Below are 72089 nucleotides of genomic sequence, written 5' to 3'. Positions count from 1 at the left end.
AATACAAACTATAAAATATGATGGCAGTTGTGTGTGTAAGCTTTTTTTCAAAAAGAAACTTTCAAAAGCTTTTTCACTTAATAAATTTCTTTATAAACAAGTCTAGTTAATGGAAAAACTATTTTCACCCTTTTGTTTTTAATATATTTTTTGTCAACCCGTACCTAAGACAATGAGACCAGAGGGAAAATCAGGCAGAACATAGCAGAAAAATGCATTAAGATGGATTTCTAAAATTATCCATAAAAAAACAACAAATAAAAAACTATGAAATGCGCAATGAATGTGTTGTAATGTGTGTTGTGTTCATAAAATAAATGAATGAAAAACAAAAAATAATAATTTTTTTTGTTCGATTTGGCCAAAAACAATTACTTTTCGTATTTTCTTTTTTTTTGTATTATTATTTTGGGAACATTTTTTGAAAAGCATAAAATGTATGAAGCGAAAAATTCGAATGAACAGATAAACTTGAGCGGTTTAACTGAAAAGACCTTTTAAAAACATACTAGCGGGAATTAGCAAACTAGTCTATTAAAACATATCTACTAAATGTATTAGTACATTCTAACGGATCAGTGTTTTTCCTTTGCCTAGTTTGCGTTTTTATTTGCTTTATGGTTTTTTTTCTTCTTCTCAGGAAAATGGTGAAAAATGTGAAAAACAAATAAGAATAAAAAATAATCACTAAAATAATAAACAAACAAATAAATAAATAAAAGAAAACAAATAAAAAAACGTATAAAATTAAATGAAAATAAAGTGTATTATTTTTCCGCTAATTACATTTGAATTGAAAAACGTTTCAGAGTTATACATAAATTATTGAGATACAAAGGAAAATTAAAAAAAAACATAAAAAATAAATAAAATTTAAATACATGTTTATAGGCATTTTGAACTTGAGTTATAAATCTAATTGAATTATATTCATATGAGTATGTTGTATTTAAGTTATCTGTTTTTGTACCTACATATATATTACAGACATATTTACATATATAATAAGTAGTTTTACCTACTAGTATGCATACTACTAATTCATACTAAGGGGTTGGTGGCATTTTAAGAATTACAAATGATATTAAAGATCGTTTAAAATAACCCAGCAGATCGAAAAATAGCGCTTCTTCGACAATTGGTTTTGCGCACCGTAACAACTCATAGTTCAACGACCAAGGATTGTCAACTAAGACACAACGTCTTTGCACGTATTCCTGTTACAACAATAACAACAAAGAGCTAATACATCCTTAAAGAATAGACAATTTTAGACTTGCTTGCAACATGGTCGGTGCCACGTATGTATTTTTTGTAAACGAGAGAAAAGGCACAGTCCACAAATGATATAGAGAGCATACATTAGTATTGATTCTTCTGTACAAGCCTCGATAGTCTTATACTGATTTTACTTTAAATTATCGGTGATAACTTTTTAAAAAAGATCAGATGAATTGTGATCAAGAAAGATTTATAATCACAGAAAACTATAATGGGAGAGCATTAAGGGTTTGTGTTAAAAAAAAAAACACGAAAACGACTATTAAAGCTTAAAAAAATTGAGCGATAAATATTAGTTTTACAACTAGATATATATTTTGGTTATTGATCCCATCTTTCATATATCAGAATTTGAGATAATGGTAGAATAACAATAAAAAGTCCCACATGTATAAAAACCGATGTCAGTACCATATTAGACCCACTTCTGAAACCCTATTCAACTGGCATAAAATGATTATAAACGTCTCATAGTGGGGTATAAAAAAAATACTATGGAAATAAATCTGTGACTTGTTAATGGTTGGTCCGATTTAAATTTGGACCTCATAGGACCTCATTAACGTTGGTTTGCCCAGAGGTCCACAAAACGATTCGGTTTCTTTGTTTGTAATCCGATTTCGAATATAATTTGTATGTATGAAATCTACTTGTCCATTACTTTAAATGACCAGTCTATAAATTATATCTTATAGTATTCGAATTTAAATTTAAAACTTTTGTATTTTATTTACATTTGAGGTACCCTGCCCCCTATAGATAGTCTGCATTAGGGGTATGGAACTTCCCATGTTCACAGTAATAAATGTCAATATTCTTTGTATAAACTTTTAAGAATCTAGATCTAATAGTTTCCCAGATAAACGAATTTTAATATATAATTCATATGGAGGTTTCACGTCCTCTATTGCTATTCCGCCAATTAATTACCCAAATGTTCATATGGATGACGTTAACTGTTATAGTTTATTAAATATATTTTTATATTTAATTCATTTGAAAGGTTGGTTTGAAGATAAGTTGGGTTGAACTAGGTTGATAGGGGGACACTTAGGCCATTATCGCGCCCGTTGTGCGCTTTTTAATGAAGGAAAAATGTTTATTTGTAAAAAATTTTAAAAAACTGTGGTCGTGTGGAATGTTACATCCGGAATAATATCACTCCCAAGATACTTGCATCTAAATTTGAGGAATATTTGACAGTGGCAAAGAAAGTGCTCCAGAGTTTCACTATCACATTCCACATGCTCTATATTCGTTTGAATCCGCACATGCTATTTCTATAGCTGTGATAGTCGTAGTTAGGTAGATAGGTAGGTACCCTTATAATATAAAACTTACCTCTGGTAGTGAAACTTTTCTTTAAGCACAATATGGTCTTAGATTTAGCTTTATCACCTGCAAACCCGGGCGCCAATTTTTATGGAAATTATCACTTGAAAATTTCAGGAATATCGGTCTATAAAGTTCAAACAAACAAATACACATTAATGTTCGTATATATCTTATATTTGTCATTGTGTACTTTTAATATTGTTTCAAATCACAACATTTAGGAAAATCGGTAATAAGTATTGTGATTGTGTAAAAATATTCATAATGTAAAAATTTCATTCAGCCTTTTCAGAATTCTTAAAGATATTTAAGTTATCATGTAGAAATAGCCAGTGCCAACCCCTTAATAGTTTTGCGTGCATTAGGCAAGTTTAAACGATTAATTACAATTTAAACAAGCTTACAACAAGTGACCAAAACAAAATTCCATTGTTGCAGTATAGCTAGCCAGTGAATGGCCTACAGAAATATAGAGAATCTAAATCTTTAAAAAAACACAAAATATTAAAAATAACTGAAAAATTCTAGTGATAAAAAAATAAATAAACAAAAATAATAAATTAAAACCAAACAAAAATCATATCCCAACTAAAGAAAATAACCAAATGGAATGAAAATATTGTAAAAAAATTTAACCACATTAAGGCAAAAAAATTTAAATTATCAAAAATTTCCCACCAACAATAACAACACTACAATAATGACGAAAATAATTTACGATACAACAGCGGCAATGAATAACAGTGACTTTGTTAATTCAACGTACATGTTTGCTGAGGCTACGGATAAAACTATTTATGAAACTGGTTATGATTTTGAACAGTCCATCTTTGGACCCAAACGTGATTCATTGAAAATTGTCATACCGGTGACCGTTATTTATGTTTTAATCTTTATAACGGGCGTTATAGGCAATATCAGCACGTGTATAGTGATAAAAAAGAATCGTTCAATGCATACGGCCACAAATTATTATCTCTTTAGTTTGGCCATTTCCGATTTTATGCTACTGTTATCGGGTGTACCGCAAGAAGTCTATATGACTTGGTATAAATATCCTTACCCTTTTGGTGAATACTTTTGTGTGGGTCGTGGCATAGTGGCGGAAACTTCTGCTAATGCTACCGTCTTAACCATAACCGCTTTCACGGTAGAACGTTATGTGGCCATATGTCATCCGTTTTTTGGTCAGGCCATTTCGAAATTAAGTCGTGCCATTCGTATAATCATAATAATTTGGTTACTCTCCATACTTACGGCCATACCGCAAGCTCTACAATTTGGCATTGTTTCTATACAAGGTGTGGAAAATTGTGTACTGGCTAATGTTATAATTAAGCATTCATTTCAATTATCCACCTATATATTCTTCTTTGCACCCATGTCTATAATATTCGTTTTGTATCTTTTAATCGGTGTACGTTTGTATCGTTCAAATGTTATTGACGGCAGTAGCAGTGGCGGTGGTCATAATAATTCAAATTCCAAAGATTTGCATCGTTTTCGCAATGATTTGTCTATTGGTTTGAATAGTTCAAATTCTCATGTACGTCGTGGCCGCTTAGGTATGAAAAGTACACAAAGTGATACGATTTTATATCGTTATTCCGGGGGTACTCAAGTCAGTGCGGTGCGTGGACGCATTAATCAATTTGGCACGAAGCGAGTTTTGAAAATGCTGGGTAAGTATGGTGTTTAATTAAATTAATTGCATTTAATATAATTGTTGTTTTTATTGCAAATTTAAGTTAATATAAATCTATTAAAATTAATTGGCACACTGGTACTAAAGAATTTGTTAAATGATTTCTGGATTTCTGTCTGGATTTCTGCTTTTTGTTTACAATAATCTGTATACTTTATTAGAAAAATATTAAATGTAATTTCGGAATGTATGTATACATTAGTCCACTTCTAAATTCTTAGTTTTGTGGCATCCTCTGAAACCACTTTTTCAATAAAACTTTTTTCTAAATATTAGATTTTTAAATACCATCGTATTATGTCTATAATTCTCCCCGGAACATTTTATCATGATTTACTCTCCACTACTTTTAGGTGAGGTTTGGGTAAGAAGGGCATAATCGTAATCAATCATAAACTTACATGGATACACCTAGTTGAGGTCCCGTTGTGTTACCCTAGTGGTTGTGGTTTTAGTAGTCTATTTGATTATTACTCTCTACTTTCCGATTTAAACCAGCCGGTAGCTCATTGAGACAAGCTAGAGCAGCAAGATCGAATGATGGAGTGAGAAAGTGAGATATCTACTTCCTCATTATAATAACTCCTACTGTAGTCGTTATATTCGAGATTCATTCCCCTGGCGTGATTGCCAATAGTACAGTGTTCCGTTATGATTGATATCAGCAATCTAATCTGTTCCCTGCAAAAGTTTAAAACTAAGCTTAACCTGGGAGATTCGTATAGAAGCCAAATTGACCTCGAATTGAGGTAGATGGTTTCATTGACATATCTGATTTGAGCCATTTCGATTTCATCTTCTCCTCTCATCCCACCATTCTTAGCAAGTACTTCAGCTACTCAGTTTCCCTGACATTACTATGTCCAGGGATCCACGACATTGTTTGCGATATTGGCCAACAGTACTTTTAGTCTACTGGGACTATAAACTGGTGGAATGATTTTATCCAGGGCTAAACCTGTCTTTGGCATATTATGCTAAAGATTAGTAAGCTTGATTTATTTGTAGTTACAAATCTCATAAACTTCAACCGATTGCAGTTGAATCTCGACAAATGTTCTCTGAAGATGATCGCGGACCAAAAAATGTTTCTCTTTTAAAGAGTTTAAAGTCATTTAGAGGTTAACAACTTCTTCGATGTATATTTATGGAGTATATAATCCATTCAGGCAATCCTAAAACATGATCCACAATAACTTCACAATACGTGGTCCTTACCTAGTTAGATTTTTAATTTATTTGAATTAGTTTTGGATCAGTCGTAGTTGTTTACAGAGTACTCTCTACATATGAGCGTTTGAGGAGTTATTGTTGTAGCAGCGGCACTTGTAAAATCAGTGTAGCTTTGTTGACAATCCATGGTCGTTGTTCTTTGAACTCTGAGTTGTTCCGGTTCGTAGAACCGATTGGCGTCTTAGATTTCAGTTCGATTTCATTCAAAATCAAATCAAAATCGTCAAAGGTGATTATGACTATAATAACGACGAAGTAAAAAAGATCAGAGGCTCTGATATAAATCTATTTTACAACCAGTCTGATAGCAAGTATATTTTTTTGGAATCGTTAACTGTTTTCAAAAATATAAAATCAGTTCAACAATTCATTTTATTCTAATTTTAAGCGAATTGATCTAACTTTACTTAATAGACGCTTCATACAAATTAATGATTAAACCATATTTCGTAGAAGTAAAATTTATAAAATCTTAAATAAATTATCAATATTGTTTAGTATAGTGTTAAATGTTCCTGTACTATAAATCAATATTATGATCTTACTGAAACTGAAAATACGATTTAATAGATATAGAATATCAAAACAACAAAAAAAAAAACACGTGTTATCGTTTTATTTACTAAAGTTTTTCTATAAAAGGCTTATAAATAACAAAATATACAAAGTTTACTTTTATATCTATGTAAAACTAAATATGTATGTAATACATACAGTGTAATCGAGCTAAAACAAATTAATGTTTATTGTATTAAGTTTGACAAGTTCTATAATAATCGCTATATTAAACGAACTAGTCCTGTTTAGTAGAAAACAAAAAGATGTCATAAATAAAGGATTGTAAACAAGTTATACTACACAAAGTAATGTTGCTATAAGTCAATTGAAACAATCTAGGATATTTAATCTTAAAGGAGAGAACTAGGCATTGGGGATTATAGGTAATTAAGCCATGGTAATCGCCATAGAATGCCTTCGTTATCTTAGTTGCTAGTGTTGTTGTTTCTCAGTCTGGAGAAAAATGCTCAACAGGCTTATATCTTTGGATCTGATGTAGCATCCATGCTAGTTTCAAACTAACTACATCTATTCTGTCTTTATAATAGAATTTCTAAGCAAATTTGAAATAAATAGCCAGTAATCGGTACATCTTATTTTACTCGATTGATTGCTTAAGTCATGACAAATGCAATTATTTTGATCTCACTGTCAAAACAACTCCCTGAGAAATGCCACTGGGTCGGTCTATGGATTCGGTAACTCTAATATATAGGGTAGATAGGGTATCTTTCGCCATAGGGGAACATCTGCCAAATCCGAATAACTAGAAAACATTAACGAATTTTGTTTTCGTTTATCGTTTATCTATCATCCCTGAAAGTTGGAATGATTAATTTTACATATGATGGTAGACAGACGATATTAATTCTTTTTCAAAGGGCCATTACTGATGACAAATCTGACCCATTCCTACCCATGGGGCGATATCACCGTTTTTGGTCATTTCGGAAAAAAAGTATTTGATGAAACAAGGAATTTATGGAGTTTATCATAAATAATATCAAATTTTTGCACTACCGACAGCAAGAATAACATTTTTAGAAACTTACTTCAAAACTCCTGAGTCTTTATTAATCGTCACTGCTTATTTATGGGTCGAGTGCTTTAAGCTCTCTTACTGGTTTAAATCGTTTTTTATACTTGTATAAGCATACATGCATGTGGAGTTAAGAGTGTAAGAAAGCTCTAAACAGTGCTCTTTGCCAATCAGGGTTTTAAAGTAAATAAAGCATCATGCAAATTTGTGCAGTGACACTAGACTGACATCTGGCACTCCATTGTTTAGTTCAGAAGGGCATATTGGTTTTATACTGATTTTTGTAACGCACAAAAATATTGGTCCCATACCAGCCGCTGATCCAGCTCGAATGTTTGGAATAGAAACTTTTGTTTTCTTTACTTATTTCCTCTTTTCTTTTTCCTCATTTGTATATTTTGTATGAAAAACGTTGAAAAGGGGAAGTATAATTTCCCTTTCCCTCGTGGATCCGCGCCTGCATGCCAACCTGAAATTATACAAATCGGCTTAGAATCACCCAAAAAAACTTTCATTTAAGTCTTATGCGCAAAGCACAGGTTGCAATTTTAAATTTTCTATTGAATATAGTTGAAATCGCTCCATTATTTTAAAACTATCTACCGAAATTGGCAGAACTAAATCTTAAGTCTGTATAATTATTTTGTAATGATCAGGATTCATTTGACTCTAGCCCTATGTAAAGTCCCCTTATAAATGCTAATGTTTCGATGAAATTTGACATAACTTTATTTCATAGAAACACTAGCTATACCCAGTGTACTTTGCTACCTTAAAGCAATGTAAAACACTGTAAAATTTTTAAGATTTTAACTATAATAGTTTTCTAGTTAAAAATTTTTATAGATTTTGGGAATACCACTCAAATTATTGGAAATTCGCCAATTTTTCAAAACGTTAATTTAGATTTAAATTAACCTATGAAAAAATTTAAAAGTCTAATGGTTTCTTAGATATAAGAAATTTTTGATGAAATTTATATGGGAGATACCAAGGCCCAATTTAAAATCCGCCCATTTTGCTCTAAATGTTTAGATGAATGTTAAAGTTATTTATGTAACATGAGAAATTTCATAGCTCTAATAGTTTTCCAGATATACGATTTTTTGTATTTAATTGATATGAGAAGATTCAAGCTTCTCCCCATACTATAATGTTCTGATGAAATTGAAAGTTCGCCCTTTTTCCCAAAATATTCAGATGAATATTAAAGTTCTTCGTGCAAAATTTGAAAAAGCTAGATCTATTAGATTCTCCAATAAACGATTTTTTGTGTGTTTTATTAAAATGGAAGGTGCAACGTCCCCCATTGGTAGTCTGCCAATTTATTAGTCAAAGTGTTTACTTTTGAAGATTCTGAGATATGCTACATTTATCACTTATTTTGAAAGTGAGCGTGGCACGTCGGTCACTTGAAATTTTGAAGTAAAAAGTAACCTATAGTTCCTTCAAGACATACAGGAACACACTGTGAAAATTTCACAAAAATCGGCACATCCGTTTAGCTGTCTATAAAGTCCAAAACAAACAAACATACAAACACATTAATTTCTATATATATATAGATAAATGCTCCACCAAAATCTATTTGGAACGACCCATTTTTTTAACCTAGCCCCCAATTTAAAGCTTTTTTCACAAATTCTGTTTTTCGTCAATAAACATCGAACAACCTAAAATTAGTCTCGAAATAATACTAAATTTCAAGCGTCTAAAGATCTAAATTTCAATTTTACCGCCCTAACAGTTACTTTAACAATATAAGTAATCAAATAGTTTTATTAATCACATACTAAATAAATATCTACGACTTTAATCAGACACATTTCTTCCATTGAAATTTACACATGATTATTAAAACCAATTTCAAGGTTAACTAATATTAGAACGATTTCATTTTAATTAAATTCTACTGTAGTAATTTCCCAACAAATTCATATCATATTTAGTATTATATCCAAAATAAATGTTGTTATTTTTAGTGTAAAACATATGTAAATAGTGACTGTTAATAAATTCTTTTTTTTTTGTCTTAGTTTTTTTTTTGTTATTTTTCCGATTACGTAATAAATACTTAACATATGTCATTACAAGTCATACAAGTTTTATTAATATTATCACGCTTATCAATTCAGAATCCTTTTATTATCACATTCAACATCATTATCATTAACTGCAATATGCTCATCATTATTATTTTGACTACAATTATCATTAATATTTATTTTTATACATTGTATGTACAAGTACTATTTGGCTAAACAACTATTTTTATTTGTTTTTAATATCATGATAATACAAATTAAACCCTCTCGATTAATTATCAAAAGAAAAAAACAAACAGAAAAAATAGCAAAAATAATAAACAATAGAGGCATTAAATTAGTCTGAAACATACGCTAATTTTAATAAAATATCTTAAATACGAGTGTACAATTATTTACAAAATAAGTGCAATAAAATACATAAATATCGAATAGAATATTAGAAAAATAAATATTTCTTTTTGTTTTTGTTAACGTTCTCTTGTAAACGATTGCATGCTGTGCTTTACTGCCACACATTACTAAAATGTAATTAATTGTTTATTTGGACAAAGTTCTTAAAGCTCTGACATTTAACATCTCTAACAATAAATTGGCCAAATACATACATACATAGGTACACGATTTAATTAATAGTTTCGAAAGTTTTTCTTATTTCTTTATAAGCAATTATAAAATAAATTATTTGTACACAAAAAGCTTTATAAAGAATTTAAAGCGTTTTAAGGTATAGTTTCGTAATACAAGTGGGTTCTTTCAAAAGGTATGCATATACGCAAGGAAATCTAAGTCTAAGATCAGACACTTGCAAATAATCGAGCTATGTAGTAACAGCCTTTTTGGAAAATAAAATTTTCAAAAGAATCAAAGAATTCTATGACTTGTGAAAAAAGATCATGTCAATTTTTCGCTGATAATCTAAAAGAATAAAATATACCGAAATACGAATCCGTAAAATAAGTCATGAACATACCTGGATAAGAATGATAAATTCAATAGTTTCATTTAGTGTCTTCCTGTAAATCTGGAAGGAGCTATAGGCTACCTTTTATTTCAAAATGTAAAGTGGGCGAGGTGCCAAGATCAGTATTAAAATTCGCATATCTCAGAAATTGCAACAGCTACAGTCCTCAAATTTTGTATGAACAACTTTGACATCCATATGAACAGCCTAGCTACAGTGGGCGTGGCACCTCCCATGTAAACAAATCTTAAATTAGTATGTATATCTGTAAAACTATAACAGCTAAAATCCTCATTTTTTCGGAGCCACTTTAGTATTAACATTAATAATAAACAAAAAACTGGCGGACTATCAATAGGGGCGTGACACCTCCATAGGAATTACATACTAAAATGCATTTACCTGGAAAACTATTGTAGTTAAAATCTTAAAATTTTGTACTAATACCTGAGTCCATAAGAATAGTTGTTGAGAAAATGGGCGGAATGACTATAGTGGGCGTGGTACTCTCCCTAAGAATAAAATGTGATAGGGAAAAAATTATAAAATATTAAATTATAAATTATAAAAATATAAATTGAATACAAAAATTCGCCTATCTGGGATACTATTTGAGTTAGAAATTTAAGATTTAGCACGAAGAACTTTAATATCCATGTAAACATTTTAGGGTAACATATTGGCGGACTACCAATAGGGGCGTTGCAACTCCCATATGAATAAAACATACAAAAATTCGTTCATCTGGGAAACTAATAAAGCTAGCTTCATAAACTTGTATATCCATCTGAAAATTTTGGAGAAAAAAAGCGGAATCCTCAAATTTTTCACGAAAACTTTAAAATAAATATGAACATGTTTTTTTTTTTTTATTTTCCATTGCTTTTAGGTTTTCAAGCACACTGGATAAAGATAGTATAATATACCTTACTTCTTTTCATTTATCCGAAACAATCACTCTAGGCATACGGATGCGTAAGGTCTGCGTACCCCTACAACCATTACGTATCATATGCACTTGAGAAAGGACTTATTTCTAACGCTTATCCCCACATTCATTCCTCTGACTTGGAAACGGCACCGAACTTATCCAGAATTATAGACTTTAACGCGCATCAGTCTACCTACATTCTATTCCCGGGAATTTGGGTTTAATTCACAGCTACTACGTGTACCCAAAAATACTTCTTTAATAACCGGGGTAAGACAAAATTCGAAACTCTGACCAAGAAATACATTTAATATCACCAGTTTATAGTCCCGTCAGACTAGATATGTTGGTAGCACTTCTCATACACATCCTTTATTAAGATTAATCAATGCTCCTAAGACAAACATCTGTTAAAAAACTAGATGACTAGGAAAAACCCTAATTTGTAGATTAAATAGAAAATATATACCCGAACTTCTGGGTATATAATATACACAGGAATTGAGAGCTCTAACCCTGTCTTTGACATATTAAAAAAGTTAAGTTAAAAGTTAAGTTAAAAGTTAAGTTAAAAGTTAAGAAAAAGAGAAGAAGAATGATAGAAGCCAGCATCAAAAGCTAGAGTTTAACACGTTTTCCATCTTTCTGATAGAAAGACTAGGACTGCGTCAAGACAACTTCTAATTTTACACGGAATTGACTCTTCTTTTTCTTTACTTTTCGGTTGCAGAGAATAACCGCTTTATGCAAAAACGATTATAAAGTTAACAATGGTTGTTAAAACCTGTTTTTATATGGAAATTTTTTTTAGGAAACCATTGTTAATTTTAATAACCGTTTTTGCATAAGGCCCTAAATAAATGAATTTGAATTTTAAAGCTTTTGTACTATGTTTTGTTCTAATCTCCTTGAGGTTGTGAATGTCAAGCTAATTTATCCCTCTTTGCTTCGACCGGTTTCGTCAATTTGATTTCCCCACATTCCTTTACCATTATATCTTGTATATTCACTGTTTTATTGTTGATAATCCCCGAGTTTTCTGGTACCCATAAGATGTAAAGTTTTCGACTGGAAGAGTATTCAGTAAAGGCTTTTTTTACAGTCTAACTTTATAGATTATATTTAATCTCATCAGCCGATATCGCCCTAATTGCCTTGTAACTATAGAAAACTTTTTATACATTTTGATTAGGCTTTCGCCTGAAATTTTGTGTATTATTTGTATTCAGAGAACTGTAGTAGATACATTTTGACACACGGTTCTCCAAGAAAGTCAGCTTAATTTGCTGAAACGTAAATATTCCTAATGTACACACAGACTTACAAAAACACGGATTCTCTTATTGTCGGTTTTCTTCGATATACAAATAAAACAAGTAAGAAGTTATAGTCAGACGAGGCCGAACATATAATACCCTACACCTGTATACGAATAAAATGTAATTTAGTTTTCATAATAAAGCATTTAAGTTGAATTGTACCTTGCCTATATACTTAAGTCATTTATTGTTTAATAAACCTGTGGATATTTAAGTAAAATTTTGAAGGGGGATTTTTATAGGGGCTAGGGTCAAATGAGGCCCTATAATTATAAAGTTTATGAGGGTCCTCAAGGCTAGTATAGAACTTAGTTTTGAAGCTTTTTGTCGAGATATATATTGGACATAATTATGAACTTAAAAGCTCTATTTGTCAGGGTCAGTTGTATGGGCCCTAGGTGAAATAATGGTCCGATGTTAACCATTCTCAATAAGCTTCGTCTACTGTACCAAACTTCATTGATTTATCTCCAAAATTGCGACCTGTAGTTTGATTACAAGGTTTACAAGCTATTTGGGGGGATAGTTGTATGGGGCCAGGTGAAATAATCGACCGACCTTAACCATTTTCAATAGGCTTCGTCCCTTGGGCAATAGATTACATGGTTTAGATGGACGGATGTTTGTGCGTTACAAACATCAATACAAACCCAATATACCCTCCCCACTAAAGTGGTGTAGGATATAAATATCTTGCTCGCCATGTTATTTCAAATAATTCAATCAACCCTTTGTAACTAAGGCCAAAAAATTTCTTCTATAATCGCTACTTATAAAGTGTTCGTCAATATTTGTTATGAAAAGAGCGGCTTGAAAGTATTTCTTCTGATCTGAAATAATATAAGTATCAACTTAACCCAGTTGTAAGACATTAAGGGCGGGTTTATTATTACTCAGTTAAACTAGGCTTAACTTGCTGTTAGATTAAACTCAGAACAAATTTAGTCGGACTATAACCGATGATTGTGTTTTTCAGTTATGGAATTAAGTTCAGTTAATTTTGTTAGAATCGCCAACTTTTCACTCAAAAACATAAACAATAAACAGCTGTTTTTTGCAAATAAAACTTTTGTAAAATGAAAAATTTTAAATAAACCTTAAAACAATAAAAAATAAATCAAAACAAACCAATTTACTTAAAATATTGATTTTTTGTTCTTTCGAAATCATTGTTTTAATGTTTTTGTTAATTGTCTTTTCTCACTTATAACTTAAGTTTAATTGGATAATAACACTCAGTTAAACTAGGATAATAAGTAACGTTACTATTTACTGAAAAACACAATACATATATTAAACTAGGTTTAAACAAAGAGCGTAGATTATCTTTATCTGAAAAACCCGCCCTAAGGAACTTAAATTATCTAGAAAACATACATATATTTAGTGAAAAAATTATTAGACTAATTCTAAGTATTTTAAGTAAATAAATATATACATAATAATATACTGTATTACTGTAATGTATAATTTTATTTAACTTGTAAGAATTTCTTTAATTAATTATCTACGTTTTTTTTGTTTAACTAGTTGCCGTAGTCATCTGTTTCTTCTTGTGTTGGGCACCATTCCATGCACAGCGTCTTATAGCAGTCTATGGTAGCAGTGGATTAATTGCTGGTGGAGAGGAAAATACTGGCATGAGTGTGGGTGATGATAGTGACTCTGCAATTTTTAATCTTTCTCTGACGACTGAACAAATATTTGCAGCAACAGAAATTACAACTGAGGCAACTGCTTTAAATTATCTTAATTTTAATAGTTCCAATAATAATAAACAACGTGAACAGCATACAAAAGTCTATACAGTAATGACATACATATCAGGTGTTTTATATTATTTATCCACCTGTATTAATCCATTACTGTACAATCTAATGAGTAATAAATTTCGTCAAGCTTTTAAGGTGAGTTCTAATGTGAGAAGAAACTCACTGTAAATAGTATGTCTGTTTTATGCAATTTTAATTTAGCATTTAATATTGTGTCCTTCCAGTCCATACTCTTTGGTAAAAAATCCTCAAATGCACGCAGATCACAAAATTCCCAACGTAGCATGAGTCGTAAGGCCACCACGACTCATTCATCATCCATACATCGGGGTTCGAGTGAATCGGAAATGCAATCAAAAGTCTCATTGTTACAGGTATTTGCAAATATTTATAATATTTTCATTTTAAAATATTGATTTATATCTTTCTTTTACTTTCGTTACAGACTATTTCAAATGAAAGAAAATTTACTCCACAAATGATTCCATAATTTTTTATTTATTTATAAGATGATTTTTTTATATTTATTAAAAAAAAGAATATTTATTTATATGATCATGTAGTAGTTTTTAAATATTTAATTTAAGTTTATTAAGTCTAAGATATATGTATACTTATTTGATTTTGATATATTGAAAAATGTCACATACAATTTATTAACATAGAATATTATGGACTCTGCATTCGAATTTTACTAAAATTTAACAAGTTTCTTATAGCATATTAAATAGTTGATGATTATTAATGGCCTATTGAAGGCAAAGCCAACATTTTAGAAATTTTTAAGAAAATTGTTACTCGCTGTTCTGACTGATATAACATAATTTTGAAATAATTACCGTATTTCGGATGAAATTTTGATTATTTTTGAAACTAAGGCTTGATTAAGCTGTAAAGATGGCGAAAATTAGATTTATTCAATGTTTGCTACGTCTTAAATATTGTTACCAAAATATCATTATTGATTCATATTGTTAACGAGAAACAAATTTTACATTTATTTTCAAAATCTTTATTCTGTAATATTTTCTTAATAGTATTATATTTTATACTTTATGAAAAAGTTACAAACCTTGATTTGAATTTCACTGAAATCGTAAATACATATAGAGTATGTTATTACCTAAGAGCCTTCTTCAATACCATTTGAATTGAATCCATATCAACAAATCCTTTCAACAACATTCGCACCCAGCAAATAAATCTTCATAATTAAATTTCTGTTTAAGAAAATGTAATAGAAATGTTACCAAGTCCGTCCTTGTAAAAGTTGTAATCAAACTGCAGGACGCAATTCGACATACGTTTCTTTCGAAAGTATTAAAAACAAGTACAAAAGTATAATCGGGCATGGCCGACCATATAATACCCTAAACCATGAGTATATTTTTTTTTACCATAATTCCAAAATATATAAGCAACTTATTGATAAAAACAACTAAAATTTCTAAATGAGGCTTTCTATAGTTCAAATATGGGCCGATCCTAGGTAAATTTGGGAAAAGGATATATTTTTAAATAACAGTTAGTTTTGTTGAGTTTCATACAAATGGTTACAAGTCAATTTTAGACGTTTAAGACATTTTTTGAAGGGGGGTTTTTATGGGGGCTAGGGTCAAATAAGGGCCGATTCCTACGAAAATCTACAGAGTCATTTACACTTATATAAAACTTATTTGTGCCAATTTTTAGAGAGATAATAGAATATTTGACGTAATTATGGCATAAAAAGTTCAAATCGGGAGATACGGTTGTATGGGGGCTAGGTGAAATAATGGACCGATTTAAACCATTTTCAATAGGCTTCGTCCCTGTGCCAAAAAACATGCTTGGTCCAAATTTCATCAAATTATCATGAATATTGCGGCCTGTACCTTGCGCACAAGGTTTACATGTCTTAATCGACTCAAAAAATGATTCTGAATCGATCGGTATACTTTAGGTGGGCATTGGACCAATATTTTTTATGTTACAAACATCAGCACAAACGTATAATACCCTTCCCACTATAGTGGTGTTATACTTTCAATATTTGTAGTATTTCCCAGATGTTCAAGTGTTGATATTTTCGTTACATGAAAAGTTTTACATTTACATCCCACAGATCGGTCGGACAATGCTAAACTACCCATAGAATCTATTATTTAGGGTAACCCCTAGCCACCGACTGTCCATTTTGACATGTACTTGTCCTACAAAAAAGTCAATCGTCACCTCATAGAATACAAAGAGGAAAGTGAAGATTATCTTCACCCTTGTTTACAAAGAGTCCATTCGTGGCAAAAGACGAAATAGAGCCAACCAGGTGGTTAGACGTAAATAGAAATCACTGTTTTTTCGAATGCTTTTATAATGATCGGGGCTGATTTGACTTTTGCCCCCACAATGTCCGCCTCAGAGTTTGTTATGAAAATTAAATTTGTAAAAATAACATTAGACCGATCTTTTAAAATCAATATGAAAATGGCCTTATATACACAATATAATATTCGGGTCTACAGAAGAAATCGTGGAATAATATTGGCCATTTTTAATAACAAATAAAATGCATCAATGCGAAATATTTGGGGTAATTTTCAGCTCCCTAATACCTTAGGCAGATATCGCGTAGGATCAGTTTTTTTATGGTGAATGGTAGTTTCAGTTTTGTCCAAAAAATAACATAAATATTATTTTTTAAACTTCTTATGGACTTCCATAGAACTTCTTAGAACAAAAACTTAACTTTTTATTGTCCTGAAAAGTACAATGTGAGAAACTTAAACTGCAATATTATTCTAAATTGTATTAGTTCTGTAATTAAAGTTAGAACGTATTTTCGTTTTAGTTTGTTCAATTTTTGTCATCATTAGTATCGTAAAAAGTTTAAAAGAAGATCATAGCAGACCCCATACAAATCTCCTCCTGAAATTGCCCTTAAATGTTCCTAAATAAGTTAATAATGAAGAAATAGAATGATCGGTACATATTTCAGTCCTTTTTTATAACATCATTTTAAGTAGAATCTTTTAACCGATAAGGCCAAAAAGCACTATTCTTTTTCAGCAAAAAAGAACTGATGTTATACTTTACAGTCGACATTAGATGTATTTCAAATTTGTCAAAATTGAACAACATCCCTTCAATGACACGCTAATGTTAAATTCATTTGTTTTTCACCAAAATTGAAAGTACTTCAAATATGTTAATTGTGTTAAAAAAAATACTACATATTTTTCCTCAATTTTATTTTAATAACATTTAGGGCGGGTTTCTTACTACTCAGTTAAACTAGGCTTAACTAGCTGTTAGATTAAACTCGGAACAAATTTAGGCGGACTTTAACCGATGATTGTGTTTTTCAGTTTTGGATTTAAGTTCAATTAACTTTGCTAGTATTGCCCACTTTTCTATCAAAAACATAAACAATGAACAGCTGTTTTTTGTAAATAATACTTTTGTAAGATTAAAAAATTTGAAAAAATTTTAAATAAACATTTAAAACAACAATAAATAAAACAAAACAAATCAGAAAATTGCAATTTACGTAAAATATTAAGTTTTTGTTTTTCCGAAATCATTGTTTTTGTTAATTGTGTTTTCTCAGTTATAACTTAAGATTAATTTGCCAATAACACTCAGTTAAACTAAGATAATAAGTAACGTTACTGTTTACTGAAAAATACAAAACATATAAACAAAGGTGTTTAAACCTTATCATGTAGATTATCATTATCTGAAAAACCCGTCCTTAATCCCATTAACAAATTCTGTTAGGAGAAGAGTTTTATTGACACATATGTTTGGGCATGTATTTCTTTGGACTTGATTTTTTTTACTAATATAAATTTTGATATACTAATCAATGTTTAATACTAAAGAACTGGTTCCTTAAAACACTTTTGAAATACAAAAGTCTTACATATTTACAGAATCTGAAAAAGTCCTATGTATAACAAATTATCTATTTTGTAAGATGTTATTATTAAAAAAAATTTGAACTCCATTATTTTGTAATTATGTATTTACTATTAAATTAAAATCAAGTAATAATTTAAAAATGTATATCTTTTATTATTCTTTTAAGTTTTTTTTATAAATACCCCCTATAGTGCCTAAATTAATTACTAAATTATAATACGTATACATATTTTTTACTATTAAATTACGTTTAGCACCATTTCAGTTTTTCTAAAGAATTAATATTATTTATTAAAATATACATACTTAAAATAATAATTTGCCTTAATTTCTTTTAGACCCTAAAATCGGATATAACAAGGTAATCGAAATAATTTTAATATTTCAATACAAGTTTTAACAAAAAAACATTATTATACATTTTGTTCTAAAAAAAACGGGCGAGGCCGACCATACTATTAAACAAAAGCCCTACTCGGGAGAAACCCAATATACCATCCCACTAAGGTGGTGTAGGAACTAAAAAGGACAATAAATAGGCATTGATACTGTCAATAAGATGGCGAGATGATAATTCCCTTATTTATGTTAGAAGACACGGGATACATGCAAAAATAATATTGCTGGTACCTTGACAAAGACCATTAAAAACCATATATCCGATATTCAACTCAAGACGGATGGTCTCATGAATACACTTGATCAATTGCTAAAGGGCTATTGATCGTATGAATCCTCACAAAAACTAACGTTCTAAATATTAGGTTTAAAAAAAATTTTAAATTTGGAAACCATTATCAGTTTGGATTTCAGGGGTATTATTTTACATTTATAAAGCTGGAGGCTGATTATTAAAATGTTGGATTTAAGCTGACAGAGCAAATATTGTGTATGCTCAGCTATGCAGTGTACCATTGGATACCTGTATCTGATGTATAAGATGGACTCTGAGTTGTATCTGTGTTGATGTCGGAATGACAGTGAAATTTAATTTAGGTGCGAATTTCATTCATGGTTAAATATGTTGGTGTTTACTTTAAGCATACTCATCTTATCACTGAAATTAGTCTGGTTAATTAAATATATATAGATCTGTGTTATTTGAACCAACAATTACGCCCCCTAGGTGCCGTTTTCGAAACAACATAAGCCATCTCAGTAGTATGGACCCAACAAAAAAAGTGAGGTAAAAGAAAAATAATTTTCACCACAAATAACATACTAGGAGTGCCCCTTCTGTCAGAAAAAAAAGTGATGAGAAAGAAGTAGAATTTTCATCACAAATAACATACTAGATGTACTTCCCATTTTTGTAAAAAAACAATGAATTTTACATTAGCGTATCATTGCAGGGATGTTGTTCAAATTTAAAAATTTTGAACTACATTTAATCTAATTTTAAGAAGCATCCAAAATTCGACTTTTGGATGTAAAAAATAATTCCTATACTTTCAGTTATATGCTTATGTAATTTTAAATTAAGTAAAGTGCACATATCCTTGACCGGAAAATCCACATACGTAAAATATGTCGTAAAACATTTCGACATTTAGGACCTTATTACGATATTGTATTTTTTTAAATAAAATATTTTGTGACTTCACCAAGAGTACAATGTTCCCAATTTGGTACTTATCTACATCCCTCCTCAAAAAAATATAAAACATAGGGCCTCTTTCAGAAATTTTGTGTTTCTTTAACTTTAAACTATAAGAAACTTAATCCTAACACATATAGCATCGTATCGCATCGTAAGGTTGTATGGGGTTAGGCGAAATAATGGTCCCATTTCAACCATAGCGTTTGTTCTTGGGCCAATAGCATTTGTCCTTGGACCAAAATAAAAGTATGTACCAAATTTCATCAAATTATCTTGAAAATTGCGATCTGCAGCGTGCGCACAAGGTTTACATGGAAACACTGACGGATGGACGGACGGACATAGATAAATAGACTCAGAAAGTTATTCTGAGCCGATTGGTAAACTGTAGGACCTATAATTTTGGGTATAACAAATATCAGCACAAACGCATAATATCCTCCCCACTATAGTCATGTATGGTATAAAAACAAATAAATTAAAATATCTTAATACAAACAACACAATAGATAAGAGCAGAAGCAGTAGTATTTATTTAAGAATTCCATTTATAAAATTGTAAAATTTGTTTATATAAATCCTTAAGATTTATTATACTAACTCTCATTTTCACCTGTCTCGAGTTTTTTAACCCATTTCCATTTCTCATAAATACTAGTCATTTTTTTTATAATTTCGCAGAGTTTCTTTTTGTCTAGGTAAATGCAGTAGAAGAAAAATTCATTCATCTTTTACATATTTTAATACTTTTGTGTCATTTATTTAAATTTACTTTTCTATGATTATGATTATTTTGTTGTTTGTATCGTTTTTTGTTGCATTCATAACAAGTTTAAAGGTAAAATACCGTTAAAACAATTTGCAAATTGCATCAAAGATATGATATAATCATATTGCATGATATATAAATATACATACATACATACTTGCATAAATACTAGTAAAAGGATATGTAATTGTAATTATATTTTACTTTCCGTTCTATTTAATTTACATATTTTCACATTAATTTACTGTCATAAAAAATACAAACATATAAGAGCTTTAGATACAAAAGTAGCAATGTCCATTTTATGCAAAATAAATTAAAATAATTTTCTAGCAAACATCTTTTTTCAAACTTTATTTACATCTTACTCTTATTTCCTAGTATCTGCCTTACATAAATCATTGGTTCAGATTGAACTATATGAAATGGCTCAAATCGGAAGTTTTGGCAAAACCATTCGTCAAAATTTGTGCTTAATTTATGCGATGCTTCCAAGGCTTTTCGGCATTTTTTGTTTTCTCTGTTTGGATGAGATATTTGAGATATACTTTAAAAATACACTAAACTTTGTGAATAAAACTGACTTGTTTAAATCTGGAAGTAGTGAGTTGTACTTAAATGGACTACTAGGGCATCACAACAGGACCCATGTGAGCCATGATAATGATTAATCGATTAACTACCCTTCTTACCTAATTACTAAACATTGTTTGAAAAATCGTGTATTTTTTGTGCAATATTCGATAGTTGTGAACATACTTTAAGTTTCTTTTTATGTTGGACATAATGTCTAAAACATTAAAAACTTTCGATTCCTTTCAGAATCGATCGAAGAAAAGCAATCCTTTTAAGTTTGAAATCATTATAATGAACTTATTGTTTTAAACAACTCACAGTGGTATAGGAAAAAAAAGAGGGAAATAATTCGGTAACTTCTAAATGGTTAATCCGATTTTAATGAAATTTGGTATGCACAAAAAGGAGGTGTTGTCGAGTTTAGGTTTTGAATTTGGACCTTATAGGCCAACCAGGGGCCCGGCGGGGGGTCCTCAAATTAGGACACCTCGGCTATGTTAAATTTTTAAAACGATCTTATTTCTTCATTTGAGTTCCGATTTAAAAAAAATTTCGTATATAGAATCTTCTCATCGAGCACTATAAAAAATGTCGTAGCAGTAAATTATCTCTTATAGTTTAGGAGATATTCGCATTTGAAAATTAAAATTTTAAAATTTTTACCGTCCTTACTTTAGTTTTTTGATAATTGATAAAGAATTATGTAAAAATCATGACTGAGTCCAAAGTTATAGGCATTTTAATTTAAAAAATTAAAAAAAGGCGATTTTTTGCCATTTTTTTGGGAAAAAAGTATCTTTTCTAAGAAGATGTATATAGAATTTATACTTTTTGAAAAGCTGACTTTACATAAAATACGATAAATGAAACAAAACCTAAAAATTTTTGATACCGAGGGGACCAGATCCATCCAAAAAAACTCTATTTTCTATATAAAATTCAATTTTGAGCAAAAATTCTCAAATCGCATAGTCGATATCAAATTATAGTGACCTGTTTTATATGACCCAATATGTTCTTAATCATTTTGTAACGGGTTTCGATAACCCCGCCCCTGGTATGGATATAATAGGCAAAAAACCAAAAAATCCCATTTTTGGGATTTTTTAAAACTTTTTTGGGAATTCCGGGATTTCTAATAAGAAAATAAAAAAATCTACCTAACTGTAAAATTTCATCAAAAAATATTCATAAATAAAATTTTTATTGCAATTTGAAAAATTTGTATCTTCGCAAAAACTGATAAAAAAACATTTTTTAATTTTTTTTAAAAAAGTATTCCGCGAATTTTTTAATTTTCAAAAATTATATACAGTTTTGAAAAAAGACAAAATTACCTTTCCATTGATATATAACATGCCTACCTAATGTTTTTTAAGTGACAAATTAATTAGGGAAAACTCAACATCTTTTAGAGAATTTACCTAGTACTATTATTTTCATCCATACATTTGTTAGGCATGTTTTACTACCTAAATTTTTATGAATTTTTACAGCCACTTTTTACGATTAATCTTTTATTCTTTATCCCTAAAAAAATTAACAAGTATTTATTTTATATAAAAATAGTCTTTATTTATTTTTTTTATAAATTAATATAATTTTGTAAAATAATCGGTATCACAGTAGTCCATATCTAAAAGATAAAGTAAATCTTTAAATTCATGAATATTTTCAAATGCTAACGTTTTGTAGCAAATCCAACGTTTCCTTATAGTAGATAAAACAGGATCAGAAGATAGAATCAGATTATTAAAAATATCTTCATTTTGAGACTGCCTAGAACACTTCCTTGAGCTAAACTGATGAATATGCTTAAAGTCTCTATTCCTCGATTCTTGGGGTTCTTCTGTAAGCTCTCCTAAAGGCAGAATATTATGTTCTATGATGACCTTTCCATGACATAATATCTTGTGAACTGTAGGTGTCATTTCTTTCCAGGGATATAATTCCAAAAGTAATTTAGAAACTTTTGTAGAATACTCTCCAAATTTTGTTGCGTTCACTTTATGCTTGCTATTTATCGCCATTAGAATAATATTGACCTTTTGCAGTAAATCCATACTAATTCCGGTTATTTCGGAAGTAGTTTCAAAATGTTTAAAAAAACGTCTAGCGGTATTACCATCGTTTGTGCTTCCATATCCTGTGAGTGGTTTATCAATATTTAATCCCATCCGCTTTTTAAATTCCTCTTGAATTCTTCGTTTCTCACTGGCTCTCATTTCCATTAACTCCTTATTGTTATTTGCACTTTTGTTTGCATTTTCCGGTATGCTTCTGTACTTTAAATCATATGCTAAATGTAGAAAATGTTCCAGAAATCGTATGCGAGCATGTAGGGGGGATATTCCAAATTGTAATGTTTCCTCATTTATTGATCTTTGCTTGGAAATATTCGAAAATTCTGATTTTTTATCACCACATATGTAGCAGTACCAAGTAGATGATGTTCCTGTAATGGCATTTCCAACTTTCCCATCAATCATTGTAAGTTTTAAATCATAGGACATGTTAAACGAATAATTTTCTATTTCGATTGTTATAGGTTCCAAGTTTTTAATTTCTGCTTCAATACGATTTATCAAATCTTGCGTTGTTGTTTTGGATTCCTTTATATACTCAAAGCTTATTGGCCTACAAAAAGCTTTGGATCCTGGAGTCGAATTCTTCCAAATATCATCGAAACTGGTTGATGGAGAATCGCTGTCAGCATACTTTCGAATTCTTAATGGAACTAGCGATGCCATAAATACACTTTTATACTCGGAAGATGATTCACTTGTGTTGATTTGTTTATATTCCGAGAGTGCTGATAATCCATCACATCCCCACTTACAAATGAGTTGAAGATCACAAGAATTTATTTTTTTTAGTTGGTCTGAAGAAAAGTCAGAAGCAATCCTTAAAGCAGTATTTTCGAGTAGAGCGCCGAGTCCAATAACAGCCTTCCGATCAGTTATTTCAATAGGAGGTGGTATAATGCTTTTCTTCTTTTCATTTATTTTGTCATATGATGGTAAAACATCCACTCCTTTTTCAGATAGCGCCTTTCTTAACGTTATGTAGTTATCACGACTTAATCCCAGCTGCAACATAAGCGCAATAGCTTCTTCCTCAGTGAACGTTGTATCAGATGATGGTGTGGGTATACTCTTTACAATTCTTTTCAGTCGTCTTGGTGATGCGGTTGGAAGAATATTTGCAATTTTTATGGCATCCAAAGGCTGTTTTTCTTTTCTTAACATTGCTTTAAAAGTGTCCGAAACTTCTTCGTTAGATAAGGTTTCTAGTGAAGTTGATAACCTTTTCCTCTTAGATTTTGAGCTCAAATCCTCATACTGCTTACAGGGAGCACCAACAGTTGATACGCAAATAGCAACTTCTACACATTCATCCAGCCAATCAGAAAATTTCGATCGAAATTTAGCAATGGAATACCGAACACTCTTCAGTTTTATATCAACTGATTTTATAAAATTTTCAATTTTACATATATCAGTTTTATCCACTTTATTTTTATGTGCAGTTTCAATATATTTCAATAAGAAGTTCACTTTATCTTGAAAAGGAGCTGAAGAGTGTTCAAATAAAATGGAGCACAAATCATTTTTTTTTAGTACGATCGCCATGGTTAGAAAATTACAAATAATTACAAACAGATATAAACCTGTCTTATATATTAATTACAGGTACTTAAATTAAATTATTTTTTAAAGGGTTATGATATTCTACCTAATATGTCTAACGTATCCTTATGTAATGAATTTTTCCTCAATAGGTCACTTTAATAAGCTACCTATTAAAGTGACCTATAGGGGTAAAAATCATTACAGTTTAAAAAATAATACCTGAAAATTTTTTAATATATGTAACAAATTTAAGAGTTAACGTTATGGATGAAAATAATAGTGCTAGGTAAATTTTCTAAAAGATGTTGAGTTTTCCCTAATTAATTTGTCACTTAAAAAACATTAGGTAGGCATGTTATATATCAATGGAAAGGTAATTTTGTCTATTTTTCAAAACTGTATATAATTTTTGAAAATTAAAAAATTCGCGGAATACTTTTTTTAAAAAAATTAAAAAATGTTTTTTATTCAGTTTTTTGCGAAGATACAAATTTTTCAAATTGCAATAAAAATTTTATTTATGAATATTTTTTGATGAAATTTTACAGTTAGGTAGATTTTTTTACTCAAAATCTAAAATTAAATAAAAAGTTCGAATTTTCTTATTAGAAATCCCGGAATTCCCAAAAAAGTTTTAAAAAATCCCAAAAATGAGATTTTTTGGTTTTTTGGCTATTATATCCATACCAGGGGCGGGGTTATCGAAACCCGTTACAAAATGATTAAGAACATATTGGGTCATATAAAACAGGTCACTATAATTTGATATCGACTAAGCGATTTGAGAATTTTTGCTCAAAATTGAATTTTCTATAAAAAAAATAGGGTTTTTTGGATGGACCTGGTCCCCTCGGTATCAAAAATTTTTAGGTTTTGTTTCATTTATCGTATTTTATGTAAAGTCAGCATTTCTTAGAAACTTTTTAGATAACTTAAAATGAAAAAGATACTTTTTTCCCAAAAAAATGGCAAAAAATCGCCTTTTTTAATTTTTTAAATTAAAATGCCTATAACTTTGGACTCAGTCATGATTTTTACATAATTCTTTCACTGCTTGATATATAAACGTGTTGTTAAGCGAATAAAAAAAGAAATTGCGAAAATCGGGAATATTTGGACCCGCTATTATCAAAAAACTAAAGTAAGAACGGTAAAAATTTTAAAATTTTAATTTTCAAATGCGAATATCTCCTAAACTATAAGAGATAATTTACTGCTATGACGACATTTTTTATAGTGCTCGATGAGGAGATTCTATATACGAAATTTTTTAAATCGGAACTCAAATGAAGAAATAGGATCGTTTTAAAAATTTAACATAGCCGAGGTGTCCTAATTTGAGGACCCCCCGCCGGGCCTCTGGTTGGCCTATAAGGTCCAAATTCAAAACCTAAACTCGAAAACACCTCCTCTTTGTGCATACCAAATTTCATTAAAATCGGATTAACCGTTTAGAAGTTACCGAATTATTTCCCTCTTTTTTTTTTTCCTATACCACTGTGCAACTGTTTATATAATATCGTGTCTTTGAACATACAACCAAGCTATTAGTTTAGTTTTTATCCAAACAAATAATTTTATTTTTTTTAGTCTTTAGTCTTGGTCACTAAACTATTTTGAAATTATTTCAACCAATTATCCTGCTGTATAAACACTACTTTTGTACATATATACATAAGTCAATAGTGTAAATATTTATAGACCGAATGTGATGATGGTATTATGCGTTTGTGCTGATATTTGTAACACTCAAAAATTTTAGTCCTAAACCTCAGAATCACTTTTTACGTGCACCTATCTGTATTTGACACATACTCTTCCTTTGTCTTAAGGACGAAGCCCATTTAAAATGGTTAAAATTGATCCATATTTTTTCGTTTAGTCTCCATATAACCGTACCAATGAATAGGGCTTATATGTTAAAATATTCTAGTATGTCAATAAAAATCGCGAAACATAGTTTTATTAAAGTCAAAATGACCCTGTCGATCTTCGTAATAATCCTTTGGTCCTCCCTGCTCTTCAGAAAACTTAAATTTGTAAAATTTAGTAAATATATCGACATTCTAACGGATGTTATAAACAATTAACACATTTTCCGAGAATATGTACCTTTGTATGGGAAGTATATGATGTTGTGAACCAACCTCACCAATTTTCAACTAGTGTCAAGCTTTCATTTTCATGGAATTATATTCAACAGTTTTTGTGAAAATTACATTAGAAGATGTAAAAGAAGCGTAAAATTTACGGAGTTTTTTTTAAAAAGTCATGAAGACTTTTTCCGATGTAACCGATTTTGTTCATTATATCCTACACCACTATTATGCGTTTGTGTTAATGTTTGTAACAGCCAAAAATATTGGTTCACCTTAAAGTATACCAATCGGCTCAGACTCACTTTCTGAGTCGATTTAGCTATGTCCGTCTGCCTGTCTGTGTGTCCATGTAAATCTTGTACGCACACTACAGGTCACAATTTTCAAGATAATTTGATGAAATGTGGCACATACTCTTTTCATGGTTCAACGCTATTGAAAATGGTTGAAATCGGTCTATTATTTCTCCTAGCTCCCATACAACCGTACCCCCGAATCGGGCCTTTAGGCTCACAATTACGTTAAATGCTCTATTATATCAACAAAAATCTGCAAAACATAGTTTTATAGAACGATAAATGACACTACTAATTTTTGAAGTGATCGGGCCTTATTTGACCCTAGCCTCCATACAAACTCCCCTTCAGAAAATGTCTTGAAGGTAGAAATTCACTTATAATTTCTAATAAAACGATTAAAATCTATATAAATAACTTCAAGGTAGACGTGAATTCCTCTACCAAAATTTATAAGGATAGCCCCTTACAAACAGACGGACATAGCTAAATCGACTCAGAATTTGAAAAGAACCCAGAATATTTATATACACTGATGGTATAGGGTATAAAAACAAATTAAGTGCTTTATTATTTTAACAAATAATCAACATTTTTAATATAATCACTGGTGTAGAGTATCATATGGTCGGTTATGTTTGAATATACATTAATTATAGTTTTTTGTTTGTTTTAGCTTTTAACAACATTTTAGCCACTTTTTTTATTGGTTAGCATAACTAGACCACCGTTTTATTAAGCGTGATAACATGCATCACGTTTATGCCAATGTATGTTACATACATATGTATGTAGATGTTACATTTTAGAAATTGCTTTGGTGAGAGAAGTTTTTTCACTAAATTTACTTCTACAATAGCATTTAACTTATAAGGACAATATTGGCTATAAGGTAGTGCTGTGGTATTTTGCCGCACAAAAAAGTTGTTGCCCTAATGTACATACACACATATACATATGTATGTTAATTAACTTTAAGTGTGAATGTTATTTTTATGTCCACGACTTTGATGTAGGAGTATAGAGCTAATCATGGATTTAATGATACTTAACTCCTGCGGGTTTTATGTATTTATAACTGTATATGTTGTGGAATTAATTCGAGGCTTTAAAAACATGTTCTTTAAATAACTAAATTTATAAATAGATGCACTGGCTTAGGTAACTATTCGCACAAAGTATATTTAAAAATATACTGTTGTATTATTTTCTAATAAGTATATGTACTATATATGTACGATTTACAAAATATTTGGTTGTTATCATAAAATTTCGAATTGCAAAAATGTTTAATGATATTACATTTTTTTTGTATATAATTACTTAAGTGCATCGCATCATTCATCAAACTCAAAAAATGTTTCATACATCATTATGCTTAAAACTTAAACGTGTACTAAATTAGTTAAGCGGTAATGGGTCGTGGTACCTCAGATATGAATTATGTACAAAAACTATATATCTTGAAAACTATTAGAGCAAGAATTCTCAAGTTTTGCACGAAGACATTTGGACATTCGTGTGATCATTAGGAAAAAAATGGAGAACTTTTAATAGGGGGCTTTGGTACCTTCTTTATGAATCTATATATGTATGTACATAAAAATGAATTTGTGTTTGTATATTTGAAGTTTATAGATTTATGATTTTCTTAAAATTTTCTGTGTATTCCTGTATGTCTGGAAAATATTATAGGCTACTTTTTATTTTGAAATTTCAAGTGGGCGAGGAGCCACGCCCATATTAAGAAAATATATGGAGATAATAAGTATAACCGTTAGAGTCATCAAATTTTGTCGGAGCCATTTAAGTGTAAATATGATTATTTACGACAAAAAGTAGGCGGACTAGCAGTAGGGAGCGTGGCACCTTCCATAAATACAAACATTTATTTATCATGGACTATTGCAATTAGAAAAATGAAATTTTGTACAAAGACATTTTGTGTAATAAATTATTAAAATTTTGCACGAAGAACTTTAATGTTCATCTGAACATTTTGTAGAAAACAGGGCAGACTTTCATCTGGGGAGGCTTGTAGTCCCCACATGAAATAAATAGAGAAATTGCTATATCTGAGAAACTATTAGATTTATATTTTACATGAAGAACTTTGCCATTTATGTAAACATTTCAATGCGGGCTTGGCATCTCCCATATGAATTAAATACAAAAAATCGTTTATCAGGGAAACTAATAGAACATTTTGGAGAAAAAAGGGTGGATTTTCAACTGGGGCGCTTAGAGCCCCCATATGATCTAAATATTCGTATATCTGAGAAACTATTTGAGATGGAATCTTCAAAGTTTTTACGAATAACTTCAAAATCGCTACGTGAGTTTTTTATTTATATTGCTAGTTAAATAAAAAAATTGTATAAATTGGCAAACTTGCAAAAGTAAATATAAAAATCGTAAAATTTGCATTTTAAGGTAAAAGGAGTACCGTTCAACGAATGCAAAATGTATATTTTCATAACTGAAAAAATATAAAATAATTAGATATTTTAATGGTTTTAACAAAAAAAATCGCTGGAGAAAAAGGGTATTTAAGAATCGGTAATAGTTTTGATATGACAGTTTTTCCTAGTCAAAACTTGGACTATTGTAAGACTTCAGATAATTTCTCCTAATCAATCTAAAACTACCTTGTTTCCAAGTATATATCTAACAGACACCATTGTTCATTGTTCAAATTCAGACTTTGACATTGTTGTTATTGATTCATAAATTCGAAATCAAGCTATAAAAATCAGTGATGTCATTTTAATCAATTTGTTTATCCGGATGTTGGACTAAGTATTAGACTTTATACAATATACATATTTATGAGCGCAACGAAAAAGTTTTTCCCCTTAATTTTACAAAAAAAAAAAAAAAAAACACAAAATTATTTTTCTTTATCATTCACAAAATATTTGCGTCGAATTGTTAATGGTCATAAATAAAAATTTCAAAATGTGACGAAAACTCTTTGCTGTGACGTACAATACTTAAAACAAAATATCAATGATAAAAATATTTGGTAAATGACTTTCGAACTGTTTTCAACAGAATACTTTATTGTGGTTTCTTCTTGGCGGTAAAACGTAGAATGTCATAGCACTCGAGTAACAACAACAATAAAAGCTGTTAGTTCAAAGAATCATAAAAGATTAGCGAGAAAAAAATGAATGACATCAATGTTGTATTGTCCCCCAAAATAGAAATGAATCAGTTATACTCGGAACAAAAGGAGTATGGATGGAGTTTTTAGTCCATCGATAACAATAGATAATTAATCGATAATTTTCGACTGTGTTCCTACTTCCAGTTGTTTGTTTTTTTCATGAAAAATACTAAGTTGTTCATTAAGTTTGGACCCATATAGGTTAGGTTAGCAGGTTATTGCTGTTAGCTCTAGAAATACTCTGTCAAAGAAACGATTTATCAACCGATTTGTTGATTGTTTCGCTTACGCTGAAGTCAACATCTCTGCAGAAAATTATTCATAGTCAGAATCATCCTGATTTATTAGATCCATGTCGTCGTTTCTATATCTATAAGGATGATCGAATCGAAACTTTAGTAGACCTTTCCTTGCCTCTCACAAAGTTGTATTCTTCTGGAGCTACCATTGGGAAAAAACTGACAATTTTTCAATCTTATCCAGTCTAACGCCTTCCCACAGATCCCTAAATATTGCGACAGCCTTCATCATAAACGAAGTTAAAACTTGTTGGAACAGGCCATTAGTTAAAATTGACTGTAAAAACAAACGGTGTTTAAGTACTTTTCAGAACTTTTCAGATGGAAACATCAATGACAGCACTGGTGAGTTTGTGTTTGGCCGCCTCATTGAAGGTTTTGTCATGCGCTTTGATGGGAGAACAGTTTCAGACATTTTGTCCCTCGCTGCTGGTCCTTAAGATTATCCTTTTCTCCTAAACAGAAAATCAGTCTCTTCAGTTGTATCGTTCAACTGGTTTTCCAGCTAGCAACCCAGAATTTTGGTGATGGAACATCGCTAAAGAAAGACGCCACTAAAGGGTGTTACATGCCAGGAGAACTTATTTGCCTATATGGCCTTATATGATCACGTTTGAGAAACGGAAAACCTACCTCAGAGCCTGACGGATGCAGGCTATCCTGGTTGATTTTGACAGATCATTGGACTTTTAAAGGTATTTCAGTAATAAGTATAACATCGATGAAAAACGTACATTACCAGATGTTGAAGGGGTAATTCTTAGTATCGTCATGAGCCCTTCTGGCATGAGTGGCCCTGGTAGTATGGCCTACAGAAGTCATCACTCAAATATAAGCCTGACTATCCATCTTACAAGTTGCAGCCTGATATGTATCGTTCAAATTCTAGAGTTGATATACATAAGTACACAGTTTCTTAACATTATTCAAATCGTTTGTAGTATAAAATATCGCTTGCATGTGTAATAAAACACCTGTATACGTGTGAATGCTAAAGCAGCAGACAATTCCATAGAAAATGAAAGCAAAATAATAATAAAAAAACGTAAAAATGCAACGGAAATAATAAACATTCGTATAAGTTTATGGATTAGATGATTAAAATAATGCATCGTTACGAAAATGTACACGCACATAGAGTATGAATCACAGACACATACGCGGGGAAATTAAGCAAATACACTTGTATTAGGCCGACCATCCTTCAAACACTAAACTGTTATACAGAAAGTCTAAGCAAAAACATTTGGACAGTAGCCTAACCAGATATATAAATATTAAGTTAAAGTGCATCCTAGAACATATTGATGTTACAACTTTATTAAATTAAAAAAAAAAACAATTTAAATAGTTGACCTATAGACTTACTGAACTGCAGGGTATTTAAAAGTGTTAGAATTAGATGTGCTTTGCTTGTGTTTGTAAGATAAAGCTAAAACATAAAAGCTTTCATACACTACACCATGTAAGCATTTGAATTTAGTTGGCCGTTAGAAATTCTTATCAAAGTGTGTATGCATGTATAGGTAAAACTTTTTATCTGAGTGTATATGTGTGTTGGAAAAACCTGTTACTTAGTTGTGACGTATTTGCCACATACACCCAAACAAAAGAAGTTTTTCTTTTATGTACCGCAAATGCATCCTGCAAAACAAATTCAAAAACAAAAAACAAAGACAATTTCCTTTTCAACCAATGAACTGGTTGGTTGCTTCTGCGTTAAACGCTAAACGCCTCTGTATGTTGTCGTTGTTATCGTTTCTCGTATCTTGTATCTCGTAGGTCGTGTTATCTTGTCTTGTATAATTCGTACCAACATCATGGTTGTTTTTTTTTTCGCATTCATTTTGTTTAATATAATTTTATAATGGTTACTGTAGGTGTGTGTGTGGTCACAACTCATACACACACATATATTAAGAAATATCTACATACGTATGTATGCATGTAGTATATGTGTATATGTCGATGATGTATGTGATTTTTAGACTTTTAACATGGTGGCTTTTTTTGTATCTTGTTGATTTTATTTTCTTTTTTTTTGTTTGGTTCACTATTCCTACAGCAGTTGTATAAAAACCCCATGTAAACCATGTTTTAGTGGACAGTTTAAATTCTGCTTCAAACTCTAACGGAAATCGGAAGGAAATAAAAGTAAAACAAATATTAAAAACACGTTCTAAGTTTTAATATAACATTTCTGTTAGTACAAGTGGACTTGTTGATTTATTTTATTTGATTTTTACACAAAATTTTTTAAAGTAGTTAAAGGAAATAGTTTTGAAATAAACAATAATAAAACAAATATTTTGTGTAAAGAAGTGTGTGTAAAAAACAAAAGAAATGGCTTTTAAAACATTTTATTTTGTCTCATGGATGTTTCTTATATTATTTACTATGGTTAAAGGTAAATTGTTGTAATATTAAAAAATAAAAAAATAATAAAAATGTTAATAAAAACATTATTGTTGCACCAAATAATATTATTGAAAGACTGAATTTGTGAATTAAAAAAAATATATATATATATATTTTTTTTAATAATAAAATTGAAAATCTTAAAACAATCCCAATTTTGTAAAAGTAATCCATATTATCTGAAGACCAGATATTACACCAGATATCGGTGTAATCCTTATCTAAGATCATTCTAGCTGACATGCTTCAAGAATTTCCATATTTAAAACCAGAAAAATCGATTAATAAATATCTTTTTGTTTAACGAAATTCCAAAAATTAATGATTTTTCTATATTTTGAATCATAAATATTTTTACGACCACAAGGAATTAAAAATAAATTTGGTTAAAATAAAAAAAACAAAAAATATGAAATTAAGAAAATTAATTTAAAAAATCGGAAATAAAATCCTTTTCTTTTTAAAATTTTTAATAAAAAAAATTGATCTTTGATAATTTGCAGTTTTCGGGAAATTTTTAACAATGAACAGACTATAACTATAACACTGTCTTACAGTTTTGTCTTAAATCATGCATCCCAACCTCGTTATCGTTTTCGCAAAAAAACTATGATTTTCTCAGGCTCTTGTCTTGCAAGCCGTTTGAAATTAAGTTTTACTGTCTGAGTCAAAGTTGTAGCTCTTGTCGTTAAAAAATACCAAAAAGAATCCAGTGTCTTTCAGTTTTGCCCAAATTCATGCTTTCCAAAGTTTTGGGACCTCGTTGTCATTTTAGCCCAAAAAATTATATTACTTTCCAGCCTCATATCTTACAAACCGTTTGGAATTTTGTTTTATTCTCTGTGCCAAAGGTGTAGCTCTTGTCATAAAGAACAGAAATTCATAAAGAACAGAAATTAAAAAAATGCATCTTATTTTTATTTTTTTATTTCAAGTGAAAGGTTTTACCTGGTGAAATTGCAATGTTATTTTTGTCATACCTGTACGTATGTGAGTTAATTGTTTATTAATATAATAAATATTAAGTATACGCCTTATATGGAGAATCAATTGAAAAAATTTTTTAATATGTGAAACGTTTTTTGCGATTTTGATCTTAAATGTTCAGAATTTTTGCTCTTTATAACAAGAACTGCAAGATTGCCTCAGAGAAAGAATATAAATTCCAACTGGTTTACAAGGTATGAGCCTGAGAATATGCTCATTTTTTGCACAACTGGTGACACGGGTCTTAATTTGGACTTTTATCACGTAGTGGTGTTCGAAAATGGTTCTATTTTTTTGTGTTGCACTAATTAGTGGATGTTATTCCAGATAACTTTTACATCTCTCAGAACAATGATTTCAAAACTCCATCCACGAATTAGTTAGAATTTTCTTTTCCCAGACTATTTAATTTCCCGGGTAAATGGGTTTCATTTTCTTTCATACCATTTTTACACAATGTGTTCTATGTGAGTAAAAACAAAGTTCTCGCCATATTTGATGCAGTGACTTAACTGAGACCATCCCATCATTTCGGAAGTGATCTTAAGTACTTAGGGAAAGTTTACCATCTTCATATAAAATACACAATATGGCGGTGCTGAGTTGTCAAAGAAGCACACACTGTGGAAGAAAATATCGGAATTTTTAAGACCCATTTCGAAAAAAAATTAACAACTGCATTTAGAGTTGGAAAACAACCAGCCAAGTGTAGAAAGGAATGTAAGAAAAAATAAACTCACTGTTATTGTTGGTGTTTTGTCAAAACTTTAATGTTTTGTGAAAGATGCGTTTTGAATTCTTATTGAGTTTAAAATAATTCTTTCATAAGACATTTCTAGTTTTCCTAAAATATTGGGAAAGGTTTCCTGATGAGCTGGCTTAAGCAACCGGCGAAATGCGCATAGGAACTAGCTTCCCCACCATCAATACATTACAGTGAATTTATTTAAAAATTGGGGTTGAAAGCACGATAAGAAACTCTTTAACTTATTTGAAAAAATAATAAAAATCCCGAAATCAATTTTTAAAATAAAAAAAAAAAAAATTAATTTATTTAAAAATTACACTGAGATCAGGATTTTCAATTTGAGATAATATAAGAGTTAGTGTCCTCAAGTTTTGTCAAAGCGACTTTAGTGTCAATATGATTATTTATAACAAAAAGTGGGCGGATTACCATTAGGGGGTCCGCCCACTTATATCTCCCATATAAATAAAATACAAAAATTTGTTATGCTTGAAACAATTACAGTTAGAATCTTAAAATTTTGCACGAATAACGTTAACATCCATGTAAACATTTTGGGTAATAAATTGGCGGACTACCCATGAGGGGAGCGGCACTTCCCATCTGGGAATCTAATAGAACTAAATTCTTAAAACTTTGGTTCCCCCATATGAATAAAATACAAAAATTCGTATATCTGAGAAACTATTAGAGCTAGAATCTTAAATTTTACTTAGAGAACTTTGACAGTCATCTCAACATTTAGATTATAACGGGCGGACATATAATGGGGTACTTGATACATCTCATATGAATTAAATACAAAACTTCGTTTAACTGGGAAACTAATAAAACTAGATTTTTCAAATATTGCACAAATTACTTTAATATTTGAACATTTTGGAGAAAAAAGGGCGGACCTTCATCTGGCTTGAAGCCTACACATGTATTAAATAGATAAATTCGTATATCTAAAAACTATTACAGCTAGAATCTTCGAATTTTACATGAATAACTTTGACATTCAAGTGAACATTCAGAGAATAACGGCCGGGGGGATCGACACCACATATATGAGTTAAAAACAAAATTTCGTATATCTTAAAAACTGTTAGATAATATAACTCTCATATGTAACACATTGTTAATTTGCAAAATTATTGTAATTAGAATTTGTTAGAGGGTAAAACAAAAATTAAAATAGTAAAAAGATCATTAATGTATTATATTAGAATTTTAATAAAATATATTGTCATCAAATAATCTTTAAGAAAAATTGCAATTGCAATGATTTTAAATTATAAAATTAAAGTAAAGCCGATTTATGCTTCTCAAAGTTCAAAAAAAGAAAAATTTTAGAGGAACACATTTTGGAAACAATCATCTGCGAATAAGAAAATACTTAAACGTATATTAATAATACAATTTCTAAATATAAATTAATTGTTTGTGGGCTAAGTAATAAATAATTTGCTACTTGAAAACAAAACATGGCGGATTATAATTTTGGGTTAAATTAAACATAAGCGGTATGCTTTGAACTCGAGCAAATAGCAACAAGTGGTAAATAAATTGAAAGACTTGATGTGTTAATAAATAGAAACAATCATGCATTATCTATTGATTAAAACAAAAAATAATAAACATAAAAATCCTAAAACTAATTCAACACCTGTAAATGTATTTGACTATTAACAATACAGATTGTAGCAACAAGTTGTAGTAGTAGGCGCATTAACTGCACAAGTCTATAATAATCAGATACACACCTCCCACTTTTAGATCTTAATTTTTTTTATCGAAATATTTGATGCGAGTGCTAATAATCGTACGTGTTAAAACAACAAGCGAAAAACATTGTGTTACGCTTGCCAATACAATGTACTATGTATTTTATGTAATTGTTATTATTGTATTCTTGGAGTTGTTTGGAACGACATGTTGTCTAGTTCTCATCGAATGCCACAATGTAAATAACAGTTGGAAGGGTTAATATTTTTCATTTTTTAGGTTTTATTTACTGATATCTCTTCTATTTTGGTATGTTTTATTTTTTATTTTTTGGATTTTTTCCTATTGTAGATTTTTAGTTTTAGGATTAATTTACGACAGTAATTAAGTTGAGAATGAGTTTGAAAATATACGAGTTATTTTAACAGAGTTGATAAAGAATTAAATCATTTGAGAGAATATTGGAAAATCTCTTTAGTTTGAAATACAAATGTTTAAAATCCAATCAAAATCTTTTAGTTAAAATATTCATGTTACTTCGAGAAAAAATATATATTTACACTTAATACAGCTGGTGTTTTATAATGATCTTCTTTTCATAACATGTTTCCTTATACCCGAAATTTTGTTGGGTTCTAGTCTTGGAGTAATTGTTTTTTTTTAACATATCTTTCAAAACTGAAGAATTCGAATTGCTAAACAACACTTAAACTTTTCAACATTCTTCCCGAGTTGTTGTTGTTGTTGTTTTCAATGCAACAATTAATGTTTGAACAGCAAAGATCTCCAGAACTGATTTTTTGTCTCAACAATTAATTCCTTTCCATATCCTTATGCATATGTAAGAAATCAACATACACACACATATCCTATAACTGCATGAACATGAAAATGTGAGAAAATCCAAATACTACTTAGTATTTACCTGGGATCATTTTAATTGCTTCGTATTTGTTTACCAAACGATTTTCCTAGGTTTTTCTTTAATTTATTAGTTTTTTATTTAATTTTGTATTTAGTAACCATAAATAACAACTAAAATGTGAAAATGAGGGGAAATTCCAACAATCCAATGATTAGATAAAATTTGCCAATGATTTCATAACAAATCTATTATCATTATATACAGAGAAACATGATGAAATCACAAGTATCTATATCACATATAGAATGAAATTTAAATATTTTTTAAAATATGAAAAAAATTAATGAGAACAATCCACGATTTCATATACATATGTATCTAGTAAGAATTCAGTTTATAACTTATGACAGTTACAAATATGCAAATAATTAGTGTCCGATCGCACATTAGGGTTCCGATACGGAACCATTTGCAATACACCGAAATATTACTGGTTGGTCCATAAAAATGTATTTGTACTTTTGGCTAACCCGTGGGCCATGTTTTTGTAGAAATACCTCTCCTCCTCCTAACAAGAGGTGTTAATGTGCATAATCGGATAAAAATCTTTTCTCAGTCTCATATTGCTAACAGCGATTAAAAATCTTGATGTAAGTACAATATGTATGCAAAAAAAGCTATTCAATGTTTTCGAAATGGGTCTCAAAATTTCCATAGTTTAAAAATATTGCAGAAAAACAAATATAAGTTTATAGTCGGGCGAGGCCGACCATGTAATACCCAACACCTGTATACGAATAAAATGTAATTTAGTTTTCACAATAAAGCATTTAAATTGAATTGTACATTGCTTCAGATATACTTAAGACATTTATTATTGAATAAAATCGTGGGCATTTAAGTAAAATTTTAAAGCCGCTTTTTATAGGGGCTAGGGTCAAATGAAGTCCTATAATTTTAAAGTTTATGCGGTTCATTAAGACTAGTATAGAACTTTGTTTTACAGCTTTTTGTCGAGATACGAATATATTAAACATAATTATGAACTTTAAAGCCTTATTCGGCGGGTTCAGTTATATGGGAGCTAGGTGAAATAATGCACCGATGTTTACCATTTTCAATAGGCAGATCCGGTAACATAGCAGATCATATACCAAATCTCAACTGAACCCCTATTTGGGGGTTCAGTTGTATTGGGGCTAGGTGAAATAATGGACCGATCTTAACTATTTTCAATAGTCTTCGTCCTCGGGACGATAGAAGATAATGTACCAATTTCATTGAATTTCATTAAAAAATGCGACCTGTATGTTTAGTAGTATATTTAAAACGTTTAGAAGCTCGCTTCGGGGGTTCAGTTGTATGGGGGCTAGGAGAAATAATGGACCAATCTTGACCATTTTCAATAGGCTGGAACAATAGAAGATCATTTCTTCTTGAATTATCTTCAAAATTGCGACCTGTTGTTTGATTACAAGGTTTACATGTACGGACGGACAGACGGAATATACCCTCCCCACATTATAAAAGCCTAACTATAATATGCTAACACCAGCTGAAGTTAGCTTAAGCAACTAAGCGAATACATATAAAACATATGTATATTTCAAACTATAATGAACTTAAGTGAGTTTTTTTTTTGCGATACTAACAGCACTTTCCGTACGGAATCAATTTCCTTAAGCAATTGAGAAAGTTTTCGTCCGGTTATGATATTATCTTAAGCTTGCTTATGCACATTATAGTTCGGCCTTAAGGTGCATTAACCTGTATGTCTCCTAAAAGCACAGCAGAACCTTATTTTTTGGTCCACTCTATAGAGTAGGAGAAAGAATGGAACCTTGCGGTACCCCTAAATTTATCTTGAACTCGTTTGATGAGATCCCATCTACAACAACTCGTATAAACCGATTATAGAGAAAGCTTGGCAAAATGGTAATTTACCATACTTTCCATAACGTGGGAAAGTAAAGAACAAATTACAATTTTCAGGGTTCTTTGTTTCTCCCTTTTTGGGTATTGGCGTTACCTTAGAAATCGTTCATCATGCAAAAAATTCACCGGCATGGTATAGGGTTCTGAAAAGATTAGCTGGTGGACGAGCTAGCGTCGAAGAGCATTGCTTCAAGACCAGTGATGGAATACAATCTGGCCCCAGGAATACCATCTGATGTTGAGATTTGCTAAAACTTCACGAGCTCGAAAGAATATGTTTGGAATAGTTACTGATACTCTTTCCAATTCGAGCAGTGATTGATTGCTTTCCGGTAAGCGAGAGTTACTTGCGAATAAATCAGCTAAAAGGTCAACTTTATCAAACGGGTATGTGAATGATTGGCATTTCTTACAAAAAGTCGGAATTGAGGAGCTAGCCTTATCCTTTACTCTTTTAACGTATGACCAGAACCTTTTACTGGTCGTGTAGAGTTTTTTCACGTCTTAGTACTTTGGCACACGAAAATCTAGACTTTTCGCGTAGTAAATCAGTTTTGACGCTTTTGTTGTTACGCCAAATTCTGAATGTCATTTCCTCTTTAGATCTGAATTCAATTTTGCACTTCTGATCATATCAGGACTTTCGTCTAGATTATTCTATTATAGTACTTTATGTGCAACTAGTGCCAAAGAAATGATTTCTAAAGAATTCTTTAAGAGTGTGAGTTTGAGTTGGCAACCAAATGCCAATCAATAATCAGGTTAGTTAATCTATAAATAATTTTAATCTGATATGAATACCCTTTGATGTTGTAGCAGGGCGCTTAAACAAGCAAGTAATATTAATTATCTGAGAACTTAAAAACAACTTTCGAGGATTTTAAGTTTATCCCTAATCAGCTGAAGATTGGCCCTAAAAGCAGCTGTAGAAGTGGAAGTAATGACCAAATCACTAGTTCTATGGATGTTATTCAAGAATCTAAAGCGATATTTGAACTTTTTTGAAAAAATTGAAAAAAGTGTGAACAATGTAAACATAATTAAGTTATATTATTTATGGTGTTAAACACTTTTATCACTCAGCTAATTAACCACTTAATAAAATTTCAATTAAACTAAATAGAACATTTCATAACACCTTTTAGACACAAAGAAAATAAAGGATTTATATAAGTGTTACAACAATAAAGTTTTGTTGACCAGTTACAAAAGTGGAATGTTTATGAACTTACTCCAAAAGTATGTATGTTTGTAAGTAGCAATAAAAGTAAAAAGGATACTAAACCATGCATCAACAGCCAGTCACTAAATAATCTTTTATCAACACCTCCAAAAGCTAATAGTAATGGGGGGGGTGTGTTAATGTGAAATTGGTTAGAAAATAAATGCTGGTATCTCTCTTAAATGTTTTATTAACCTAACGACAATAATTATCCCACACAGAGTGTTAAGGTTTATCGCCAAACATTTGTTTCATTTAACAAATTAAGCCATGGAATGTCATGTTATGTTGGTAATGCTAAGACGAGGATTAAATCAAGTCATTTGGCTTAAAAGATAAAACATTTAAGATATTAGCTTGTTGATTTACTAAAAGGATTTGTATTAAATGTTTTCTCTTAAAGATAGATTTTTAAATATGAGTAAAAATGTAAGAATTTATTGCCTATTTAGCCTTTAGCTTTAACAAATAAATATTGCCAAATAACAATATTATTATGGCATGTAAATAAATATGTATCTACTTAAAACATTAATATATTTTTTTACTACTTACAAATGTTTATGCGTTACTAACTTTGCCACCCCTTTTTCGTAGAATTTCTTTAAAAAATCTTTAGTTAAGGGATAAATTATGAACCTTAAATTATGATTAACACAAATGACAATTCACCTGTGTCTTATTTTTTATAAATATGCGTGCAAATACATATCCCTGCAGATCGGTGGCAGTTGAACCGATTAAGTGGACTTTACTTGAGTTAACCATAATATAAATTTAGCTGTTATCTCTCGATCCGTTTTGTATAGGAAGTTACGGCGATTGAATAACTCTTTGAACTACAATAAAATATATATCAAAACATGAGGTTAAAACTGACTTCCCTTTAGACTACTAAGAGACATTAAAGTGACTATTACTGAATTACTTCAGGGCACTTAACTGCCACTCTGCTGAAGTTTGAAGTGAAATGATAATTGACTTCGAATAAGATCTTAATTATTTTCTTCTATGAATTACAATCAGGACAAACATATGTTCGTGTTTAAGAAGATATTTTAAAATAGATTTTTTGGATAATCGAGAGACAAATGACTACTCAATTGATTACTTAAGAACAATAAAGTAGTTAATTGAAAACAGTATATAGATGTCAAAATGATTTACAGAGATCTAGGTTAGGTTAAGTTGAAAGGAGAATATTACTACATAAAGTGTGCACCAACAAAAACCTTATATGGTGTTCAATAAATCTATTAACGTCCGATGTTCACAAACTTAGTTAGCTCAATTAATTAGTAAGAATTTTCTAAACTGTTGCGAAAAGTGGTTTTGTAAACTATCTATAGCTCACTACTTCTTAAAGCTTTTTTACATGCTTTTTCGTTTCAAACTACTCCTGAGTGGCGTGGTATCCTTACCATACCTCCCATACATCTGGGTTAGTGTATGCTCCTTTGTTCCGATTGACTAAGAAATTCCACAAGGGATGATCGGGCGGTAATACTATCCTATGGGATGACGTATTCTCAATCTTAACTGATGGCTCAACGACTAAAAGTGGCACACTGTAGGGAATCTTCTCCGAAAAACTTAATCTTCAACATCGACTTCCTGACTTCTGGTCTTTTAGGCAGAAATATATGCCATCGATACATCGAAATGTCTTATGATTGTATTCAATCATTGGCAAGACGGATATAGCAACAGTTGAGTTAATATCGATTCCAGAACATAAGGACTTCCAGGAATATAAAATAGCTAATAAATGTGCAAACAAATAGTATTCATACTCGCCTGTTGACGCTCTTAAAACTGATAGATGACTGTGCTTTAAATGAGACGGAACTCAGGTACTCAAATATTTCCATTTGTAAAATATCGAGACTGCTCACTTTGACAATGGATTGGATATGTGTCGGAACTGTAAGTAGGAGCTTTTTAAACGAAGAAGAAGAGGAATCGCTACAAAACATTTTATGTGACTGCTTAGAAAGGCTAAGCACAGATATTGCTAGATATATTGGTAGATCTGGACTATCACAGAGATCAGTCACTAGTTAACATGATCGCTTTTATTATGAATACCGGCTGGTTTTCACGGAGACCGCAAAAACTAATTAATCAACGAAATTAGGGAAACCTTTACGAATCAGTGTTTAAACGTTTCCTATATTTGCTATGTCTGATCTGCATCTTTACGTTATTAGAGTTCATGTCCAAAAAATATAGAGAAAGTCCAATTAAATGTCAAATTTTTTCACCTTATTAAAAAGATCCAAATGTTCCAAATACTTAGTAATTTGAAAAATGATACTTTAACACCTTGTAGAACTGTAGGGCTTTCTCTGAGAATGAAGAAGAAGTATTTTTTCCTTTTGTATAAAAATGTGCATGTGAATGATACACATGTAGTATCATACATACACGCACATTTTATAGCTGGTGAAAGGAAAATGGCTCTTATTATGATGTTTATGTTAAATGTAGTTTTAATTGTCGATATTTATTTAAATCAGTAAATCTTCGTGTTTCGAAACAAAAATAAAAATCTTTATTTAGTCCCATAAAAATTCCAGCAGTTAGTCTGTACTTAATCGTTTCCATTGAACTTTTGATCGGAGGACTTTATAAATCAAATTATAGCATTATCTGTGGAGTTTTAACTTAGCTTTATATTAGATTTGAATCTTTAACTTTAACTTCAAAACATAGTGAGTCTTTACTTCTACTTGAGTCTTTAGTCCTACAAAAGCTTATCTAAAATGGCTTTAATTTTTTAAAACCTCCTTTTTTGTCGTTGTGTGTATATACTATTTGCAGAATTATTACCCAAGGACGTCTCACATGTTCTAAGGTATTTGTTTAGGTTTTTCTTCTTTCTTTCTTTACGTTTTTGGACACAAAGGTTTATCACTACTTACTACCATAACTATTATTAAGATTTGTGTTATATCAGTGTATTAAAAATATGAAATAATAATAAAAATAGCATAATGGGGGAGGTTTTCTTTTTTTAAAAATTTGAGAAAATGCAGCCAATTTATATTTATTAATATCAGTACATACATACACACTTACAGACTAATATTAGGAATTTATCGATTTCTAGATAAAATAAGCTAAAGATTCAATTATAGTTCCAATATATAGTTTACATTTTAGAGAGGTATTCGTCTTTATTAGTACAAGTTATAGGTCTAGACTGAAGACTAGAAAATTGACTAGACTAAAGACTAGACTATAGACTAGACTATAGACTAGACTATAGACTAGACTATAGACTAGACTATAGACTAGACTATAGACTAGACTATAGACTAGACTATAGACTAGACTATAGACTAGACTATAGACTAGACTATAGACTAGACTATAGACTAGACTATAGACTAGACTATAGACTAGACTATAGACTAGACTATAGACTATAGACTAGACTATAGACTAGACTAGACTATAGACTACACTATAGACTACACTATATACTACACTATAGACTAGACTATAGACTATACTATAGACTAGACTATAGACTACACTATAGACTAGACTATAGACTAGACTACAGTCTAGGTTATAGACTAGACAATAGACTAGATTATAGACTAGATTATATACTAGACTATATAGACTTTACTAGACTATAGACTATACATTAGACTAAATACTAAACTATATATTACACTGTAGAAGCTGAACTATAGACTAGACTATTGACTTTGAACCAATGTTTTCTTTATGCAGATTTGTATATAATGATTATCCGAAATAAAGTAACCCATTGTGCAAGTTAAACAAAAAACAAAATAGTTCAAAAAACATTTTCATGATTTTCAACGCCTTCAGCTGCTTGTAGCTTATTTTCCACATCATTTCTTACAGTTTTTTTTTTTATAAACTGTATTCTCTTTTTTTACAGTTTTTTTTTATAAACTGTATTCTCTTTTTACTAACTATTTTTAATAGCAAGTAATTTTTAGTCGTATTATTGTTATTACAAGGAACAGTTAGAGTAGAACAGGTAATAACAGCAACACTACTAAGATATTATTCATGAAAGTTAATAAAGCATATAACACAATATGTATTAAATAACAGTAGTTGTTTGCACGAGAAGATATATTTTCATCTAGACAATGTCATAATGTTAAGCTTTTACTACTACACACAGATATCTTATATTATTTAAAAATATAACTGTATTTATAATGCATGTATAACTGTTTAGTTGTTACAGTTATTCACCATTAACAACTCCCCAAAGTATGCAATACAACATGACAATGTATTATTTAAAAATCAAGATTTATTTATTGTCATTTTATAACAAAAAAATTTATAATATTTTTTCCATATTTTTTAATAATTTTTAGGCGAATAATATTTATGTATATTCAAATTTTATATTATTATAATGCGGTCTTAACAAAAAAAACTTTTTATTTAAACTTTTTTCGATTTTTTAATTGTTGCAGACAATTGCTTGTGCTGTAAAAAGTTTGTTTAAATATTTATTACTTATTTTTCAGTTCAACTTTTCACATTGCAGTTTTGCGTGTGTGTTTCAAAAAGATTTTCTTTTCTTTTTTTTTTGGTTAGTGTTAAAGAGTTATGATTTTAAATTTAATATAACGCAACAGGTTGCCATTAACTTTACTTACTATATGCATACATGATTTCTAACTTTGGAAATTGTTATTTATGTTTGTGTAGGATTTTTTATATTTCTTTGAAAATAAAAAAAATAAAAAAATACTTTAAAAGAACGTTTTCAATGGTGTTAAAAAAAATTAAAAGTTATATTCGCTAAAGAAAATTTCATTTGCCACTTTTTTTTACAAAAATATTCTAATAGAAAATTTAATGTAATGAAAACTTTTTAAATAATTGAAAACATAACACTTTTTGTAAAATAATAAAAAGAATTTGAAGAACATTTTTCATAAAAAGAAAATTTCACAAAAGTTTTTCCCCCATATTCATAAACAAATTTTTATTATATAAACGATTTATAAATCAAATTTCGTATGGAAATTTTATTTTATAATTATTTATAAAGAGCTGTTTCTGAATAAGGGGGTTTATTTATAAATCTTCGTATAACCCAACAAAAACATTTTATTGACTTACTTACTTACTCAGCAACTTACTTTTCAATGTTTACTTTATACCCTCTGTATTACTTAGTAATGACTTACATATAATGTATTGTCAGTTTAAAACTTGATATTATTTTTAAAACGAAGATAAATATGTTATTTGTGAAAACTAATAATAGACTCAGTGGCCAATAATAGATCGTAGGGAATTTTTTCCTCAGAAACGTGCTTCATTTCCCACTTACAGTAGATCACAGTAAGTACTTACTCAGACAGAAAGGATACAGAATATATATACTTTATAGAGGGGGAAAACTATTTATAAGTATACTAAACGAAATAACGAATGGAATTACAATATTATATTTACCTTTTGCCCGTCCTCCGGACGCATGTCATCTTGATAAAAGATCCCATCTAGTTGTTATTACAATCCTGGGGAAAAGATCTTCTACCAGTAACTCTAGTCTGCTGAGACTTTAAGCTGGTGATATCACTTCATTTGATTTGTCATGGGGTCGAACAAGAGAACCACATAATCTTTTACTACGGAAGGCTAGATGAACGCAGGACTATGTCCTCGCTGGTAAGTTCATTTAAGTTCCTTTGGGATCCACGTAGTGGCTGTGTTAAAAGACTGAGGTACGTTAAAGTGTATACTTCCGTAAAAGTTAGGTGATTGTAGGACTAAGCTTTGTAAATGAGTTAGTGTTAAACGTATATGATACAGGATGAATAAGGGGTATTGTCAGCCCGTATACCGTAGAATGAGTGAGTCGATTGTAGTTCTCTATGAGTGTGTTGGATGATATGAAGTGCTTGATATGAAAGGTGTCATATACAAGTTGATTTGATTTTTCCGTCCTTGTCCATTTATATTCAGATGGTTCTAAACGGAAGTGATGTTTTTGCATCTCGTAAGTTAAGCAACGGTCAGCAATGGTCTAAGATTAAATAACTCAAGTACTTGAGTAAGGTGCACGTATAATTGACAGTCAATTCCATATACGTAAATTGCCACCGACGCACAGTGGTATAGGAAAAAAAAGAGGGAAATAATTCGGCAACTTCTAAACGGTTAATCTGATTTTAATGAAATTTGGTATGCAGGAAGAGGAGGTGTTGTCGAGTTTAGGTTTTGAATTTGGACCTTATAGGTCAACCAGGGGCCCGGCGGGGGATCCTCAAATTAGGACACCTTGGCTATGTTAAATTTTTAAAACGATGCTATTTCTTCATTTCCGTCTCTTACACGTCGCGTCGTGTAAGTGACACAATGTGTCAGTGGTGAATAGTCACAGAGGCTAACCCCGGGCCAAATGGCAGGTGTTCATCTAAAGCACTTAGACATTTATACCCTTCTCACGGAAGTAAGAAAATATTGTTTAAAAACTTAATATTTTCGTAATTAAAACAGCGAGGTAAAGTCGATAGGAATTCGTTTTGACAGACCCACATTACTAGTCTAATTGTTTAGTTCAATACAAGAGACTTGGCCATATCAATTTGGTCATCATTGTTAGATGTTTTATAATTGTCTAGCTCTCTTGATAGATACGACTGTAAATTTTGCTTTGGCCAATCATTATTAAGACATTATCCGTGCAATTGGATGCGATGAATGTATTTAGGTCAAAAACTTATAAAGTTGGAAAATTTGTTTAAAATCGATTTTTATTTAATTGCAAATTGCAAAATATTAATTTTTCTTTCTTTCTTTACAAAATTAGGTTCCTGTTTGGAATATGGTCATTCCTGTTGGGGTGGTAAGTATATACATTCTATTCTCTCTTCTTTTCCTTAACTGTTACTTAACTAGTTTGTAATTATTTCATTTAGCACATGGTAAACGTTCTGGCAATCATAAAATCTATCATACAGATATTAAGTCACCTACAGAAGTTGATTTCCAAGACTTAAATGGTTTAAGTGAAAAGGTAAGTAAGCTTTGAGGAACATCAACCTAAAATTAAGTATTTAAAACTATGTTTCACAACTTCTGATAGAAGTTTTTAATTATATGATGACTTCAGACTTAGTCAACAATAAAAACCTACCAATTTCCCCCAAATTTCTTAAAATTTCTGTTAAATATTGTCTGGGAATGTCGGCAAGTTTTGTATGGTGCCAAATTGTTAGGTCATCATAGGATTTATATATTAAAATATTTTCTTAAATTGATTTTACAATTTTTATTTTATTCCACAGAACACCTATGATAGCACCGAGGAGCAAATAAATGCCTCTACCGATTCATTATCTTCCAATCGCGACCTGACAAAAGATATCGATGAACTTATAGAGACGCCCGATAAACCCAACATAAAATTTAAGAAGTTTCTATATAAAAAACTAAATAAAACAAATGGAAAACAACGAAATATGGAACCACCCGAACATCATAGCGCACACAAATCCAACAATATGCCACTGATCAGTGAAAGATGGCGACGTTTTCCTTTATACAATTTAAGACGCCTACAAATCAGCAAAGCCGACAATGACTGGTTAAGGGAATTGGAAAGAGAAAGGGAATCACAAACAAATGATGACGATTATATATAAAACATGGACCTAAGGAAAAGCACAAAGATAAATGCATTAAGTAAAAAGTATTAAAACCAAACGACAGACAGACATAACAGCAGCAGCCGCTACACTTACAAATCCAAACTCATCAAGATATTTCCCCTCTGAATGTTAAACAATTTAATAATTATAAATATATTAAATAAATTATATTAAAACAAAAACCTCTAGAAATTTGCATGTTAAAAAGTAATTAAATATAAATTCATAAAAAAATATTATTTTAAACTTGTGTAGAGAACTTACTAAATGTTAATACTATTTGTGTATAAATAAATTTTATGATTAATATTTGCCATTAATTAGAAAAAGATACAAAAAACTTCAAAGACGTTTCCATATTTTGTTTTTATTATAAAAATCATTTTTTATTTAAAATGTTTAAAACTTAAATTAAATTTTGTAAAACTAAGACTAAAACTAAATTTATTATTAATAAAAAAAAACATACATACATATAATAATAATAGAAATATTTAATAAAACAAAAATAATTGTTATGAATATTAATGCCCACGGGCTGGAGGGCATTAATATGACAACAACATTTTTATAAACGAAAAAAAACATGCTCATCATTATTCCCAAAATTGTTCTGTTTTAAAAATTCCAATGCAAAAATTTCATTAAATAACAAATATATTTCTAAATATCACATTAAAAATGCTATAGAAAAATTAAAAAATAAACAAATCCTCCTCCCCACTACTTAAGCTTTAATTTTAGCTGGTACTTGGAAACAGGCAGCATCACCCTCCTTATCACCCAAACCCCAATGGATATCTAAACTAACCGTAGGATAAATGGGTAAAATCTTAAAACTATTCTTATAAATATAAGTTTCACCGGCTTTTAGGGGACAACCCACTTGTTGTTTACCCTCAGCATCATAGATATTGGGACAAGCGCTGGTGCCATAATAACCGGGAAACGGTAGAGGAACATCTAGGATAATGCCTTGTATATCGGAATTTAATTCTTTGAAATCACGATTGGGAATGATTTTCATTTCAATACTAACTTCGGTATTGCGTTTTAGGGTACATTTACTTTTGGGACAATTCGAAATGGTAACATCACCTTGTTCGAGAAGACGGGCTTTGGCTGGAGAAAGAAGAAAATAAAATTTGTTAAATGAAATTTCATAATAAATGCATGGGATTAATATTAAAGAAAACACGCCGATAAATTATCGCTTTATAGAAAATTTTCTACTATTTAAAGATATTTTTCTTTTATATAGAAAATTGTCGATAATATGTATTTCTATCTATATATTTCGACTGAGTTCTAGAATAACAAGTTACACATAATTTGCTATGTATCTCCAACATGTACAATAACTCATCATCAACTGAATAACATTATCGAGTTCCTAACTCTCTTTAAGAGTTGTAGTAGACTTTCCATTTTGTTAACTAGTCCAGTATCATCGGCATTCTTGGAAAAGTCAAATGCTGTTAAATTGGTAAATGCGACTAGGTATCATCTATCTATCTATTTATCTATCTATCTATCTATCTATCTATCTATCTATCTATCTATCTATCTATCTATCTATCTATCTATCTATCTATCTATCTATCTATCTATCAGCATTTTACCAAATATTTAAAACGTAAAAAGCAATTTTCTACTTACTTTTTGGACAATTTCTAACAGTTGTGGCCATGGCAGAAGCAGCCAACAAAGTTACTGCAATTGTTAAACAAATAAAACTCTTCATTTTTATAGACGTTTATTATTGTGGATTGGTTGAAGACTTTGATATATATTTTTTAACAATAAATTATTAAAGCTGTAACAAAAATAAAATAGAAAATTAAATCATTGAATATTTATAATTTTATAGCAATTAACATATTTTTTTTAAACTTGATATAATAATTAATTAAAATTCTGTGCAGTTTAAATTTGTGTCGTGTTTATTTAAAACTATTTTCAATGTTTCTCCCTAACACAACACGTTCAAATACTAATTAATACCGGTTGTGTGAAAAAAAGAAATTTTTTTATTTAATAAAAAACATAAATTTTATTCAATAGAAAATTTCCTTATTTTTTGGTAGAAAATTATTGAAATTACTATTATGTAGTTGAAGAGCATTATTGAAAAACAAATTATAAATTTATCAAAGTTTTATAAACTATATTTTATAGAGAAAATTTTGTTGATTAATAAATGTTTAAGAAATTAAAAAAAATTGTTTATAAATAAAATAGGAGGCCCATAATAGTTTACAAAGTTGGTTAAAGAAGTTTTTGGCACTATGTAGATATATCGTATTTTAACCTAATATAGGAAAAATTGGGACATAATTAAAAAGGTATCTAGGTTTGGAGAAAGACACAAGAAATATAATCAAGTTAAGTTAGTTTACAATAACTCAGAGACTCAAAACAATCCGTTGTGATTCACTATAAGAACAAACAAATAAACATATAGATAGTAATAAAAGGAATTTTGTAAGGTTCGTTGCCTAAATAGCTACTCCTCTGACTAAATACACAAGGTCGTTGAAACTACTTTTCACAGCTCTAGCTCCTCTTTGTCCACAAGCAATTTACAAAAATCTTGTGTATAACCGACACAAATGCCTAAAACGGTCACAAATGCCTATAGCGGTTATCACTTACCACTCTCCTTATACAATCTTAACAACATTCTAATTGTCTTAGAATTCAACTTCGTCGGAAATAGGAGCTCCAAACCTGTTTAATACAATGCCCGGATCTGAACACAAAGTTTAATTTTATATTATTTAATTCACGGATAACACCCTATAGCTACTAAATGATGTCTAACTACATATGAACATTAGTTGTCAAATTCAACGCGCTTCTAGTGTGAGTACCTCACAGCTTTTCAGATCGCTAAGATCTCATTCAAACTCTTCGAACTAAACTTCAGATCCTTCCCATGTGTACCTACTTTTAACTATATACGAGATATATTTCAGACAAATCAAATTGTCATCTTTAAAAAATTGAAGAGTATTATTAAACTACAAACGTGTTAGTAGGTGCCTCTGCTAGAATATTAAATACATATATACCTTGGCATATACATGCATACCTGGGTGCCTCGCTACCCCAACTAAAAATATCAAAAAATTACCATCGGAAAAACGAAAAAGTACAAAGTAAAAAAAGAAAAAGTACCGTGTGTTTCGGTTAACTATTATAAAGAATCCATTTGAAGAATAGAAAAGTACCAAATAGTTCCCACTTACAGAGTATTATTCAGTCAAGACCATGTATGTTAAAATTAATGTTCCTAGGTTGAATATTTTAGAAAATTAAAAAATACAATTTATGAGATAATAAGTACTAAAAAGGACCGTACATGTTTAATAATCATGTGTTTTCAGTTCATATTAAAGAACATACATAGAGTATCATTTGAAGGAAGAAAAAGTACCAAAAGTGGAATAAAGTTTACCTAAGTGCAAAGTACTAATAAAAATAGTACAATGTTTCCCCTTTACACTTAGAAATATACTTTTTCGAGAATTAAGTTTACAAAATGTTCCGTATTTAAATCTACATATATATCACAGATAAAACTCAAACGATTTAAATCTGCATTCATTTATTCCAGAATTGTGCTTTAAAAAAGGTACCAAATAATATACTCGATTTTGGTCCCATATAGGCCTTAGTACTCGAATTCCAAAATAATATACCAATAGCTTATTTTATGTGAGTAAATAAACTACTTTTTGAAATTTTATAAAAATTAGCTCAATGAGTTTGAATAAAATTAACTTTCCTCTTTTTTTCCTTTTTGGTACTTTTTTCCCCAGTGAAATAGCAAAAATTTTATTACAATAAATATTACAGAGTTAGTCCGTAATTTAATATGAATAATTCAATAAATCGAGAAAGTTTTCTTAATGTTTTAAAAAAGTACCATAAATACAGTTTTCTCCCTTTTACACCCAAAAAGGACCGAATTTTAAAAAGGTACGAAATAGGTGTCTCATAATTTTGGGAGGTGTATCCAAAATATTTATAAACATTTGATTACGTTAATTATTTCAAAAGTTATAAAGGGCCAAAAAAGGTACCAAAATCACCTTTGTTGCACATTTTTAAAAGTACGAATTTCAAAAAAGTACCAGACACCCATCTGCTCATTTTAAGAGTAGATACAGGTACATTTAAAATTTTTCTTGCATCACTAATATTATGTAAGATAATTAAGAAAACCTGTTTTACCCGTTTTTCCCCGTAAATCTGCAAATTTCCAAAAATCCCTCCTTAGTGGATATACACAACCAAAAACACATCTACTGTCAAAATTCCATGATTCTAGGTTCAGCCGTTTGGGCTGTGCGATGATGATTTTTTTATATATATAGATTCTTCCGTCTGTCTTGCTCTGTCCGATTAAGATTGACTACTATGGGATGTAAATTCTTGTACGAATGGTAGGAGGTCTAACCATAGAAGCATAGTTTGACAAATGGAGGATAAAGATACGATCCATTTTGTCTTAATAAAAATTACTATAGCTGAAGTCTTGCTGCAACAAGACTGTGTTAAATCTATTCCTTAAATTAATAATTTTAAACTTCTTTAGTTCTTTTCTCCATTCTGGAATATTTTCATATTTAAAATCGTTTGGATCTGATTCGATAGCATCAGTGCTTGTTTAAAATATATTAAATTCAATGACTTCACTTTAGCAATAATCTTTTTATAAACAATTTATTAGATTTTAAATTTGAATTAAAACGATTTCGTAATTTCTAAAGATTTTAACTCATTATAAACACGAATTATCTTTGAATATTAAATCTTATTAAAAAAAACAATTTAGTTACACGAAATGCTTTAATTTATTTTTAATTATTCCCATCAATCTATTAATAAAGTGTGTCATTCACAAAAATTGAAAGTAAAATAAAAACAATTAAAAAGTTTTAATGTTAATTTGTTTAAATAAAATTATAATTAATTAACTATATATAATTTAAAAATTCACAACTACATAATATAAAGTAAATAAAATCACTTTTATTCAAATAATTAAAATCATTATTAACAACCAGTTATTTAAGCCAAAAGCAAAACTAAATTAAAGACCTTGTCCATAGATTTTTTTTAATCAGATTTCAGATACAAAACGTAACACAATGAAGAAGATTAAAACTACTAGACACGTTTGCATATATTTTTCTTATAAAAAATTTAAAACGCACAGATTTATTAAAAGGTAATACATGTTTACAGAAAAAAATTAATTTAAAATTGCATTGTGTGCAATGTAATTTTTCGTGGTATTTACCAATTTTATTTTTAATTTTCTTGTTAATTTTTTATTTGTATTTCGTTATTTTCCACTTTTTATTCTCTTTTTACTATTATGTTTATTTCATTAAATTTTTTTTGTTTATCTCTTATTTTTATTATTTTTTTTAATAAACTATTTTTTTCACACTCATCCGATATACAACTTTAACTCAACACCTGATCTAACTTAACTAAAGCTTCAAATTGTTTGGCTTCCACTTATATATTTTATAATGTCTGAGATTTGTTTTTGTTGGTTGGTTGGTTGTATACATAGTAAATTGCCGCCTTTCCCCTCATATTACTAGCAACTCATTTAAAATTGTTGGTATTTGTTTGTTGTCTGATTTAACCGGTCAGCTACTCAGTTACAATCCACCATTCAGTTTTATTTTAAACTAGTTGCCGCTGTCATGCAAAAGATGAGAGCATGTATTACAATTAGGGCGTTAGCGCTAAGTGATAAAACAAGTATGAACAAGTCGCGTTTTTTATGTTTAACCAACTTTTTTCCTCCGGGACTTGTTGCCTTTAGGAACTTGCTCTATTATAGAAGAAATTTGTATCAGTACCTCTAGTCTATCAGTACTACTAGTCTATTTTGACTATAAACTTGTGTCAAATGTATTATCAGCTTTTCTTTGGAATGATTTGACTTAAGGTGAAATCAGAGTCACATAATCTTGTACCTGTTTTTGACTTTGGTTGTTTGTAATACTTTGTATACACGGTTGTTAAATCTTACAACGTTGGCAGTATAATGTGCAGAAAATCTTTTATTATACTGTCAACTTACAAATTTTGTCCTGCAATATTTTCGGAAATGCTTTTTCTGACAACGTTGCAAAAGAAAAATGACATTTTACTGACAACGTTGTAAGATCTGACAACCGCGTATCACGACTTTAAGGAACATGTTGGTGTCAAGTGTATAGGAATGGATAAAGGGATATGAGGCAGCAAAAGGCACGCAATGGAAAATTTTTTTTACATTTTAAGTACTTTAGTTAACACCTTGACCGGTGGAACCATGTACAGAAACTGTCTCATGCGAGTAGGTGCAAAGCCCTCTTGGTTTTAAAAGTACAGCCGTGAAATAAGAAGAGTAATTGTATGGCTAAAAGTTGGCAATGTGTAAGTATCAATTGTATAGGAATAGATTAAAGAGCACTGGAGCAAAGTGCTAACATATGGAGCAAAGTGCTAACATCTATAGTATTTCTCAATTAATTGTATGTGCAAAACACTCTTGGCTTTAAAATACAGTTCTTCACATTAGGCACTTCGACTTCGACACTATTCTTATATATCCATTTATAGGTCTTATTATACTAAGCAGCAGTAATTTTAACAGAAAAAAATATATATTTACAAGAAACTGTTAAAGAACCTTAAAGGTAAAAAGAACTTCGATTTCAGAATAAAAAATTGGCAAAAGAGGGGTTACCCACGAAAAATTTCGCAACGTGTTCTAAAAACTACGAGTACAAATAGAACCACTTCAGATTCTTAAACAACAACTTTGGAACTCATGATGTCGCCATTACTTCTGGAAGCCGTTCTTCGGAAGATTGTTATCGTTTTTAAATACTTCTAAAGAGTTTTAAGGAACTAGTTCTCTAACACTACTTATACATTGATACTACACTAGTTCAGTGAAATGCGTACTAGTTCCGAAACAACTTCTTGGAATCAGTTTAGAAAATGTCTAAAAATTAAAAAAATTTTTATCAAAATAGAAAACGCATTCATGCGTGTATTTCGGCATTCAACTGAATTATTAATCTTCAAAAATATCCCTCATTGAATTGTAATGGGAAAATGAAGAGTTAGCTTCTTATTTTATATATCATTTAAAAAATATAGTTCATATTATACGTGGCAAAATTATCCTGAATTTTATGATAATCGATTATAATAAATGTTAGTTTTTAATAAAATTCTCTAAGCTTTTGGCTTTAAATGTTCATAAAAATAGGGGTTAATAAAAGAAATTTCTTTTGAAAACAATGAAGAAAAAGTTATCTAACTCCTTGGGGCAATTTTTCTATGACTAATGCTACACATATTTGAAAAAACCCCTCTATGGCAAACATGTCCAACTCTGACCCTCTATTTAAGTCAGTTTTTGATCGATATCGTCTTTGAGTCTAGCATACCGTTCAATAGTACTAACTTTATGAAAATTTTCTTCAAATCGTTTTTTAGTTGGATCACTTGACAAAAACTTTCCTATATGTATGTACATCTATATGTATGTAACTATTGTGGTTGTGGTCTGTCGACTTAATTATGACCAAACAAATTACTATGCAATTTTAGTACAAATTTTACTTGTAACATTTCAACATTCTTCGCTTCTAAACGCCAAGAGAATAAAATTTAAGTAATAATTACAAATAGAATTTACAAACCGATTAACCGAACACCGGTTTTTATTATATATTTCGGTTTTTCGTAAACCATTTTTTCGAAAATATATTAGATTTTTTTGTATAAATTAATGAATATATTAAAATGTTTATATCAATACAAAATTTTTAATATTTTACTACTCGTGTATATGAATATGGGCCTAAATGAACATTTAAACCAATGAATTTTGGCACTGTTCTTTTGGACTAAGAAAATGGTTGAAATCGGTCTTATATCAACGTTAAATGTTCTATTGTGTCAACAAAAATCGGCAAAACTTAGTTTTATAGAACTTTAAATGACACTACCGATTTTTCTAATGATCGGGCCTACCAACATTTATAAGGATAGGCCCATATTTATCCCTACTCCCCTATAAGCCCTCTTGTAGAAAATCTCTGTTTTTATCAACAATAAGTAAAAATATTCCACAATAAATTTAAAAAACAAATTAAATATTTTATTTTTTAAAAAAATTATCCACACAGTTAACATACCGACTGGTGTAGGGTATCGGCCATCTCCGACTTTACATTGTGTTTAAATGTGTCTATGTCAAATGTGTATGTGTTTATATTATTTAATCCAGATTAGTTAGTTGTATTCTACATTATAACAACTTAATTTATAAATTACTTTCAAAAAGAAAGACATAAAAATTACTTCTTGAGAATGACTTCAGATGTTGTAAATTTGGAATCAAATAAAATGGATAATTCTCCTATGATAAGCCTATGTTAAAATCATTACTTTTGCAGGTCTTTTTTCCGTACTTTTATAGTTTAAAATCTACTTATTATTTGCTTCTTTGGGTGTTATTTTTTTTGGCTGGATCTATCATACACTGAAAAGTGCAAATATTTTATTAATTCATATTCTTTCGCTAAATGTCCTTTTTAACAAAATGGAAACATATTTTAAATATTTCCATAAATTTCGTTTAACCGGTTTTATAAGAATAAAAAATTTTCGGTTCAACGTAAAACCGGTTTCTCTAAAAGTCGGGATTTCTATAAACACTAATTTACAAATACTAATTCTGTAATTTAAAAAATGTCCATCTATTCCAAAAATTACATCGAGCTTAAATATTTTAAATAGTTTTCTATTACAAAGTAAGTCACTAATCTGGATATGGTGAACAGAAAGCTGGTTAAAATTGGACTTATTATTTTCTAGATATATCCAATTATGATTTAAAGTAAGTTTTGTATAAAAGCTTCCGAGATGTATTTTGTGGTTTAAAATTTACTTTTAAAAGACAGTACACAGAGGGAAAAATACACGTCTGGTACCAAATTGACACCAAAATGTTTATAATTTTTCAATAACATCTTTGGCAAAGTATAAACATACGTGCGACAATACTATGTAATGTTGACAACGTAACGTTGTCGAAATCTAAATTTAAGACAATGGATGTGTTGCGTTGTCAACATTACGTACGTATTTATATACTTTGACAATGGCTCTGGTGTTAATTTGGTACCAAGCGTGTATATTATTGCCCCCTCTGTGTAAGTATAAACACAGAACCGATTTATAGAATCTTGCTTTGAACTTGTTGCCACGCTGAAAATTTTCAACAAAAATTATTGAGAACTGCTATCGTTCCATAGAACCAGTGACATGCCTTCTGAACTAAAATTGTCTAGACTTTTAAAAATTCTATAAAAAAAAACTTTAAAACTGCAAAACGTCAATGTCTATATTATAAATGATATTATTTTTTAATGGTTTAAACATCATTTAAGTGACTGTGGAAGTTTTTTTTAAGTGTCACGTAACAATTTTCATAAGATTTTAATTTGAAATCGTATTTGAAAGTTATCTAAAGAATAATTATGATGTTTTATTAATATTAAGGTTTAATTAAAAGTTTTTTTTTTATTAAAATTACCGGGGGTTACCCGTAGTACGGAGACTAAAGTTCATGCACATTGATGTTTGGCAGTAATTTGTTTTATTAAAACTGCAATAAATTATGATTTTTTTATGGCAAATGTAGACTGTAAAGATCTTATTGGTAGTTAATTTTAAAATAATAAACGATTTTAGTATGGAAATTTTTGTTAAATTTTTAAAATGCTAAAAATTTTAGATTTTTAAGATTATAGGTCCGGTTTTATAGTGCACACTATGGGGAAAAGTTGTACTTAAGTTTTGCATAAGAAATATATGTACACTGGAAATATTAGAGACTAATTTCAGATTTTTCAAAATTAATTGAACTGCATTTTGTACTAAAGAATTAATGTATTCATTATAATTTCAAAAATGCTATACAAATTATAACCATAAAATACTTATTAAGTATTCAATAAAAAATAATAAATTATTCACTTTTTGAACTTATAATTATTAGAATATTGCCGACACGGGTACTAATTTATGATACTTATTTTACATCCTAAAAAGATGGATCGAGATGTCGAAATGTTTGTGTATATTTAAATATTTGAAGCAATTTTGAATAAAATCAATATTTTTTATCACTTAGAAAAACAAAAGTAGCTATCTTTATTTAAGGTTTTATGATTATCCTAAAAACTTTGAAACGAATTTTGCAAAAGTTCTTTGAGTATGTTAAAGGGACGATTGCTGTCTTTGCTTTAACCGTTTCGCACACAAAACTAAACCGCTCGACTTTTTATCTATATGACTTCACCACACACTTTTTTTAACGTATATCGATCATTTTTGATGAAAAATAGAAAAATTGTTTTCGAAGGATATAGCAGAATATTATCCTTTTTAGCATGTAGTGAAATCAAATTCTAAAAAATAACATATTTGTCTTTAGATATAACCATTTATTGCAACTGTGAACTCAAAATAACGCTTCAAATCGAGAAAAATGTAAAAAAAATCTTAGGAAAGAGTTAGGTTAGGTTAATAGGAGGATGTATACTACATCAAAACCCAAAAAATACACCTAGGCCACAATTGAGTCTGAAAAAAAGGAACTGAATGAATTATTTTTTCAGTGTTCAGAAACTCAGTTTCCTGAACGTAATTCCTTTGAATCTTTCAATCAGTGTTAATCAGGAATGTTATTTCCGGAATAACATCACTTCCATGATACTTGGATCTAACTTCGATGAATGTCTGGCAGTAACAATGAAAATGCTCCAGAGTTTCACTGTCCTTTAATGTGCTCGTAATCCTGTGTGTCAACTCAGAATACATTAAGACTTGCTCATTTTGAGGAGATTTTTCGTTTCAGGGTCACTCCATAGGATTTTCATGGTTCTACCCACTGTTTCATTATTCCAAAAGGTCTTATGGGATTCTCTCACCTATATTTTTAGTTCAGCTTTTGTTGCGTCGAACGGTTGCGATGTGTATAACCGATGATTGTGTATAACCTTCCAATGTGTCCTGTATACATTAATGACGTGTCCTATAACCGCTTTTGGCCAGTTCGCCTAAAGTAAAGAGCCTTTCGGCTTTAAGCGATGCCTCATATCTTAAATATGTTTCAATGGGTGGAATATCTAGCAACGTTTCCAGAGCCTTATACCCAAGCAGCATGTACGCTGAACTACCTGCAGTAATTTAATATCACACTTTTTGTTTAGAGCAGTCCACCACATGAAGCATAAGCTGGAATTAGTCTAATTACATTTGGTGAAAGCGTTAATACCTAGCAAAAGATTTACTTACCCGGTAAGTAGGCAAGTAATATTGGAGCAAATTTTTTTCTACATTACTCATTACTAAATTTTGCAAATATCACAGTCCAAAAAATGTAAAACCCCAAAAACCACCAATTTGATGTATCAGATCTATTTGCCCATTTTTGAAAAGTTAAAACATCGTAAAGATACACCGACTCAGAATTACTTTCAGAATCTATGAAGACATGTCCGTAGCTGTCATGAGTGCAAGGTAGAGGAAGTAATTTTCAATATAATATGTCGACCCATCTATCCCCCATAAAATCACACCTTACGATATGGGATATTTAGGGCAAAAGTCAAAAATGAGAGAGAATTCTGAGGTCATAGCAGAGATACAAGCCGGCTCAAATCGGCAGCGAATGGCCGCCTGTAATATATTGCAAGCCGCGCCTCCGCCGATTTCTTTCGGCTCAAAAGACCTTGTTCATACTAGAAAACTTTTTTTGGAAACTTTTAATTTTTGTGTGTGAGAGATAGAAATATCAACCATCGCTTTCTCTTACACTCTTTCTCTCAACAAATCTTCCCATTGTAAACCAGGTCAAAGCTAAACCGGCATAAAAAGATTGGAATCGCACATGTATTTCAGAAAATAATATAACCAATTTGAACGGAGTTGCCACTTATTTAAATTCTTATGTCAAATTGATATTAAAATAGTGATAAATACTATAATACTGATCATTTTCTGCAGAAAAAACCTATATAGAGACAGGTTTATATATAACAGATTATTATACAGAGAATTTTGAATATAATAAAGACTTAAAGGTCAATTTCTAAAAAAAAGTTAAATAAGCCGCCGTTGCCGACCAAAAATGGCGGCGAATTCATTTAGCATCGGCTTGTATCTCTGGGCCATAGTGCAGTGTTATCCTTTTTGCAAAGTATTTAAAACTTTAACATGACAAAGGTATTATAGTTTCAGAAGTATTACTATAGGAGTTCTCCGGATAAATAAAACTTAAAAATTAGCCGTAAACTGAGCTAAAAAAAACTTCAAAACACATAAATAATAGAGAGTAGTATTTGTCATTTTAAAGAAATAAACCGCCGCTGCGGACATGTTTTGTTTTATTAATGGTGGTTCCATTTACTTTCAAATCAAATAAACGATTTTAAAATAACCACTCATACAGCTAAAGAAAATATCAAAGTTACGAGACATTGAATTTGAAATTATTCTAGATTCTTGGGAATTATTTAACTTTGTTTATTAACAAAATCGTTTCAATAGAAAATGCCAAACTTTTTAGCAAATAAATAGCGAAAAACTACTTACTTTGATGTTTCAAAGTCAAATCTTCTTACTAAAAAAGTAAACAAATTATTAAACTATTATATTCATATTTACTGAAACTATTTACCAACTAAATAAATTATGATGGATATATTAATTCACACCTTCAATAACAAAAAAAAAAAACTTAAAGAAAATACTTGTACTTGTATTAGCAATTTTTTACACTTTAAATATCAACCATTAAAAAAATACCTAAAAATAAAAAAAAATATTTAAAATCTTCTTCCGATTTGTTTTGGCTTTATTTGTTAAAGTTCCTTCAAAAAGAAAACAAAGGAATTTTAAATAACACGCTTATTTAATTCAAAAATAAATAACAAAAAAAAAAAACATAAAATTTTACTCAGATTGTCTATTAATCAGTTGCCCACTTTTTTAAACACGTACAATTTAACGTTTGCAGGTTTAGTATTAATGAAATAAAAATTGATCATCCTCATACAAATACATTTTAGGCGGATGAAGTGTCTCATTGTGACGTATCAAAAGTTTTTTCCTTTTTAATCGTCATAATCGTACGCACCCGCCCTCTTTAGTTTAAAACTTACATTGTGTTAATTTAATTATTCACAACGCATTTTATTTTATTCATTATATTGTTTAGTATAAACTAAAATAAACAATCACCATTAAGCACGTTTTAAACCTCCCTACATTATGTCACAGTAGATAAGACGTTTTGAAAGTGGCATCTCAAATTTTTATTAATCTGGTCTTTAGTCTAGTATATAGTCAAATTTTATGGCAAATAGTCTATAGTCTAGTCTATAGTCTAGTCTATAGTCTAGTCTATAGTCTAGTCTATAGTCTAGTCTATAGTCTAGTCTATAGTCTAGTCTATAGTCCAGTCTATAGTCTAGTCTATAGTCTAGTCTATAGTCTAGTCTATAGTCTAGTCTATAGTCTAGTCTATAGTCTAGTCTATAGTCAAATTTTATGGCAAATAGTCTATAGTCTAGTCTACAGTCTAGTCTATAGTCTAGTCTATAGTCTAGTCTATAGTCTAGTCTATAGTCTAGTCTATAGTCTAGTCTATAGTCTAGTCTATAGTCTAGTCTATAGTCTAGTCTATAGTCTAGTCTATAGTCTAGTCTATAGTCTAGTCTATAGTCTAGTCTATAGTCTAGTCTATAGTCTAGTCTATAGTCTAGTCTATAGTCTAGTCTATAGTCTAGTCTATAGTCTAATTCTGAGGTCATAGCAGAGATACAAGCCGGCTCAAATCGGCAGCGAATGGCCGCCTGTAATATATTGCAAGCCGCGCCTCCGCCGATTTCTTTCGGCTCAAAAGACCTTGTTCATACTAGAAAACTTTTTTTGGAAACTTTTAATTTTTGTGTGTGAGAGATAGAAATATCAACCATCGCTTTCTCTTACACTCTTTCTCTCAACAAATCTTCCCATTGTAAACCAGGTCAAAGCTAAACCGGCATATAAAGATTGGAATCGCACATGTATTTCAGAAAATAATATAACCAATTTGAATTCTTCTAGTCTATAGTCTAGTCTATAGTCTAGTCTATAGTCCAGTCTATAGTCTTGTCTATAATCTCGTCTATAGTCTAGTCTATAGTCTAGTCTGTAGTCTAGTCTATAGTCCAGTCTATAGTCTTGTCTATAGTCTAGTCTATAGTCTAGTCTATAGTCTAGTCTATAGTCTAGTCTATAGTCTAGTCTATAGTCTAGTCTATAGTCTAGTCTATAGTCTAGTCTATAGTCTAGTCTATAGTCTAGTCTATAGTCTAGTCTATAGTCTAGTCTATAGTCTAGTCTATAGTCTAGTCTATAGTCTAGTCTATAGTCTAGTCTATAGTCTAGTCTATAGTCTAGTGAACATGTATAAACTTGTCAGACTAATATTGACTGGTTCATATACTAGACTTGTTAATAGCATAGTATACTAGTTAATACACAATAGACTAGTTTTTTGACTAGTTCAAAAACTTTTTCATATATAAGTCGTTAGACTAGTCTTTAGACTAGTCTTTAGACTGGCCTGTATGTAGTCTAACCTATAAAGTAGTCCATTCACCTTTTTATAGGGTAAATACAAATGTGAGTCAATACCAATTACTTTGTAGCTTTTACTAGTCACATTTAAAACGCACTTTAACTTAATAACAAATTGCTTTAACGATAAATATAAATAAGTAATTATAGGAAGTTGATTTTATTTATTTTAGGATTTTTTATTTATATTTAATTTATTTTTATTTTAAACTTCTCCATTCAGTATTTTAGTTTTTTTTTTAATTTCACGTGATTTTCTATTCAACACAACAGAAATTTTTTTATAAAATTCTGTTTCTTTTTACATCGTGTTTTACAAATGAATAATTTCCTGTTTTCTTATGTATGTTTAATTGCTCTTAATAAATATTATATCATGTTTAAAAAAGAAATTATTTAAAATTCTTAATAAAATATTTACTTTGACAAAAAGATTATACATAAATGAATTAAAAATTTAATTTAATTAGAAAAAAATTTAAATGCTGCGCATGTCTATTAGAAATTGTTGTTGTTTTTTTTATTTTGTTGTACTTTATTAATACATGAATACTTGTTTAGAATAATTAAACAATTAATTAGAAAAGGGGATTTTTTAGTTATTCATGTAAAATAATGTTTTTTAGAAGAAAGTTGGAGAGCTCTTATTGTTTGAAAAATTTTTCGAATAGATTCGAATGATTTCCTTTAGAAATATCTTCGAATAGATTTTTAAGGGATTGAAGGGATTCTTTTAGGAAAATTTTAAAAAATTTTAAATAGATTTGAATGTTTTTCTTTCTATTACAAATTGAACAAATTGAAAAAAAATTAAATATATTCTCTACAAATCAACTACTCGTTTAGATTTTCTAAAGGCGTAGACAAAAAGATTCTAAACCAGTTTCTGTAGAAATTTTTCTAAATTTTATATACAGTAATGATTTTAATATTCCATCATAACTATACAAATAGTTAACTAAAACAAGTAAAAGTAGTTATATAAATGAAAATTCCATTATTTTTAAGCAAGCTGTTAATTGTCATATAATTTGTTGATCTTTAAAACTACATTAAATTATAACAATGTCGACAATTACAGTAATACTACAAAAATATTCAGTAATGATCGATGCAATATTTTAATAAAGGTGCATAATTAATATAGGTTAATTATGTAGTAATGACAATTTTAGACAGAAATAAAAAAATTAGTTTCTAATTCTTCTTAACAAGAGTTTACTGTACTTTATAAACTATTTGTAGTTTTTTTGATGACTGAAAAACAAGCTTAAAATTATTACCGGTAGAAATGATTGAATTAAATAAGTATGTCTAAAACGAGTTTTTCTTCTCAACTAAAAAAAAACAAATGAAACAAGTTTTGTTGTTAGTATAATGCATTTAAAATATAAACAAATTCATAAACAAATAGTGAGTGCACTTTAGACCAGAAGACTACAAATCGTGCAGTTAAATTTTTAACCATAAATGAGTAAACAATCAATCTAGACGAATGATCTATAATGTAGAGAAATTTACGCTCTTGCTGTGATCAATTGCATGAAAAACGATAGATCTGTAATATTTAAGTAACATTTAATTTAATATTTTTGATAAAATTGTTATATTTCAATCAAATTTGCTAAATATTAAAAATGTAATTTTTTTTAAACTATTAGACCTGGTTCACACTGGGAAACTTTCGTTGAGAAACTTTTGATTTTGTGTGTTAGAGAAAGAGATATTTCATTCTCTTTATCTCATACACAAAAATCAAAAAAGTTTCCTAATTTGCAATTTAAATTTACTTTCATCATATTATTGATGCGGCTAGATTTTTACCAAGTTGCAAAATGTTTTTAACTAAATGAAAATAGGGGATTTGAAATCGTTTTTTAAGTAGGATGAAAGGATACCAAAAAATGCTCTTTTAACACTATTAGATATGTTGTACGCCCCCATTTCATTTACAAATTTTTGTAGAATTCTATGTAAAGAATTATTATTCAATTTTCAGAAACTCAGTTTCCTAGACGTTGTTCTATAGAATTTTTAATTCAGTGTTCCTGCTACTATTTGAATATAACTTTGAAGAAATCTTGGCAAGCAGAGATAAAATGCTTGTTCGATTTATGCCACAAGAGACCATCTTTTGGTGAACCATTAGCAATTAAATTAAAATTAATCCTTAAGAACAAAAACTTGATATTTTATGTAAATTGCAAATTTCTGATTTGTTTTGTTTTATTTATTATTTTTATACCCTTCACATTCGTAAGAAGGGTATATATTATATATATTATATTATATATATTATATATATATATATATATATATTATATTATATATATATATAATATATATATATATATATATATATATAATTATATATATATTATATATATATAAGTTTGTCATTCCGTTTGTAATTTCTATAATATAATTTTCCGACTCTATAAAGTATATATATTCTGAATCCTTATAGATAGCGGAGTCGATTAAGCCATGTCCGTCTGTCTGTCTGTTGAAATCAGTTTTTAGAAGACCCCAGATATCGGCGAGATCCGAATCTTCAATAATTCTGTTAGACATGCTTTCGAGAAGATCACTATTTAAAATCAGCATAATCGGTCGGTAAATAACGGAGATATGAACAAAAATCCGAGACAACCTCTTAAAATTTCATCAAAAAATTTAATTTTTTTTCATGCTTTATAAAATAAGCAACAACAACATTGTATATTGGAAAAAGATGTAAACGTGTGTGTAGATGTGTTTGGTTATAAGATTCGGCACAGCCGAATATAGCATTCTTACTTGTTTAAATGTTTATTTAACATTTTTTTTTTAATTTTCCATTTTACAAAAGTAATGTTAGCAAAAAACAGCTGTTCATTGTTTATGTTTTTGAGTGAAAAGGTGGCAATACCAACAAAGTTAACTGAGCTTAAATCTTAAACTGAAAAACGCAATCATCGGTTAAAGTCCGCCTAAATTTGTTTCGAGTTTAATTTAACAGCAAGTTAAGCCTAGTTTAACTGAGGAGTAAGAAACCCGCACTTAAGCATCCAATGGAGGTGATTTAAACTTAAGCAAGAAATGCACTTTTGCAAACATCTGATTGCAAAAAAATAATAAGATTTTAGACCTAATTCAGTCGTAAATGAATACAATTTTTATTTACATTTATGGAGATTTTAAAATAAGTTTTTTATTTCAAATTAAAGTTTTCAATTATTTTCATATTACATTTACAATTGTCTTCTTCTTTTTTAGAAAACAAGTTTTTGATAACAGTGACATTTTCTGTTGTTTTGTATGGCAACACTGTTAAGTTTAATCGTGTACTCAAAATCATCAAAATGTAACAACAGATTGGTAATTTAAAGATCCGCTCTAAGAGTACTAATATACTAATCAAGGACATCCTAGGAGGATCTCTTTGTGATTAATAGCCGTCCTACCCACAGCCATACTTAATTTAATAATTAAATTGTTTTCTTAATTCCCTTAATAATTATTGTTTTTGTTTTATTGTAAATATAAATTGTTTGTTATAAATACAAGTTAATTTATTTTAAAAAGATTTTATCACTCAATAATTAATTGTAACAATTATTATTAAGTTAAACAATACAACAATTTAAACATATTTTTAAGATGTTTTCGTCGCTGTATTCTGGAGGTCGGCTATTCACTTCTCATGGAAGGACTTAGGTTGATATTGCCAATTTTTAATTCCAAAACCGTGATTATTATTAATGAATAATATTTCTTTAAAGGATCAGATCCCTGATTTTCTTCTCTCGTTTAGGCCCTATCGTGCTATATCATCTTAGTCATCTTATATGTATACTAGCATACCCTGGGTGCTTCGCTACCCTAACTTAAATTTTAAGTTGTATACGTTCAATATCACGTGATTAAATTCGCATTCAGTAAGAAGATTGTATTTTTAGTTTCATTCATTTAGCTTCACATTATAGAAAATTTCGAAAGTACTATTTGAAAAAAAGGACTATAAAATACCTTTAATAGATTATCATTTAATCAAAAATTCTATGTTTCTGTGTTCAATATTATAAACAATTCAAAAAATATAATTTTAATGAATGAAAAAGTCCCAAAAGTCCCAAAAGTCCCAAAAGTCCCTTTCAGTAGATTCTTCACTAATGTTCAATATCAATATTTAATCAAAAATTGTATGTTTCTGTGTTCAATATTATATACAATTCAAAAAATATAATTTTAATGAATGAAAAAGTCCCAAAAGTCCCTTTCAGTAGATTCTTCACTAATGTTCAATATCGTAAAAATATCAAAAAGTACAAAAATCTCTCTCTAGAAAAATTTGATTATGTTAATTAGTTCAAAAGTTATAAAGGGCCAAAAAAGGTACCAAAATCACCTTTGTTACACATTTTTACCCCTTAAAAGTACGAATTTCAAAAAAGTACCAGACACCCATCTGCTCATTTTAAGAGTAGATACAGGTGCATTGAAACTTTTCTTGTATCTCTAATAATTTGTATAATAATTAAGAAAACCTATTTTACCCGTTTTTCCCCTTTTTATCCGTACATGTGCAAATTACCAAAAATCCCTCCTTAGCCGTTTGGGCTGTGCGATGATGAATCAGACAGTCAGTAACGCTACTCTTTTATATATATAGATTAGGCCAACTCATAAATAACCGTCCGCTCATTATTGTAATTTTCCAAAATATTTAATATTATTAAGTTTTTTATTATTATAAATAAAATGTATACACAATTTTGCAAAATTTTCACACCACTAGACGTGGCTTTAAAAAACCTTTCAAATGATACCTTATATTGTATATTTTGATAAGAAAAAACTGTAAAATTTAATAAAATAACTGAAAAGGAACTTTTTTGTAAACGGTCCAGCCATTGATAGACTAAACATATATTAAATTGACCATACAAATTAAATCATACAGATTAGATGTTTCATTTAAAGAATTTTTATTCTAGTTATTCCTAGTTATCTCCTCTAGGAACATTTTTTTATTATATTTAAAAATGCGGTTTTTGGTACACCCACCGCGCGGTCCGCTATTAACTGTTTATCCTTAAATTATTTCAATTTCCAAATTATAGTCGAAAACAATCTTCATTGCAAAACAATCGAAAACAATCTTCATTACAAAATATATGGTAAAAAATCAACCTAAAAATTAGTAACAAGAAAAGTACTTTGGCTTGGTTGGTTGGTTACGTGTGTAGTTGCTGTTTGGTGTGTGGCGTGGCTAAGGTTATCGTTTATGTGCTTGGAGGTTTCTTTTTTAATTTATAAAAATATATGATTTGTTTTGGAAATTATGTTTCTTGGTTAGCCACACTTTTTTGGAACTAATTTTTTTTATTAAAATAAGTTCGAATAAAATGTTCTCTATTAAAAATTCCTAAAAACATGTTTAAGTACGTGGTGGAGTTTCCGCAACGGTGAATTTCCGCTGTGTGGTGGAGAATTTAAGTTTCCAAAGTATGGTGAGTTTCTGAGTTGGGGTAAATAAAATTGTATTACTACAAAAAACGTTACTAATAATATACGGCATTACCTTCACTGTTAAACTGTCTTATCATAAATTGATACCGTTTTATAATTGGTTGTTGTCTTTGTAAAGACATAATTAGTAAAGGTATAATCCGTAAATATAGTAGACAGAGCGCTACCTATTTCCCAAAACTTTAAAATATTGTTTTCACTATCATCTTTTAACATTGTTGCCAGAAAAAAACAATTTACAAATTCCCATTTTTAAATTGAAATTAAAAATTCTGGTTCCAAAAGAAAATTCACAATAGACAAATTAACTTCTTTGAATTTAAAACTCTTATATTTTCTTTACTCCACATTTAAAACTAATAAATAAACAAATTTAAGAAAATTTGTATTTTTTATTTTGGTCGTATTTAAATCATTGTTTAAATGCTGAAATAAATAATTGACAAGACTAAATTTTTTTACAACCAGTGCTGCCAGGAGCTTCAGAATAAAAAGCTAAATCCGACATTAAAAAAGACCGAATTTTTTCGACTTATCGACTTTTATTTACAAAGTCGACTTTTCGACTCTTTTCATATTCTAGTTATCGACTTTTTTGGAGCAAAATAGTCGACTTCGACTTTTCAACTTTTTTCGACAACAAATCGATTGTTCGATAATTCGAAAGTCGATTTATAGAACACTGTCTATAACGCGTTGCCGCGTAGAATGCGTGGTTTTGCACTTCCACATTTATGGGTGGTTTTTTATTTCTGTTGCCACTTCAGATGCGTTTTTGAAATGATGTAGATATAGACGCTTTTTATGTAATAAATAGAAAAACTTTATAAATAATGTATGTTTTATTCACTAGTAAGTGCTGGTTCATACAGTATTTCTTTCTCCTTCTCTCATACAAAAATCAAAAGTTTCCCTATGTGAACCGGCACTAATCTTTATCCAATAAGTTTTTGGTTATCCGAACCATTTATAGACTGAAATCATTCCTTAATTTTGAAGCTGGCAACGCAACTGAAGTTCGGTTGCCATATATAATTGACCTATTATTTTTCATTCTATTTCACTATTTGAAATGTTTACTTTCTGAAATTATTCCTCTTCTGTTTTATTTTCTTTAAAAAAACCATTAATAGCAGTATTTATACAAAAGTGTATAATAATAATACGTTAATACACAAGGCTTGCTTGTTTGCCCCTGATTTATACAGAGTTGAGTTCAGATTATTAAAACCTACTGCCTTTTAAAAGCAACTCTGTACAAATGGGTGCGTTAAGAGAAGATAAACAACAAAACAAAATTAAACAAAAGTTAACAACAACACAAGACGAACTTTAAAACGAATTGGAATTAATAAATAAAACAAAACATTTAGGATTTATTGGTTATTTTCGAATTGTTGGAGGTTTTATAAATTGAGAAAACACATTTTTGAGTGTGTAAAGCTTAAAACCTTTTGGTACTAGTTGCCATAAAAATAAAAAAGGTTTAAAACAATTAAAAGTGAAATTAAAAATTGTTAACAAAAAACGGTTTCAATTATTGGCCGAGGACAACAACTACAAAAACATTGTAAGACTGCAACAGAAAAACAACCACTGGGCTGTTTTGGAATTTTCTTTATTCTTCTTTGAGCAGGTCTTTCCCTCCATCTAACCAGACAGACAAACAAACAAACGAACCAAAACCCATTTAGTGAGTAACGTTGTTGTTGTTATTATCAAGTGTTTATTTGTGTGTGCCTGGTTCTAAATTGTTGTTTTTTTCTTAATTACGTTTTATTCGTGGCTTTTATTCGGCTTCGTTTTATTCTTGTTGTTCTTTATTCATCATCAACAACACAACAACTTAAAATTCAACCAACATTATAATTTATTAAAAATTGTTTTTGTGCTGGAATTTGTATTTTTTTTCTATATATATTAAAATAGTGTTTCGTTAATATGGCGTTAAGTCGGTCGGATTTTGAGGTGAGTGTTTTAATTTTAAAAAATTTTCTATAAAATTGATAAATAATTTAAGTTTAAGTTAGACTAGTAAGCAATTAAGTATTATCTTTAGTATAAACAAAAACCTTTTAGAAATTGTTAACATGTGTCTAAAAAAAAAAAATAAGAAGTGAAAAACAAATGTGAGAAATTGCACAATTTGTTTATTTTCTGTTGTGTTTATTTTTGTTTAAATTTATTTATTTACTTTTTTTACAACCACTTGCCAGAGAGTTCATGTGTGTGTTAAATAAACATGCTTGTTTTATTTTCTTTCTTTTGGGCCAAAACTTGGCTCCGTCTATTTGGTTATAGTTGTGCGTTGTCTTGAGACTCCATTGAATTTTTATTGTGGCGACGCCCTTTTAAAAAATATTCATCTAGTATTTGTTGTAGACACAATTCTGCTTCAATTTGTTAGCAGCTAAGCAGCGTCATGTATTTTTTTTTATTGTTCATTTCTTGGTCCATTTGGACAGTGTATGTTACTATCAATCAGCTGTCCGCGTTTAGGGTGTGTGTGATGAGATGACAATTATCATAATATTTTTGGGGTTATAGAGGTCTGTCATTAACATTTTACTTTGACTTTTAGTTTGAATGCTTTCCAGCTAATTTCTAGGGGGTGTTTAGCCTTTGTTGGCCTGTAGTTTTTCTTTTACTGCTAGATATTTCATGGCATTAAGTGAAGCACTGCTGGGCGTTTATTAGCATATTGCTCATGTCACTAAAAGAATGTGACTGCATTAATTACTATGCACCGTGGAATTAGTTGCTCATAAAAGAGCAACAATTTTTACAAATATACATATGAATTTATATTTTCTTAAAAAAATACATTCCGAAATAAAAACAAGTATGAATGTATAGTCGGGCGTAGCCGACTATATGATACCCTACACCTGTCAGTATGTATGTTATAAATGGGGATTATTTAAAAAAATAAAGCATTTGGTTTCTTTTTTTAACTTTATTTCGGAGTATTTTTACTTTTATTTTGGCAAAAAAAGATTTTTTTTACAAGAGGGTAGGGCAAAATATGGCCCTATCCTTAAAAATGTTGGTAGGCGGAGTTAACTCTTCTTCAATAATAATTATGTAGAATTTAAAAGTGTTAATAGTGTTTGTAAGTGAATTTTGACCTTTAAGTCATTTTCTGTAGGAGAGTTTGTATGGGGGAATGGTCCATTGAGACCATTCTTTCCCACGCGTTCCCACGACAATTGAATTTTCGCTCCTTAAAGACCTGGGTCATACTCGACTAAATATTGTCAATCCAGCGACAGCTGTATTAATCGAAAGTTTTTTTCCCCGGGAAAGAACTATCGGTCTCAGTCCTTCCTTAAAGTATTTTTCTTCTTTTTACCATATTACTGAGTATTGCCTCTATAAAGTTATAAATCCACTGAAATTATTTAAACAGATTGAGCTAATACTAAGCATTAGCTTAAAATTATGTTTATTAGCTGGATAATGGGGCTTGACTTACGGTTTAATGCGCTTCATGTTATCGTAATAAAATTATTTTACACTGATTTATTAAAAAAATATTTTACCTTTTGGCTATTTCTGCGAGCTCGAATTCTGCCAATGACATTTTAAGAATATAAAGTTTTTGTTTAGTAATTAGCCATTTTATTCGTGATAGTTTTACATGGCCTGATAAATCCAGGTCCTAGCAAAATCGTTTAAAATTGTCTTTCACAAACATCAGTCTTGTCTTTATTCTATATTGAGGCCTAAACAGATTATTTAACAATAATAACGTTTTAATTATAGCTT

General features: G+C 29.7%; 4 protein-coding genes across 12 annotated transcripts in view; 3 read left to right on the top strand and 1 right to left on the bottom strand.

Annotated features, from left to right (window-relative positions):
- The first annotated feature begins 463 nt into the window (after nt 1-463).
- LOC111678258 (pyrokinin-1 receptor) lies at nt 464-14687 on the top strand. 6 transcript variants are annotated; one of them, XR_006940722.1, is made up of 5 exons: nt 464-938; nt 3016-4298; nt 13941-14317; nt 14384-14556; nt 14628-14687. XR_006940722.1 is itself a non-coding variant. In XM_046949754.1 (5 exons), the coding sequence occupies exons 2-5, from the start codon at nt 3317-3319 to the stop codon at nt 14670-14672; spliced, it is 1554 nt and encodes a 517-aa protein (XP_046805710.1). In that variant the 5' UTR covers nt 464-938; nt 3060-3316; the 3' UTR covers nt 14673-14687. The 6 variants fall into 6 exon arrangements, 5 of the variants coding, with proteins under 5 accessions (XP_046805710.1, XP_046805709.1, XP_046805707.1 ...); XM_046949754.1 differs by having other exon boundaries at nt 3060-4298; nt 14407-14556; XM_046949753.1 differs by having other exon boundaries at nt 3055-4298; nt 14407-14556.
- An 18188-nt stretch (nt 14688-32875) lies between these two features.
- LOC111678275 lies at nt 32876-48431 on the top strand. Its single transcript, XM_023439569.2, has 4 exons — nt 32876-32929; nt 47240-47275; nt 47349-47446; nt 47718-48431. The coding sequence occupies exons 1-4, from the start codon at nt 32899-32901 to the stop codon at nt 48072-48074; spliced, it is 522 nt and encodes a 173-aa protein (XP_023295337.2). The 5' UTR covers nt 32876-32898; the 3' UTR covers nt 48075-48431.
- Nucleotides 48432-48502: 71 nt separating this feature from the next.
- LOC111678264 (ecdysteroid-regulated 16 kDa protein) lies at nt 48503-53594 on the bottom strand. Its single transcript, XM_023439551.2, has 3 exons — nt 53392-53594; nt 49740-49896; nt 48503-49202 (listed from the first exon to the last, which is right to left on the bottom strand). Exons 2-3 carry the CDS (start codon nt 49822-49824, stop codon nt 48808-48810), a joined length of 480 nt encoding a protein of 159 aa, XP_023295319.1. The 5' UTR covers nt 49825-49896; nt 53392-53594; the 3' UTR covers nt 48503-48807.
- Nucleotides 53595-69719: 16125 nt separating this feature from the next.
- Nucleotides 69720-72089, top strand: part of LOC111678276 (sodium/potassium-transporting ATPase subunit alpha) — a 95370-nt gene continuing 93000 nt past the window's right edge. For 2 of the 4 annotated variants that reach the window (XM_023439573.2, XM_023439572.2), the window contains exon 1: nt 69720-70289. In XM_023439573.2, the coding sequence (XP_023295341.1) occupies nt 70263-70289 (27 nt within the window). In that variant the 5' untranslated portion in view covers nt 69720-70262. The remainder of the gene's footprint in view (nt 70290-72089) is intronic. The other 2 variants (XM_023439571.2, XM_023439570.2) reach the window with 2 other exon arrangements.

Source organism: Lucilia cuprina, chromosome 4, assembly GCF_022045245.1.
Source record: "Lucilia cuprina isolate Lc7/37 chromosome 4, ASM2204524v1, whole genome shotgun sequence".
NCBI lineage: Eukaryota > Metazoa > Arthropoda > Insecta > Diptera > Calliphoridae > Lucilia > Lucilia cuprina.
Note: the sequence above shows the minus strand (reverse complement) of the source record. Positions and strands in the feature narration are given on the sequence as shown.

Coding starts and splice junctions, on each gene's coding strand:
- LOC111678258 (XM_046949754.1), top strand. CDS start 3,317: ATGACGAAAATAATTTACGATACAACAGCGGCAATGAATAACAGTGAC. Junction 4,299..13,940: donor GCGAGTTTTGAAAATGCTGG/GTAAGTATGGTG, acceptor TTGTTTAACTAG/TTGCCGTAGTCATCTGTTTC. Junction 14,318..14,406: donor AATTTCGTCAAGCTTTTAAG/GTGAGTTCTAAT, acceptor GTGTCCTTCCAG/TCCATACTCTTTGGTAAAAA.
- LOC111678275 (XM_023439569.2), top strand. CDS start 32,899: ATGTTTCTTATATTATTTACTATGGTTAAAG. Junction 47,276..47,348: donor TGGTCATTCCTGTTGGGGTG/GTAAGTATATAC, acceptor TATTTCATTTAG/CACATGGTAAACGTTCTGGC. Junction 47,447..47,717: donor TAAATGGTTTAAGTGAAAAG/GTAAGTAAGCTT, acceptor TTTATTCCACAG/AACACCTATGATAGCACCGA.
- LOC111678264 (XM_023439551.2), bottom strand. CDS start 49,824: ATGAAGAGTTTTATTTGTTTAACAATTGCAGTAACTTTGTTGGCTGCT. Junction 49,203..49,739: donor TGTTAGAAATTGTCCAAAAA/GTAAGTAGAAAA, acceptor TTCTTTCTCCAG/CCAAAGCCCGTCTTCTCGAA.